The sequence below is a fragment of the Mytilus galloprovincialis genome, chromosome 10 (genome assembly GCF_965363235.1).
Source record: "Mytilus galloprovincialis chromosome 10, xbMytGall1.hap1.1, whole genome shotgun sequence".
Lineage (NCBI taxonomy): Eukaryota > Metazoa > Mollusca > Bivalvia > Mytilida > Mytilidae > Mytilus > Mytilus galloprovincialis.
Genome location: NC_134847.1, coordinates 10,749,075 through 10,821,163, shown reverse-complemented (window position 1 = coordinate 10,821,163; position 72,089 = coordinate 10,749,075). Strand labels below are relative to the sequence as shown.

At 32.6% G+C, this 72,089-nt stretch overlaps 2 long non-coding RNA genes across 2 annotated transcripts; both read left to right on the top strand.

Annotated features, from left to right (window-relative positions):
- The first annotated feature begins 29,349 nt into the window (after positions 1 to 29,349).
- LOC143049821 (uncharacterized) lies at positions 29,350 to 32,115 on the top strand. The gene is made up of 2 exons (XR_012970324.1): positions 29,350 to 29,602; positions 30,554 to 32,115. It is a non-coding gene; the product is annotated as an uncharacterized LOC143049821 (long non-coding RNA).
- Positions 32,116 to 45,002: 12,887 nt separating this feature from the next.
- LOC143049822 (uncharacterized) lies at positions 45,003 to 47,108 on the top strand. The gene is made up of 2 exons (XR_012970325.1): positions 45,003 to 45,123; positions 45,518 to 47,108. It is a non-coding gene; the product is annotated as an uncharacterized LOC143049822 (long non-coding RNA).
- Positions 47,109 to 72,089: the final 24,981 nt, after the last annotated feature.

Genomic DNA, 72,089 nt, shown 5'->3' with positions numbered 1-72,089 from the left:
ACATCAAACTAAATACATGAATTTGGGATAGATAAGTACCGTAACACGTCTTATAGTAATGCGAATTCACACTCAGCAAAACAGTCACAATCGGGAATAAGCCACAAAACCAGGTTTAATCCACCATTTTCTATATAAGAAATGTCCACCATTTTCTATATTAGCAAATGTCTGTACCAAGTCAAGGATATGACAGTTGGTATCCATTCATTTGATGTGTTTGAACTTTTGATTTTGCCGTTTGATTAGGGACTTTCCGTTTTGAATTTTCCTCTAAGATCGGTATTTTTGTTATTTTACTCTTTAAATGTATTGCCATTTATCTGGTTTTCATAACTCGTCTTAGCTAGTTAATGTATCATTCCAATTGTACCCTAGGCCTTTTAACACTAGTAAGGAAGTGAATACAATAACAAACGTGAAAAGATTACGAACCTCAGAGCCAGGACGGACCTAAACCTTTCAAGTATGATTCAACAGAGACAACGAACATCAGTGCCAAGAAGGACCTAACCCTTTCAAGTATGATTCAACAAAGATGCGGTGTATGTGACAATGATTCAACAGAAATGCGGTATATGTGTCAATGATTCAACAGAGATGCGGTGTATGTGACAATGATTCAACAGAAATGCGGTGTATGTGTCAATGATTCAACAGAAATGCGGTGTATGTGTCAATGATACGACAGAGAGGCGGTGTATGTGTCAATGATTCAACAGAGATGCGGTGTATGTGTCAATGATTCATCAGAGATGTGGTGTATGTGTCAATGATTCAACAGAAATGCGGTGTATGTGTCAATGGTTCAACAGAGATTTGGTGCATGTGTCAATGATTCAACAGAGATGCAATGTATGTGTCAATTACTCAACAGAAATGCGGTGTATGTGTCAATGATTCAACAGAGATGCGGTGTATGTGACAATGATTCAACAGAGATGCGGTGTATGTGTCAATTACTCAACAGAGATGTGGTGTATGTGTCAATGATTCAACAGAAATGCGGTGTATGTGTCAATGATTCAACAGAGATGTGGTGTATGTGTCAATGATTCAACAGAAATGTGATGTATGTGTCATTTATTCAACAGAAATGCGGTGTATGTGACATTTATTCAACAGAGATGCGATTTATGTGACAATGATTCAACAGAAGTGCGGTGTATGTGTCAATGAGGCAGCAACACAGTCTAGAGGTCAACGTTTGCTAGTATGTACAAAAAGACAAGCCCTTTTGCATGAATTCGACCGGGTGTGGTTTTTTTAGGGGATGGTGGTGAAAAGGAGGCACAAAAGTCTTTATATGTGTATAAATGCCAAAAAGAAATTTAAAAAATCTCCATTGCATGCCTTAAAACCATAGGTTTTAATAGATAAATGCTTGATCTTAAAAACAACATGGATGTCTAATAAGTCTATCGAATTTCCATGTAGTTATTTTCATAAAATGGCACAATGGTTGTTTCTGGTTTTCTACATACTTTTATCTCACAACTTGCATAAATAGGCATTTGATCGGGTAATGTTTGACAAAGATTCTGCCAGGTACCAGACAAAGGAGAAAACTTGCATATGACGTCATTAAGTTTTGCGTTTGAGGTGTTTACACCTCCGGCAAGATATACAGCATTACCACACGTGTACATACCGAATTCTTTACAAATTAGATTTTGTCTCTGCAAATCCTTAACTGAATTGCTTTCTGTATTGAATTTTATGAAATCACCGTTGCTAGAAGCAATGTAAATGTCCTTTCCAAGTACACACGTTCTGATTTGTAGGGTTTTCACTGGTATTGTAGCAATTATATTGATGCTTGTTAAATCTGGATTGAAAAGACAAACCGCAAGTTTATGTTCTTGAAGAGACTCTTGTTGATCAAATGCGACAAACATGTAAATCACATTTCCAACGGAAACACATGACAAATTTGTAGTGTGAATGTTCGAAGGAAGGGAGGCAACTCTTCTCCATGTATTTTTCTTGACATTGTACTCCTCAATATCCGTGATCCGTTGGCCCTGATGAATGCCGCCAATCACAAAACAACTCCCAGCATGCCCCACAAGAGTGAAATTGCACCGACGGCATGTCAATGGCTTGCACGCTTTGTTCCTATTCATAATTGTATCATATTTAAAAAATGTTTTCCCACAAGTCCAGTATAAGAACGAGGTATCTTCCTCTGAATCGTGCAGACAACAGGCTTTAAATTCAGCACTTATTTCCTTACCTTGTTCCAGATACCTATGACATTTCACGTCCTGTTCCGAATCCAAAACAACCACTTGTACTGCTCGTTTTGATATATTCACTGTAAAAACTGCAGTATATCGATTATAACTAAAATCGTTTGCAAGGATACAGTTATTTTCTGAAATGTAACTTTCGTTACCGAAGACGCATTTATGAGATTCCTCACTTACTATTTTGCAACCAAGGCTTTCGATTATTTTAATGGCGGCATCTTTGAGTAATAGTAATTCATATCGTTCAGCTATTAAAAGTAAACTCCGGCAGTTTGCTGGACACAAAGCGAGAATCAGCTGTTCTTCGATGGCATATTTCAACTGACTTGAATGCTTGGAATTCGTTAAAATCTGCACTATATTTTCAACACCGAACTCATCACTCTTTCCTTTAGCTGCACCAAAAATGCTAGCTTTTTTATACAAGTTATCTTTTTGATTAATATTATATGATTTTCCTGAAGAAATCTCGTTTTTGTTTAATACGTCACGTGTTCTATCCGTGTAGCTATTACTGTGATAATTATTATTGTTTATTCCGACGGTAGATCCGATTTTGTTGTAAATTTTCTCCATATCAATTCCAATTTAACAATGTTTAAGCTCAGTTTCTCACCACGTTTATTCCAATGCTGTTACTGTATTCCAAACATTACATAATAATTCCACGTTTGTATAAAAACTGAAAATAAATAGATTTGGTGTACAGTTTAACAATGTTTCAGGGAACAAAGCAAATACGTCTTGCACAATATAAAGACAACATGGAGCGGTTTACAAGCTGTTCAGATTTAAAAGATAGCGTTTGTTTTTTATTCAGTTATTGACCTACAAACCATGGAAATCCATTGGTGATATCATATCTTAATTTGAAAATCGACCAGTTATAAATGTAATATGTTTATTTTACCTGTACTTCAGTTAAAGCGTAAAATGAAATTACATTTTGCACCACAAATAGGACTATATGACTTTGTACTTTTAACACAAACATTGTATTTATACGATTTTATCACTTATGTAATTTTTTCTCTCTTTATTTTTTTTTTTAAAGATAGATATTCTGTGTATTGTTTAAGATAATAATATATATGTAGGAAACTGTTGCATGCGGCATAATAAATTTTTTGCTCTAAAGTTTTAGGTTATTTCTATCTTTGTAGAAATATGGAATTTTACAGTTTTTAAAAGTGAACAATAGAAAATAGCGTTTAAAAAAATAACAAACCATTTTTTCTTTGAAATTACAGTTCTGGATCATGCACGTTTTCTCTCGGAAACTATATCTTCAGCCGCTTAACCTAACTACTTTGTGGAAGAATATATTAACGGACGATATTCTTTATACGTTTTGATACGTTTCTCGTCCCATTATTATCTATTCTATATATGTTATTATCCCATATTTCTATATTATTTACATTTCTGAACTATTCCTCTCTATTCTTTATATTTTCCAACCAGTATTATCTATAATTCTGTAGACCCCTATGTAGACCCTCACCCTTGTTACTATTTAAATACATTCACAAAAGCAGTAAAATAAGCTGTAATGGGTTAAAGACCCCGTTATACTTCCTATTCCATATATTATAACCAAATTAACACCAAGTAGAGCAATATTTTTTTCAGACCTACATTTGCAAATTCCATTTCGAATTTTTGCTTTGCCAACTTATTGATTTCAAGAGAGGTTTTGATTATTCCTTAATCATGACAATTACGATTTCTACGTTAATATTATCCTCTTTCATGTCTTTGTAAGCCGAGGGTTACGATTTCAAGAGGGGGCTGGAGCGTTACCCTTTGCTTGCAAAGATGAATTTATATATAGTATATCATCAAGTATCAAAAGTGGGTTATCAAGAACTTGCAGATTTGTTAGGTAGTTGTTATGTAAACCTCATTTGTGTTCGAGTCATGTGGATATATATATATACATTGATAACTTTAAAATCCATCCAATCTATTTTTAGAAAACTATTTTTATATTTTTGCAACTGCAAACTTATTGATTTCAAGAGAGGTTTTATTCCTTAATCATGACAATTACGATTTCTAGGTTAATATTATCCTTTTTGTAAGCCGAGGGTTACGATTTCAAGAGGGGGCTGGAGCGTTACCCTTTGCTTGCAAAGAGGAATTTATCTCGAGGAATTTATATATATAGTATATCATCATGTTTCAAAAGTGGGTTATCAAGAACTTGCAGATTTGTTAGGTTGTTGTTATGTAAACTCATTTGTGTTCGAGTCATGTTGATATATATACATTGATAACTTTAAAATCTAGCCAATCTATTTTTAGAAAACTATTCTTATATTTTTGCAACTAAACTTTCAGTTTTATCCGTATATAATACTGAATACCTCTACGGAAGAATTAGTGTAGATCATAAACATTAATATATTAATATTCAAAATTTCACAGAATGCACACTCACTTCAATATCCTAAACAATTTATATACTAGTCAGACATAAAAACATTAACTGTGTGACCCCCCCCCCCCCATAAAAAATATTTTTTGATGGCAAAAGTGGTATGATACTTTTGCCAATGACCCCCCCCCCTAAAATGCACCGACCCCCTCAGCTGATAAATAATAACTGTTCCCTTAATATAAAAAAGACAATGCTGACTGGGTGCGAAGTGTAATAAAAATAAAGGAACTTAAAAAATCAGAAAAAAATAAAGGTTCATTGTTCTTTTTTTTTTAAATATATAAGCCAATGAAAATTTGGTAGGAAATCGAAATTCTCTTTTTCTCTTTTGATTTTTCATACTTTAAATATTGGCAGCTTTTTTGGTTTCAAAAGCAATGAAAGATTAACAAATAATTTATTAGAATTCCAAATGTGGCTTTTAAACTATATATGAAATAAAATTATGAAAAGAAATTATTAAGTCCTAACATAACTAACAAGAATGTGTCCCCAGTACACGGATGCCCGTGACAATGGAAGAGGGGACCTCTAATTTGGGATTAAAATTATAAAGATCATATCATAGAGAACATGTGTACCAAGTTTCAAGTTGATTGGACTTCAACTGCATTAAAAACTACCTCGACCAAACACTTTAACCTGGGACGAACGGACGAACGAACGAACAGACGAATGAACGAGCGAACCGACGGACGGACGGACGGACGCACATCCCAGAAAACATAATGCCCATAAATTGGGCATAATAAAAAGTTAAAGAATTCAGAATTCAAGAACCCCTATTTAGACCCTCATGTTTGTTAAAGATGACAATTCTATGCAACATCTCCACTCGGAAGGACACATCACATTTCGTGATCAGCTACAGATACTAATATTCAATTTGATAATCAAATTAAACGGTACTACTTGTACTGCACATGTTGATGCGTATTTCAATATATAAATAAGTTTCTTTCAGTGAATCCAAATTATCCGAATAAAAAAAATACTAATGTAACACAATTGTGTTTCATATCATTAATTATTATTATTATTACCGGAGTATTAATTAGGAAATTCATTAAAAAGGAATTAAATAATTCAATAACAATCATGTACACTTTGGACACTTTTAAATAACGATCTGTTCAAATATTATAGACATACCATGTATACCCTGCAGCCAATAAATGACCATGTCTACTGTGAAATAACATGTATCCTTCAAGGTTTGACAATTAACCATAGACTAGAATTATTTAACATCCAGACGAATACGTAACCGGCCATTAGCTATGGGCCAATGTTTATGGACAACTGGACTATATAAGATCCAGCTTTGGACTTGAAGGGGGACGGATTGGTACAAGGGATTGGTACCGGAGATTCCGCCACGGTCTCCCACCTCGTGGGTAGGCTGGAACATATGCGCTTAATATCCAAACGTATTTCATCAGGATTGAAACTATACGATCACGTGCCCGTGTGAGATACTGAACATTCGAAACAATTCTACTTTAAAGACAGTTGTGAACATTCGAACATTTGAACTTTAGAATCTTTCTTGACTTTGTAATTACGTAATAAAATATATTTATCCATTAATGACTTCGTCACATAAGTCAAAATTTGATGCCGTTTGACCACGATCGACTTGGATTGTCTAAAATAACGCGAAGGAATATAAAAGGTAAGAACTCAGTTACTTTCATTTTTCTTAATGGACAATCAAGATATTTCTATGTCAGTACAAAAAGTAGAAATGGCTTTTCAAGGGATGGCACACATATTCAGTAAAGTTTTTGATTTTATAGGAATTGAGGCCGTATTTTTAAAAAGGCTGAAAATCTGATGTTTTTTCACGAGATGTGGTTAAAATAAAACTTTTTATTGAGTGTTTTAAGGTATTATAGGTCAATTTAAAAATTATGAATATTATACACATTTTTTTTATCAGAATGAAAGGTTATTTTTTTTTGTGTTATTTTTTGTGAGGTACGTGTTGTTTAAGAGATAGGATAGATTACACATATGATTCTTAAAAAAAACCCAAGAAAAACGTTTTTTTTTGTGAAGTTATAGAGAAGCTAGTTTTTCGTTTAATTAAATTTGTAAAAAGACAAAATGTCTGATACATTAGCATTTTTTGTTCCGTATTTAATGGTGGTTTTTGGTCATATTATGGGTTGTTTTTTTGAAGATACACTCAATTATTCTAGGAAACATATGTTTTACGTAAAATTAGTAGAGCACCGGTGTAAATGAAGGTTGAATTAGAACCTTTGGTAGATGAAGTTAAGGGTACATTGAGGATACATTGTTTGCGTATTCTAGCCATTGATTATTATGGGTTTACGTAGGTTGGTAGTGTGTACGCACATTTGTTTAGAGAAAACAAATAGTCTATAATTTTAGATTCCAACCCCTTCTTCGGTTGATTAACATAAGTGATGTTAGTAATTAAATGGTGCAAGTTTTTTTTTATGGTGTTAGATTACGCCATATTTACATATTGTAAATAGGAAAAGAGACGTATCTTCAGAAAATAGCACATAAATATGTTTTTCCCTAAGGGATTTACATACTAGTATTGTTATGGTAGATTGATATTTAATAAAAAAGAGAGACATACGAACGTAATGAGAAAATTTAAGTGAAATAGATAATTGGTATTAAAGGAAAACTAGCTTTAAAGTAAAATTTATTTTTTTTCTTAAGCAATCATGAGGACTATTATTATAGATTAAGATAAGAATAAGGAAATAATTAATTAAGGAGTTGAAAAAAGAATCTTAACGATGTGTCAGTTTGTTCATAAATAGGCATATATTTTTTTTTTAATTGTTTTAGTTTTTAAGATGTTAGTTAAGTTTTAAAATCAGATTTCAATTTATACCCTAACGCTGAGCCGTATTGAAATGTATAAATAGGATAGGCAGTAGGTTTGAAATTTTAAAACAAATGAAAAAAAAAAATTATTAGATATATAAAAAGGAAGGGATCATTATGATAAGGACACTTTATACTATTTTGGAAAAATGTAAAAGATTAAGGAGAACGACATTTTTTTTTTTGCAACAAGGTGTTGTTGGTGTTGTTGTTGTCAAATATGAAAAATAGTCAGTAACATGACGTAGTTGAAATTTTATCAAAGGAATCTTAAATGGTTTTGCTTTTTAAAGAGTGATCAGAATAAATCTTTGGTCTTTAATATTTAGAGCTAAGAGTTAAGATTAAATAATGAGGCACTAAGGTTAAAGAAATAAAAGTATTACAATTGCTAACACGGTAAAATATAATTTTTTATTAAAAAAAATTTTTTTTTCATGTGTGTAGGTGTTACATTAAATGATTGATTAACTTATTTGATTGTAAATTTATATATAAATGTATATCTTAAAAGTAATGAATAAATAAACATATCTTGTTTTTATTAGGTAGATTTTCTCAAAATTGTAGAAGTTGTATACAAGATTTATTTATTTTTGTTTATTTTGTTTTTGTTTTAACCAGATAACTTGATAGTTTTTTTGTTTTTTTTATTTATACAAAGAAAGTGTTTTATCAAATTTAGCTAGCCTTGAATAATCAAGAGAACTAAAGGAGATTTACCAGACGATTGATAATAATAAAAAAAAAGAAACAAAGGGGAAGTTGACAATTTTTAGTTTTCCAAATTGAAATAAGTTTTAATTTATCAGTGGGGTTAAGGTGCGATCTTCATTGGAATAGCCATATTTTTTACTGTTAATTTATTAAGAATATATCTTGGTTAGCCAAAAAGAAGGGTGCGAGTTCTAGTTCTAATGCCACGAACCGTTGGCACAACATGGTGTCAACGCAATTGGTTGGGACAGATGTTACTGCTTCCAGAGAGACTGATGTCTTCCTCTGCGCCATTGATCAAGGATGAAACTTAACCCAATGACGATGTTATTAACAGCCTCTTTAGAAGGACGAACTAACCAGCTAGATGCGCCAACTACTTCGTAATGAAGATGATGATGACTGACACTTGTACAAAGATTTGCGCCCTTTCCAGTAGTTGATGAACATTATACTATGATGGTGACGGAAATAAAACATGAACTATTTATACTGAAATATTGAACTTATGATTCGAATGAACTACGTGTAAATATATCCAGATATTGGACTAGATGAATGTGATGAACTTATTATATTGGACTTGTAGAACTTTATAAACTTAGATATGTGGTGATGGTTACCGGAAACCTTACAATAGCTATTAAAATAACCTACAGGAAGAAAAATACCGTATTTTATTGAACTTTCGTTCCATAAGTATAGGAGGCATAATATGTAACACAATTGTGTTTCATATCATTAATTATTATTATTATTACCGGAGTATTAATTAGGAAATTCATTAAAAAGGAATTAAATAATTCAATAACAATCATGTACACTTTGGACACTTTTAAATAACGATCTGTTCAAATATTATAGACATACCATGTATACCCTGCAGCCAATAAATGACCATGTCTACTGTGAAATAACATGTATCCTTCAAGGTTTGACAATTAACCATAGACTAGAATTATTTAACATCCAGACGAATACGTAACCGGCCATTAGCTATGGGCCAATGTTTATGGACAACTGGACTATATAAGATCCAGCTTTGGACTTGAAGGGGGACGGATTGGTACAAGGGATTGGTACCGGAGATTCCGCCACGGTCTCCCACCTCGTGGGTAGGCTGGAACATATGCGCTTAATATCCAAACGTATTTCATCAGGATTGAAACTATACGATCACGTGCCCGTGTGAGATACTGAACATTCGAAACAATTCTACTTTAAAGACAGTTGTGAACATTCGAACATTTGAACTTTAGAATCTTTCTTGACTTTGTAATTACGTAATAAAATATATTTATCCATTAATGAATTCGTCACACTAACAGTAAAATTAAAAGCAACAGTAGAAAAGTTGATATACTAGTAACAAAGGGTCCAAATGTATAATGTAAGTATTTGAAAAAGCATGTTTGACTAAAAATATACAGCAATAGGGTGTTTTATTGACATTTATATTAAGAAATTAATTCAATTTAGTCACTAAAAAGACCGATGACAGCTTATTTTATTTTGAATACTTAATTTTACGATAAAATGTCAAAAGGGTTTGTCATCTATTTTACAAACTTTAAGGTAAGATAAAATATTTTATAAATTTAGTACATTTTAAAACAGTTTGGTGTATTGAATACTTTTGTCTAAAATCAAGACATCTGTTAAGTTTGATAAAGAACGCGTGGACAGGATGTTGCACCACTAAAGGAAGCATGTTTGTTTATTGTCTCGAGTGAGATTACACAACAATCACCACTTATAGCCTTAAATAACTGCAGATAAGATCGTCTGTCAACGAACGCAAACTACACTCCTTAATCCAAAGGTCGACAACTTGCATAGTTATTGAGGGAGACGATAAAAATAACAGTATTTACTATAGTTATTTCGGAAAATTATTTTACTTCAGAAAGGTCGTGAATCAAATGAGATACATGTATGTGATAGGCTAACAAAACCACAAACTTATGACATAAAAAATCATAGAATAAGATGTCCTACAATTGATGTGTCAAGTTGTAAAAAAAACCTTTTTTCTTCTATTTGATAGGTTTGAACGTTGTTTTCAATTTAGACTTGTATATAATATATATATGTATTCTGATATAGAGTATGTTTTAAACATATGTTGAACAGTTTCCATGAATATTTGGCTAAGTGATTGATGACCGATAAAGCTTGAAACCCCAGACTGAATCTAAATGTTTACTGTAAAAAAAATCCATTTATACACAAGTAAAATACGATACAAAACAGAAAATAAATATTTTCAAAACTTTATTCAAGATATATATTTTGGTTATAAACAAGCTTTTGTCCAAATAACCTAAAATTCAATGGAGGTTTGACAAAGTTAGTGATGCTTAAAAAAATAACGACTTCCTTTTATAACTAGTAAGTTGGTTGTCTGTCACATTTGGTTCTAGTAAATTGTTTTGTTCTATTTAAGCCTTTAGTTTTCTCTACTGAATAGTTTCATGCTTTCATGTATGGGCCTTGTATAACCGACTACATGGATTAGGATCAGTAGCAGTGTCAGATACGAAACTGATTTTTCATAAATGATTACAGTTTGCAGATATAGTTACAATGCAAACATTATTGCCTGCTAAGTGTTGTACTTACCTGTGAAGATGATTTCTGTTAAAAATAAATAACAATCCCTGCCCTTCAAATTTAATATATCACTGTAAACAAACAAAAGAAAGAGATCAACAAGTATCCATGGATACCTGCATGTTTGATATATTATATGATTGAAAACAATATTCAAACGAATTAGTCATCACATCACTTTAGGCATTTTGGTGGCAGCGAATGCAATATTCATTTAATATACATATTTTATACTTTACAAGCTGTTGAATTCGTCTGTATATTATATTATGCATATTTAATCAATGCGGCTCATTTTTTCTCCTTTTTTTACATTTTGTGTAACGTTAACGCCTGTTACAATATTAATGACAAACTAAAATGTTTTACTTGAATGTTTTTGATTTTAATTCTGTTTTTTTTTTCTCTCACAAATATCATAAATTATGATTATAGCTGCGGTAGAAACAAAAATCGGAGTGATATCTGCATATGAAGAAAGATTTTTCAAGCAGTTTGTTGGTAGTACTTTATTTTGTATCTGCATTCGCATGCATGCAATTGTGGACCATTGCGAAATACCACTTCCTTATAAAATAATCTGATCTATTTCAAGTATCAATCACAGTAGATTTAGTTTTTCAAAACATATACATAAATTTTCTTTGCCATTGATTGCTTCAAATATTTATTTAAACTACTTTTGCAATACACATCTCTATGCAAATAGAATATAATATTTTAAGCAATCTTCAATATATACAAGGTTTTCTCTGCTTTCAAATCTTTCTGTTTGAACCCGTCGACCTGGAACTTATCAATTATTGGTAATATTAATTATTTGGAAAACAAAAGGTCCTGGCTATCCAGGAATTGAGTATTTTTTAATCAACAGCATTGTCCTATATTAGTTATCTTAGAAAGTCTTGCTGATTGCTGAATAAAACTACAATAGGGAACAATTTGATAATGATTGAATTTATTAGTGTCAGCCCTTTGATTATGACCCGTGTATATAGCAAAATCCTAAATACACCGTTTGGTGGTGCGCCTGTCAAATGCGGAACGTACAGATAAGGTAATAGCTAACAGGTGAATATACAATTGGTATCGGTATCGGATTCGACCCGGAACTTGTTAATTATTGGCAATATTAATTATGTGGAAAACAAAAGGGTCAAGAGTGGTGTAATTTTTAATCTACACCATTGTCCTATATTAGTGATATATAGAGTTGAATTCTTTGATTTGTCGTTTTTACCCGATGACGGCTGACAAATTGGACCTCGTAATTTTAGTATTATAGATATATACAAATGCATTTGTCAAATTCGTAAATAGCTATAGTGTCTTGTGTTGTTTCAATAGCCGGTGACGTGAACACAAATATGACGTATGTATACATCCTTGACCAACTTTTTATTTAATATTTATATCATTTAAATTACGTAGATAAACATGACCTTCAGTCTAAATGTAAAGTTTCTGTAGTGCATGTATATTTTAAGATATAAAAAACTATTTATAGAATCAAGTCTTGTGAAATATTAAAAAAAACTATAGTTTTAGTTATTTTGGTAACTGGATCTTCAATAACCATATTTTGAAATACACATTCTGATTTCATTTTGCTTCAACGCCTGAATTCTGAAAATAGATCATACGCACAGCGTTTCATTAAACTATAAAAGTTATATTTCAACTACTAAACAAATACAAAAAGTTGACACCAGGTTAACCAGAAAAGATGCATAGGTATTATAAATTGCTCCAGTATACGAAAAACTGAAGTTGATACTCACGACTGCACCAAGTTAACCAGAGAAATTGCATAGGTGCTTAAACTTCCCCTTTCTATTTCGAGGTAACTATAATTGAACACATTGCAGAAAGTTTTGATTAGAACAATTTTGTCATTCAATACCAGATGCGGATCCAAACCTTAAAAGAAGGAGCCCGGGACCCCCAAAAGAGGCATCATGTAGAATAGATAATTCAAAAGGTCTATGTGCTAACCATACATAGGTATTACAAATTGCTCCAGTATATGAAAAACTGAATACAGAATACACGAATCCCGAAGTTTTTGGCTGGATTCCAATCTAATTAAAATATTGATCTCTGATTACGTTATACTACATATTGATCTCTGATTACATATATAGTATAACGTAATCAGAGATCAATATTTTAATTAGATTGGCTGGATTCCTACTCAGACTGTCCTTGTTTTAATTTCAACATGATACACTCAAGACATTACGTTGTCTTTCTGTTTGTTAAATATCGTTTGCTAGCAATGCTTTTCAACTTCGTTCCTTATTTGGTTGGAGCGTCAATAATATGCTGGGTCGTTATCATAGACAAAACAGTCGTCGTGTTAATGCATGTAACTAATATGAGGCAGGCATTACCTGTGAATGGGGACGAAGTTTGTTTAAATTATTTTTTTTGTATTTTAAATATTTGTTAAAATAAAGATACGGAAATACCTATATTTTACTAGACTAATCAAAGTCTCACGACAACAAGACCGGAAGTAGGAAGTAGAGTTATGTGTTCTGCGCAGATCCGGAAATTAAAAAACACGACAAAAAAAAAATTGAACGATTTTGAGTTCATTAGTATAATGAAAAATTCGGGAAATTTTCCCGATTTTTTTTTTTTTTTTTATTGAATTTTCTACTGTAGTAGGGGACTTCGTCCCCATATTCTGAGTTTATATTTTTCGTGTTTTCCTCGAATGTGAACTACCAATTTAGACTTGTACTTATATTACATTAACAACAAAAGAGTTGCCACATGTGGAGCGTTATACGTAGCTACACACTATTCTGGAGCACATGTGATCTGCCCTGGTTTTTGATAGGAACGTGTTGCTCGGTCTTTAGTATAATAAATGCCAGTTAAGAGTAAACATAATTTTATTATGAATAATACAAACTACATTTTGTATGTACACATTCACAAATAGGATTCAATTCTTTTTTCTACCTCTATGTATCAATTATATATATAATATAATCACTATTTCGACTTTTATAAACTGGAAAATACGAAATATAAAAAGTAAAAGTTTAATGATTTAGTGATTTTAAATGTTAAAGTTGCGACCTTGACATGAAGTTCAATTATACTTTTAATTTTAGGGATATCCTAATGAGCTTTCTTATGTATATATAAGATGCATGGTATTCTACATATGTAGATGATATTGGTAGGAGAACTGCTGTGGTGACACAGTTGTCGTATTGTCGAGTTCACCAGAGATACAACATGATGACTACAATTCTAAAATTATGAAAGGTTTTTTTTATTCTATTTTTAGATATACATTGACAAAAAAACACCAAAAAGTAAACATTACACAATATAAAAAGTCGGTTATTTAAACTTGAAAGCTAAAAATTTATATATTATAAATAGCTCAATTTATTGCGAAATCTTAAATATAAACCTTTGTTGCAAAATCTTAAAAATACATTTTGTTAGCTTAAATTTTCCGATCTGGTACACCAAACCCAGTGTTGTGGATGGGGTTAAAAAAAAAATGTCCAGTGGCAAATAGTTTATACATGTTCGGGACGATAGGGACAAGAAGAAGTTGACATAAAAAGACAGGATTCCGCTTAAAAGTGCACTTTTATAACATAACATGTCTTCCATGAACAAGTGTTTGCAACTGCCATTCAGAACAAGCGAATGATTTTATGTCCCTTTTATGGGCATTATGTTTTCTGGTCTGTGAGTCCGTTCGTCCGTCCGTGCGTTCGTTCGTGCGGTCTGTTCAGATTCAGGTTAAAGATTTTGGTCAAGGAAGTTTTTGATGAAGTTGAAGTTCAATCAACTTAAAACTTAGTACGCATGTTCCCTATGATATTATCTTTCTAATTGTAATGCCAAATCAGAGTTTTTATCCCAATTTCACTGTCCACTAAACATAGAAAATGATAGTGCGATGGGGCATTCGTGTACTATGGACAAATTCTTGTTTTATATGCTTCACAAACAAGAATATATGGTAATGTGGCAAGGAACTTTCTTTAATACGGTCTTGGAAAACCAACAGCATTAAGATACGCGGAAATAATCAATATAAAGAAAGAGGTGTTTTTATTGCTGTTCTAGGGTAGTCTGTTTTCAAAATCTTTGGCATAGAGCAAGCATACATGAATAGGAAGTCTGATGCAGATATGCACCATGCGCAAGCCAGTCGCAATAAGAGACGAAACGCAGAACCAAACCATGCTGGTGCTTTATATGATCTTATAACTATAGAGCAATAACATGTCCCAAAAACAGTTCTACGCTTTATCTATATACCCGATATAAATACACATAATCCATTATATTTTTTTGATAGTACATATACTTTGTTTATTTTGATGTTATGCATGCCATGGAGTTTAAGGTCACATCACGGATGCGGTTAAGTGTTCTAAAAATCACATGACATTTAAGTGCAGTGTTTACATCATTACTCAGGTATATATTTTCATTTATAAATGAATAAAATATATGTACCTATTATGTGGCCGCTGACATCATTTTGAATATTCTCGTATCTTACGTAATTTTTGACCCCTAAATATTTCACATTATTTGCGAGGTAAAGTTTGTTGATGTTAAATCAGTATTTTATTAAACTCTAAAAACCGCGACATACATCACGATCTTTATCCTTATAATTAAAAATAAGCCAGAGTTCCTAATGTTGCTCTCCAATACTGCTCCAATCCACTCATTGCTGTACTGCTGTATCAATATTCAATCTAAAACCAAATAGCTAAAATGTATCTGTGAGGCTTTAACTTGCTGCATTATTTTTTACTCATTTGTTTTTATACTCAAAACGGCTAGTTTGCTTAGGTACTCACCACTTATTACTTTTGAAAAGGGTATTGTTTTTCTTTTTTTGGGACACACAGTTTTATTCAATTTACTGTATCAGATTTAAGCAATTATACATTAGAAAAAATCTGATAATAAATATGCAAATAAAATTTAACTAAAAAAATACAGACATGTATATAAAGAAATTTAATTCAAGATTAAACTCGTTCACCCAGCTTAATAAAAATATGAAAAAAAGCTATTCTGAAAATATGTATACACATTTTCTACAAATTTGCACCTTAATTTTTATTATGAAAATGAAGTAAACTCTTTCAAAAGGGATGAGATATGTCTCGTATTTTAAATGTTATGTGCTTTGCTTGCGTAGATAATCATATTAATTTCTTTTCAAATTATACCGAACACTTCTTGTATAAGTATATTATTAATAGCTTACATTGAAAGAAAATGACTATTACCAAAATATTATTAAAGTCCCCAAGTGGTAAATCCACATACATTAAAAAAGTAAATATACTTGTACTCGGAGTATTGACCTTTTAAAAGAAGTAATGATTTGATTAATGGTCTTATCGTAGCAACATTATTATGTTTACAGCTAATGTGTGAAAGAAAATAAATTTCTATGTATTTTGTCTGTTATCAATTTTCATATTCACAAGGTACCGAAGAAAAGATAAAAGATATTTTATTTCCAATTATGGGCCCCAAAGTGCATAAACGTTAAAACATCAATAATTTACACAATACACTACAAACAATAAGATAAAAAAAATCAAACTATTTACGTTTATTTTTTTAATATAATGCATTTTAATGCAAGTGTGGTTGATATAGATATCAAACAAGCAGCCCAAAATGACTTGGTTCGTGTTACTCAGTTTTTCGTTTTCTATGTTGTATGTTGTTTGTTTTTCTTTTTACGTTTTTTCGTTGCCATGGTATTGTCAGTAAGTTTTCACTTATGATTTGGAATATTACTTGTAATTTTTCACCTCTCTTTTAAAGAAACAGCAAATTGTAATGTTACATATAAAGAAGATGTGGTGTGATTGTCAAGGAGGCAACTATCCACCCCAGTTCATAAGTAGTGGATGCAAGCTATTATAGGAAACCGTACGACCTTCGACAATGGGAAAAGCCCATACCGTATACATGAAAAATATGAAACATTCATATATCTAAATATGCAGGTACTACTCAGTTGAGAAAACAAAAACGGCTTTACATATAACAAAACAATTTACGAAAAACAAACGACAGACGTGAACCAACGAAAACACTGAATTCAGTACAAGCTCCTGTAAAGAATATGACGGGGTCAAACATGTTTGTAAGAGTTCAACCCCCTTTACCTGGGACATTTGGTTCAATGTTCGTTTTAAATAAATTTGAAATGACACAATTAGTAAAAATTGAATAAAATAAGTGGTATGATTGCTAATTAGACCAGCCTCCAGAGACCAAATGACACGAAAGTAAGCAACTAAAATTTCCTATAGGTTACATTTAAAATATAATCTTCCGACTCGGTTATGGTTCGTTTACCGTTGCGACCAGTCATGTAATTTGAACCCTTTTCTATTCCTTATCTATGTGTTATAATATCCCATCTATAAACGGCATGCATATATGTCTTAACAATAAAGATTTTAATGACAAATATAATCAACTGGTTCGGTCAATGTTCATCAACCGGATTTTTTTCCCTCAACAAACTAATTTAAGATAACCATATTATCTGTTTGCTTTATCATCTTAAATCTGAAATAAACAAGTAAAACCTATAACTGGAAGAGTTTTTTGGAAATTGAGACTTCAAAAAACTCATCATAGATACCAGGACTAAATTGAAAGTATATACACCAGACGCGCGTTTCCTCTACAAAAGACTCATCAGTGACGCTCGAATCCAAAAAAGTTAAAAATGCCAAATAAAGTACGAATTTGAAGAGCATTGAGGACCAAAATTTCTAAAAGTTTTGCCAAATACAGCGAAGGTAATCTATGCCTAGGGTAGAAAAGCCTTAGTATTTCAAAAAATTCAAAAATTTGTAAACAGTAAATTTATAAATATAACCATATCAATGACAATTCATGACGCTCGAATCCAAAAAAGTTAAAAAAAAAAAAAAAAAAAAAAAAAAAAGGTTAAACAAAGTACGAAGTTGAAGAGCATTGAGGACCAAATTTCAACGAATTATCTTGAAACAACTGTATTACAAAAATTACCAATTAGAACATGTACCAATTGAATTGTTCGGTAAACATGGTACATGTACTACTGCTTACTAATTTGAACTAATTGTCAAGTGGAAAAAATCGTCCATACTCTAAATATTGTTGGAAACATGAGGAGTATCTCTTAAGTCAAGTATTTGATATATATTTCTATCCATTTTAATTTTAATGTAAAAGACGCAAATGAAAGTGTAAAATTGTGTCATACTTATATTTTCATGTATACAATACACTGTAAGTGCTTTTCGTCTGCTTTTTATTAAAATTTTGATTGTTACTTTCCTAAATAAGATATGGGCGCAATTTATTGTGTAAATCATCAATCTGGTAATTTATCAATCGGTAAACGATACCAGAAAACTGCAAGGTCAATAAAGCATTTTTACAGCGAGTTCTAGGTCATCGGTTATTTGTCTTTATGGCATGGTTGTTTTACGGGACCAAACAGAATTCAATTTTGATTTACAAAGTCTTGTATCAATAACATCAATATTCAATCAGTTTTGTTACAGTATATATAGGTGTTATCTAATTCCAATAGGACCACACCCATTCTTACTTCCTTTCTGACAAAAAAAAATCAAAATTATCATGGCTAATATATTGGTGGAATATCGAACAAACACTCGTGGAATATCGACGGAACAACTTGGTATATCGACTATCGTATGATATCTACTTACAATCGTTGTATTTCAATCAAAAATCGTGGGATATCGACCACACACTCTTGAACTATAAACTAAGCAGTGACCAATAATCAAGGAATATCGATAAAAGTAGTCATGGGACAGGGATAAATAATTGTGCATGATATATTATATTGTTTTTCGTTGATTGTTTTTGCATATAAATAAGGCCATTGCTTGCATAAGAAGATATGGTATAATTGACTTAAAAAAATACTTTACTACGTTGACCAATGACGTTAGCGATAGCAATTTTAGATCACCATGCAGAATCTAGTAATAAGCAATCCCCCAAAACACAAAGTTAGATATAAATGGCACCGACGTGACAAATGTAAAAACAATTTAAACGAGAAAACAGATATCGTCAGGTGACACAATCGTTAGATATCGTCGAAACAATCATTTGATAGTATGTGGAAGAATCTTGGTATAGGGATTGACCAATCGTTGTATAGGGATGGAACAATCGTTGTATAGGGATGGAACAATCGTGGTATTGGGTGGAATAATATCGGGATCGGAGTAATACATGTACTATGTTCTATATTGGTGGAACAATCGAGGTAGTGATATGGACCAATTGTGTGATAGGGGTGGAATAATAGTGATATAGGGATGGACCAATCGTGGGATAAGGTAGGCATAATTGTGAGATATCATGTATAGAACAACCGTGATATAGAAATGGAACAATTGTGGTATAGGGGTGGAACAATTGTGAAATAGGGGATTTGAACAATTGTGATATAGGGTTGGAACAATCCTGCAATTGATATAGGGTTGAACAATCGTGATACAGGGGTGAAACAATCATGCCATTGATATAGGGTTGAACAATCGTGATACAGGGGTGAAACAATCATGTCATTGATTTAGGGTTGAACAATCGTGATACAGGGATGAAACAATCGTGATATATGGGTAGAACGTTCACTTGGATACTATATAACAAATGTCAATTTAGTATTACGACAAAGGAGAAACTCGTTTCTAAACGATCCTTGTAGTACGCGCTTTCAATCGTGTCCTTTATTTTGAAACTTTCAATTGTGAGTTTAGACTGGTTGTATCAGGATTAATGATTGAATTTACTTCTTATATGTTGACGATACACAATCATGCATACAGCTAAGATGCCGTCATTTAAATGTGTTGATCTATATCATTTATTATTGGAGCCAGATTTGTGAAAATTTAAAACTGCGGTAACTTTGGTACATGTAGTCCTGTCATTTTCGTGATAATTACCATTTAATATTATTTTTAATAATTTTGGTATTTTAATACGTTAACTCTGTCTGATGAAAAAAGTACAAGGCGATCGTTTCTAACCCAGTAAACACATCCATGTATATCAACTTTCCTTAATTCAAATACCTCTTAAAAAACTTTAATAATTAAAGTCAATAAAACTCCATATATGCGATGTTAATATATTAATCATAAATAATAAGCCTTGTTGTAAAAGCTTCCCCGGGTTCTTACTTCAAAACTGATATGTTATAAAAACAAATAAAATAGAACCGTGATTATTAGATAACCCGATTACAGAGCAATACATAATAGTTTCAAAAATATTTGAAGAAATAATTTAATTAAATATCTGATCCACCCTGGCATGCTCACACGATGACTTGAACACTTTTTAATAAAAAAGTTTCTTGTTTATATAAATACTTTTTTTTTAACTGAATATTATCTTTTTAAACGGAAAATTTTATAAATGAACTACATCCGTATTATACTCAACACGTATAAATCTTCTCATATATGCAATTTTATAATGAGGTAAGCAAGTCATGTGCGGTTACACATGAGGTCTAATTGTGGTTAAAATGTCATATCTTCTTTAAAAAATTGTGACTGTGATAAATGTTTGTTTGCTGTAGGTATTGCTGTTGGTAATGGAAAATTACCCTATGAGTAGGTCTAAATGTTGCCGAAAGGGTAACATTCGAGTTCCTCTCCTTTTTTGATTGAATCATTGGATAAAAAAATCAGAAAGTTTTTGTAACCTACCGGTTTTGAATATAAAGGGAAGATGAGGCAATGCTTTCAAATAAACCTATTCAATACATAAATAATTAACGTTAAAGCACATAATATTCCTGCTGAGGACAATCTTGATGCAACATGCTTGTATACAATTTCTACGTTTTAAGACATTTTCTGTAACGGAACCCCCCCCCTTTTTCCCCTACCCTCCCCCCCCCCCCAAAAAAAAACCAACAACAACAAAACAACAAAACAAAACATAAAGACAAAAGGAAAACCAGCCTCGAAATTTTAAAGTTAAGGTACCAAAAAATAGTCTGATAATTAAAGTTAGACATCGCCACTGTTTTTTTTTTCTTACAAGAACAATAATTATAAACTAGTATCTCAATTGTTTGTAAAACAATTGAAAGGTCTTTCCTGTAAAAATGATGATTTCGTAATGTACTTTGTATGACTCTTCGTTTGATATACGACAAGCATACCTTCTGAAACTTTTCGTTTTTTACACTTAATGACCTCATCCGCCTACATTTTTGAGACCGGAAGTGTGATATATGTAACACAGGGTAGATGAGCTTTTATTTGATATGCGACAACGCCATGTTCTAGAAAGTTTGATTTTTGCACTTAATAACCCCATCCAACTAATTTTTGGAGGTCGGGAATTTGATATTTCAAATGTACACATCACGACCTTTCATTTGATATACAACAACCCTATCGTAAAAGAAAATTTATTTTTTGCACTCAATGACCCCATCCAACCAATTTTTGGGGAACGTCAATTTGAAATTTGAAATGTACGCTTTATGTTCTTTCATTTGATATGCGACAACCTTACCATCTGAGAAATTTGAATTTTTGCACTAAATGACCCCACCCTTCCGCCTGGGATGAAAAAGAGGTTTAAAATTTTCATTTTTAAGTAGAGTGTATTGAGACCTTCAATTTGATATATCAGATGACCCCATTTGACAAAGTGCCAAAAATGATGCAATATCAACGATATAAATAGAAGTTATGAAATTTACAAAGTCAATGCAAAACATGAAAATTTCAAAATGATTTTTTGGTGGTTTTTTTTAATGGAATGTTTTTGGTATTTGGTCAAACATATAACTATGTTAACCTCTTCAATTTCTTACAGATTTTAAGTGGTAAGCTCTAGTTGATTCAGAAATACATGCCTCCGCTCGCAAAACTTCAAACTGCATTATCTCTAACACGACAATAGATATCTCAAATCTGTTAAATGATAAATGATCTACAGTTGAAGGACAACATTATAGAAAAAGAATTGGGACAATTTTAAAGTTCACCAAGGTCATAATTAATCATCAAATATATGATGCAATACCAAACTTAAGAACCGGAAGTCGTAGAGACATGGGACTATCACCATTCAACTCAGGACCACTTGACCTTTCAAATATCACAAGGTCAAGGTCATAGTATAATGTGAAGGTCAAGGTGATATTTCATCATGACCTGACATTGACCTCAAATTGAAGGTCTTGAACTACTGATCATCTTTGCAGTTTATAGTAGGTTGATATCTGTTACCTTTCAAAAGATATACACTTGTTACTATAGTTTTAAGAATTATGTTGTTGTAACTTTTGAACAGACAGTCGGACATTTTTTAGCTTAATGTATAAAATGTAGAGCTCGTCGAGGGGAACATTTTATACACAGTATGAGTGCAGCAAACTCTTATAGTTTTCTTAATATGCAAGCTTGAAATTACAGCGTAATTTCTTTTTGCACTCTGTGACCTTTGACCTTGGTGCAGATTAAAGGTCACATGAATTAAAGAATATTAGTGAAGGTCCCAAGTCTTTACGACTTCCGGTTCTCGAAATATAATTTTTCAAAAAAATATATAATTTTTCAAGGGAAATAACTTCTTATCAGGGTAAATAATCTACAATTTTTTTATGTTTATTAACATTGCCATCTGTTCCTGTACATGATGCCATTTTCAATTCTATTCTATCTTTTATACTTTTTAAGAAAAATGCAAATAATAAAAATGCTTCAAGGGGATATAACTCTCAAAGGGGATGATGAAATCCTACACAGCCTCATCTGGTATTACGTCATAATGAGATATATCGATGGTCAATATTTGGTCTTGATGACTTCAATAGAAACGGGGGGAGGGCATGTCAAAAAAATGTTGGAAGAAAAAAAAACATTAGAAAAACAATAAGGTCTTTCCCATGTAGGGGAAAGACCTTAATAAATGGCTATTAAAAAAATAAGGAGATGTGGGAAGATTGACAAGCGTACGGCCTTCAACAGTGAGAAAAAAAAACATACCGTATAGTCGGTTAAGAAAAGGTCTCGTCATGAACAAAAAATTAAACAATTCAACTGAGAAATCACACTAAGTACATGTTATTTATATAAAATAATTTACGGAAAGCAAATATGACAAACATGAATTAACGACAACCACTGAACTTAAGGCCCCTGACTTGTGAAAGACACATACGAAATGAAGCGGGGTTAAACAATCCTCACCTATACTGACAAAATGTTGAAGAACAAGCTATACAAATCTTTTGAAATATGTCATATAGATTGTTATACATGTAAGATAGGTCAGACATAAAGGTGCAATGTTAATGACGTCTAGAAAATCAAAAATGTTGTAATTAAAAAAAAGAAAGTTGCCTTTGTTTCTGTAGAATGAATATAATATACTTATTTTTTAGTCTAGTTCAGGGTTCACGGCGCGGACGCAGATGGGGGGGTTCCAAGGGTTGGAACCCCCCTTTTTTTTGGACTATCAATGCATTTGAATGGGGACATGTAATTGGACCCCCCCACCCCCCCCCCTTTGTCCTGGGTTAGGAACCCCCCTTTTTAAAATGGCTGGATCCGCCCCTGGGTTCACGCATATATAAATTTTTCAAATTAAAAGTTAAGCTATCATAAACCATATATAAATTGTACACGATATCTTATGTGTTTATTCCTACTTTTGAACTTATAAAAATGATATACAATTGACACAGCTCAGACAAGATTTTTAATTTCTATCATATATCTTTATTTGAATCTTTTTGATGGAAAATTTTGTAAATATATTACATATATAATGTATTGATAACGCATCCGTATGCATCTCCTTTAGACAAAAAAAAAAAATATGAAATAAGTAAGTCATGTGCGGTTACATGTGAGGTACAATGTGGTTAAAATGTAGTATAATAGTTAAAATACTAAAGATTGTAAAATATATCTTTAGAAAATTTGAACGTTTTGTTGAATGGAAAATTACTAAAAAATGATTAAGTGGAATTTTTTACCGAAATGAGGGACGGCCAATTCTTCTGTCATTTTTTATCGCTTGTATTGAAAATCGGAAAGCTGTTGAAAGCTACAGGAGTTGAATTCTAAAAAAATGTCTAAATCAAACTGAAATAACAATTGAAAACACGTCCAACGGGATACAATGCAGGCGCGGATCCAGAGGGGGGGGGGGGGTTCCGGGGGTTGGAACCCCCCTTTTTTTGGACGAACAATGCATTTGAATGGGGACATGTAATTGGACCCCCCCCCCCCCCTTTGTCCAGGGTTAGGACCCCCCTTTTTAAAATGGCTGGATCCGCCCCTGCAATGCAAAAATTCGTACTACACATTGCTGTATAAATTATGATAGATACTACACTACATGTGTACACATCGCAAATGCATTTTTTCGAAAACAGTGAGAAAATAAAATACAAATATTTTGACAATTTTTAATGCGTAATAATTTAGGACTAGGCTGTAAGATGTTTCACTATGGATATAAAATGTAGATTGAATATCTAGACCAAATTCTGACGAATGGACGAAAATCAAAATTAGATGGAATGAAAGGAAAACATAAAGAAGGGCAAACATTAAAAAAACAACAACATGATAATCTAAAAAGACCAAGGTCTCCGCAAAGTGTTGTAGCAAACGGTTAATATATATATATATATATACTGAATAGAGTGAGAAAATTCATTAGTATATAACAGTGCAATTAAAAAAGTTTAAATCACAAATGTCAAAAGCTTAAAGCTATATACATGTAACACAGTTTTTGTCGAGTTAGAATTAGTTTATAATTCATTTGCTTTTTATACTAATCTATATACATGTATCTGAATCATTACGTTTTATAAAGCCAAGTATGTTTTTTTTTTAAATGCAAAATTAAAATGCACAACATTAACAGTGTTGCTACGCTCAGTATATATATCATTCCAAAGTTTAAAATATAATTATACCAATACGTACAAGTAAACGTGTCACCATCATGACTTATTGCTTTATTTGTAAAACGACATGGGGTTTAAGTTCTAAACTATTACATATGAAAATTATTCTGTTTTTTAAACATTATAAAGATAGATCATTAGAAACGGGCTTTTTAATTTTTAAAATTTTTTTAAAAACTTTGATATAATATTTTGGGAATTGCCTTTGGGGACATACAATTTGCAATGATTAATATTACAACGGAGAAAATCTTGATATACATGTGAAATCATAAAATTTAGGAAATGACAAAATCTTCAACAAAATCAATTTATGGAAACGGCACTATTGTGTGTACTTTTTTCCAATAAATACACTGTCCACAGCACACATCTTGCACGAAAGTTTTATGACCGCAAGACCCGAGCAAGCTTCTTGCTTAATTGATCTCTACTACCCTTTTCTCCAACCCCACTCCCTGTGTTTTCCCTTATCATGTGTTATCTGTTATGTATTCTTCAAGTACTTGAAATTAAAATCCTGTTTCAAAGTTCAGATAAGCTACATCTTATTTTGATTTTTTTTTATGGACACAGTCTAGATGACAAGAAAGGGGAGGGTATGTGCATGTAAAACTGGTTTAACTGAACCACATGTTGAACTTTCACATACTTCTAGAACAGTCCATACTGATAAAAAAAAAATGTTCGTTGTTTTTGTCTTTACTCGGACGTCTGCAGTGTTCTTGATAACGTGGTTTTTGAGTCTGATACGTTTTATACTTTTTACGGTGGGGTTGCTGGTAGAGTGTTTCAGATAGTTGAATAACGTGTCAAAACTGAGGTTGAGAGTTCAAATTCCGCACGTTACAGGTGTGCTCGACTTCAATCTGAACTAATTAGGTTTGTCTGTTATTCTACTGAAGGTTGCTTGTTGTCCACGGACAATACGTCTCTCTCCATAAACTTACAGTCACTCTAAAGTTCTTACATCATTCAATCAATAAACATTAGGGGAAAACAATCTAATTATTATTTCTCATCCTCGTTTGTTCGACTTGACCTCAGTTATACCGAATAGGTTTGCCATAACAAAAAACGACCACAAAAATAACATCATAATGTTGTTGGTGACCTATCCAGTAAAAACCAGTTTATTCTGCGCATATCTGCATCTTGATGTACACAATGTAATAAAGTTAGTGAAATGAAACATCCGTTATGCATGTCTTGTTAATAACCTTCTATTTCGTTATAGTCATTTACGACATGCTTTGAACTTTTAACCACAAGGTAATCAACTATAGTAGTTCTTACTCTTCCGTGTGTACCAAAACTTTCCACTATGACCTCACAGCCTGCATTTACCTGTTTCGGTCTGATCCAGTTAATACTTGACATCCATTCTTCATAATATGTTAGTTATTATAATGTAACTCCCTTGTCAACCCCAAAAGGGATTGTGCATCAAATGAAAATAAATGAGAAAATGTAAAGCGTTTTAGATCAAAGAATTTTAATGTCAATGAAAATCCAAAAGTACGCGTGGTATTAAGAAATATAAAATTTAACTATTTTACGTAAAATTTAAGATTACTTGATCGTGATTTCGGGCGTAGCTTTCATCAGATACTAAAGCAAAGGTTAAAACTTGCCCTGCGTTGCTTTCAATAGATACGAAAAAGAAAGTTCCTAAAATAAATTGGCAATGTATATATATGTATTGGATGTTTAGCTTACGTGCAAAAGCCACCAAGGGACGGTGCTGCATGGCAAGGTGGGAGGTAGACTCACATAGTATACATACATGTAAAATTTGGTTATGATATTATGAGCAGATGCACAAACCCGGTTTGTCATCCTCGTGCCTGGTGCAGAAGGGTTGAAACATGTTGTAAGATGACATGACTGCAAGAGGCACCAAAGGACGATGCTGAATAACATGCCAAAGTTTTCAAAGTACCAAATTAAAAACATACTTAAATATAATATATGGGAATAATTATGATTGCCAATGGTTAAATAAATACAAGAAGGTTCATTATTACTATATGTACAGGGTTTCCCCTGGGTCAATTATTTTTTTCGCCACCTCTTTCGCCAAAACAATATATTTTTCGCCACTTTATTATTTTTTTCGCCAAGTAACATAAATATATTTTTCGTTTAAAATTTACCTTTTTTTCTACCCCCCCCCCCCCCCCCTTTTTCCCTTAAATAAGATGATTTCGCCTTTTTGAACTAAGAAGTGGTTTTTACAACAAAACAAAAGCTTTTATCATGAAATTGATCCCTCATTTCACGTGTAGTCATTACATTGAAGGGTTACTCTCATTCGAGGGGTTGTTCCCAACCTTTTGGATATATTTCTTCATAACGACAGATTTCTTTTCTTGACCATCGTAAATGAAAAAGTTGAGACGTAGAACTATGCTTGAAACCGTGACGTGTGTCACTCAAACGACTTTAAAGTAGTCTCCCTAATCAATTACCTATAAAAGTCAAAAGGATAATTAAAGTTTTAAATCGGAGATTTTTCTTGCTTTTAAACATTTTTCGTCACAACAACAGCTTTCTTTTCTAAACTATCTTTAAAAGGAGAGGAGACGTCAAAAGTTTGCTTCAAACACGTGTGTCGCAAAGTGGTAAATAAATTCTGTATGTGACATTTAGCGGAAGCCATTTAACCATATCATTTTGTCAAACAATTCAATCAACGCCTTTATTAATTAGTCCTTTGTTGACGATAGCTATAAAATGCAATCAGCTGATTATTGATTTTCTGTCCAAATCTTAATGAGGTCAAGATGAATTCTGAGTATTGTCTGATCCGGTAAAGTCCAAGAAACTCGAAAAAAGTAAATAAACAAGATGGGGGAAAATAATTCGTTATATGTATTTCTTTCGCCAAATTCTTTCGCAAATGACGAATTTTTATCGCCACAATTAGCGGAAACCCTGCCCTATTATCATAGGTGAGTCTAGGTAAGAATATTGCCATCCTCGTGCCTGATGCAGATACTCAAGATCTATCTTTTGTCTTCATCATTCAGGTCACATCAACAGATATTAATATATCAACATTTTCTTCATTAAGTAGTCAGATTAGTTTTTGGCTAGGAATCAAGTGCTTAAAGTTAGGAGACAGTGAGTTGATCATGGAGTGCATACAGTTTCTTCTAGTTGAAGATGATGTACATGGACATAAAAAGTGTGAAGCCGTGACACTCATTTGACTCACTAAAAATACAAAATGATTTGTTTCGGATTATATGATATCATTACACATAATTGAAACGAGTTTCTTGTAATTTGAAAATTATCCTTATTTATTCCTTGGATCTTTCTTGCGTTAGATCCTAGCATACGTTTAAAAACAGCCCCTCTCCTCGTCTTTTTTTTTCTTCTAGTGAGGAACGGTTCAAACTCAGAATCAGATATAAGCAATTATATTTTATCGTACAACCTTCAACAGTGAGCAAAACCAATACTGAAAACAAGATATTAAAGGCTCCAAGATACACAAAATATAAAACAATTCAAACGAAAAAACTAACGGCCTGACTGGTACAGAAAACATTAAACGATTTTTCTTTTTGATAACAGCAACAAACGAGTTCTGAATTGGAGGCTCCTCAAGTGACACCCCGTGGGCCGGCACATACAGAATGTTGCTGAAATAAACATGTTTATGGTCAATAAACGACGAACATAAAAAATATACACAGAAAGCCAAAGAATTGGCGACAGAACCCTATAAATATGTTAGATGCTCAAGAAGGGCTAACAGAATCTAAAATGAAAAAAAAAGAAAGATTTTCGCGTTTTTTGTTTTTTTTTGTTTTTTTTTTAATTTATTGTTGGCCAAAAAGAATTAGTATAACGAAATGAAATGCGCCAAATTAAATTCGGTATTTTTTTTTTCTTTCTCGTTGACGGAGCAATCAGTGGCGGATCTATAAAACAAAGGGGGCATCCGGGGGTTGGAACCCCTTTGTTTTGACGATCAGTGCTTTTGAATTTGAACATATGATTGGAACCCCTTTTAAAATATGACTGGATACGCCCGTGACACCCCTGCATGAAGAAGTCTGCATTTTGTGATGTTTGTTTTTATATACCAGGCAAACCTTTGAAAGCTCTGTTGGCTGGACATGTAAATATGACCGAGAAAATGCTATCAGATTGCGTTATCATAGATGTAAGAAGATGTGGTATGAATGCCAATGAGACAACTCTCCATCAAAGTTACAATTTGTAAAAGTAAACAATTATACATTGTAGGTCAGAGTACATGCTTCAACACGAAGCCCATGCTGATTATTTATATTTTGTTTATTCTACTTTGTCCTGACAATAACCATAACACAAGACCTGACGCCAATACAATGGTTTATTTGAGTGAACTAAACTACGCTGTTTGACTGTCAACAAACTTGTGGGAGATCCATATACTATTTTATTTTTAGACCGATGACTATCATTAGACCACGTCAATGAGTTTGTACCTGTTCCGAACATTTGATTTATTTTTAGCAACGGAAAATTACCTGTATAAAAAAGCAACTCCCACTTTAAACTGGAATCATATAAAACATACAATCGAAGCAACAGTGTTGTGACATTTTAAACAGTAAAGGCTTAGAATATATATACAAACTGTGTGTTTCACGAAGAATTGTTTTCGTCATAAAGGTAAGCCAAGTCAAATGTAATGTTTATTGATCGTTTCGTTTGCTTTTCAATGCTTTTTAAATACTCTGTTTTGATTAAATTTTAGTTTTTGTTACAAACACATATGTTTGAACTCGGATCGTATATACATGTACAAAAATGTATTATTCACTGGTTTTTGTTATGATAAAGAGTGTTAATTTCATATTATAAAAAGTTACTTCAAATTCAATGTATTGTAAACAAACTAAAAAGGATCTCTTTTTATTTGTTTTATTTGAAATTGTATGCTAAACACATAATACATTTAGTGTGTTTCACATGTATAGTGTGTTTCTTGTTCAACGCGTTAACATGTTTAATATGGAGGCCCCTCATGGGGGGGGGTCCTAGTAATCACATAATCACCATTTTTTTGCCAATATAATCACATAATCATTAAATATTTGCTTATCTTTAGTAATCAAATAATCATAAACTAAAAATACAGTCCTAGGTAATCAAATAATCATGAAATATTTGGCTTAATAATCAAATAATCATTAAAAAAACGGCCAAGTAATCACATAATCAAAAACCCCATGAGGGCCCTCAATATGGTTTGAAGTATTGACGAACAAATATTTTTAGAGTTCGACAAATGTTTGAAGGAGGAGTATTCGTCTTTGAGATTAAATTTGAAAATCAAGCTACTGCATTTTTTTCTTCTTAAATAATGAAATTTCATTTATTAAAACATATAATAGACGACATGTTTAAAATTTAAGTATTTTGTTTATACGACGAAGCCTCATGTTTCACAGCTGGTCATAACGGAAGAAAACACTAGTGTCTTATTTACTTATTAAGTTATATCTATAACTGGTTGGGATAGCAAACACTTAACATTAAAACTCGTATGTGACAATTTCCTGCAGATTTACAAGTACTTTGTAAATATTATATTTTGAAAATCTTCCTTGTCCCTTGCAGAAAGAAGAAATATGTCAGAAATTATGCATGGTGAAATGAGCTGCGACAGGTGTGAAATGGTCCACTGCTTCCCGGAGCCTATCAGAAAGCAGGTTGTCGAAATTTTGAAAACTGGACAAGTCTGTAAGAAATCACTCCGCAATGAAGACATTTTGTTATATTTAGAAGTTAGTTGTATGTCTCGTGCTCTGAAGACAGCTTGTGAAGAAAAGCTATTAGAAAGCATAGAAGTAATGAGTTCATTAGATGCTTTACAAATCGCTGAAAAGTACGAACTTTCACTCCTAAAGAGAGAAGCTATAGAGTTGATAACCGAACATTTTCAAAACCTATGGGATAATGATGCTTTCTTATACCTTCAAGAACAGAGCTTAGAAAGCCTTTGTCAAATTGAAAACGTAGTTCAACATGAAAATATTTTTCGAGCGTTGGAAAAATGGCTAGATTGGAATCCTGAAGGTCGTATGGCGATATACTGTAAACTTTTGAATGTTGTACAGAAACAGCGATCTCCTCGAAAGGATTCCGTTACTGAAAAGACATACCAACTATATCACGCGATGATTATGTCGTCTGCTAAACCAAAATCGTCCATTGTAGCCGCTGTCTTTAACTGCGATGGCGATCTGGTATGTCACAGGAATTTGTTTAAAAGTAATGACATAAAAGACAAGTTTTCTGTTGCTTGTGCACAAAAAGATGAAACCGAAGCACCGTACGTTTACATTTCATCTGGCAAACATGTGGTTCGGTACGATCCCGTTCTGTTGAAGTACGAAAACTGTCATGATCTTAATGATCAGCGGTCAGAATGTTCATTGGTGGTTCTTGGAGATTTCATTTACGCTCTCGGTGGCCACCATAATGGAAACAATGTATTGGGAATAGAAGAACTAGACACAAAACACAATCGAAATAAACTCTCTATCAAAAAGTCCTGGAAAACCATTGCACAGCTTCCGGATAATGTAAAGCTTTCGTTCGCTCCGTGCGTGGCTTATAATGATAAAATATATATTGTCGCCGAATTACAAAATGATGAAAATCAAGAGTCTACGTGTGTTTTAACTTTTGACCCAAATGACAAATCCGTGGAATTTGTGAATGATTTCCCAAAGAAATGCTCAGACTGCCGAGCCGTTCTCAATGAATCTAAATTATTCATTGGGTCAAGCGAGGGATATTTTCTACAATTTGACATCGAGACAAATATGTTTGCCTTCTGTTCAGATCTACCAACAAAAGGAAATTATTTTGGAATGTATACTGCAAGGAACAAAATTTATGTCGTTGGCGCGTCAGCATCCGATAATGACATTGAGAGATTTGAAAAAGCCGAATATGATATTCAAACAAACAGTTGGAAACGAGGACAGGAACTTCCATGTAATCTTCCTATATACGGAAGCTGTGACATAAAGGTGCCTTCCTATACTCGTTTGATCCCGTTTAATGATTCAAGGTGACTAGACAGGCATTATTTAAATGTTATGACACATATTGTTGATTTAATGCGTTTTATATATTTGTTTATTTATTTTATTAAATCTCTAAAATGTAAATATTGTATTCGATTGTTCCTAATTTTACCTGAAGGATTGCAAATCTAATTTATCAAAATATCAAATTAAAAAATATGCATATACCCTCAAGTCAACAAAGTTATGCGTCTGTTATTAGTTTTATTAGTTCATCGTTATATGTAATACGGTCATCAACACAGAGCTTTGGCTCATACCAAACATCAAGCTATAAAAGGCCCCAAAAAGGATTAGTGTAAAACCATTAAAACAGGCAAGGAATTATAGGGTTAGGAACACCTTATAGTTTTTCACATTTAATTTACAGGAAAACAACAGAAAAAGAGCGAACCCATGATATATTAAAATAACAGAAAAAGATCGTTTTAATGATATTCCAAAATAACAACAACAAAAAAGAACGTATCAATATATTCCAAAATAACAGAAAAGGAACGTATCAATGATATTCCATGCTATCAAAATTAGATGATACTCTCAAGGTTAAAGAGTCCACAAACAAAAGCATACAAGGACGAAAATGGTTGTTTTTTGTTCATTATCTTTTTTTATTGTGATAAAACCGTTTGTTTTCTGACGACCGGAACGAAATATCCCATTCAATGAACTTGTGGAAGTGTTGATTTATGTTGTTTCAAATGGTTCACTTGGTAAACTTGTATATACAATCAAAATACAGAGCTGGCCATTGTAAAAGGTCATTTAAAACATATAAAAAGAAGAAATATAACATGATAAAAAAGATATAAACATGTTTATTTGCCAATCTAATTTCCATTTTCACATGAGTGCATTTTTAAGTTGGTATAGAAATTACAAATTATTTTACTATTTCCTTGTTAATTGTGAACTGTATAATTGCTATCACAAAATGTCTGCATTAATAATTCGGACAACTTTCTACGTACATACGGAAGCGTATTAGCGCCACACATTTTTTTTTTATTATTTTTCTTCCTATGTTTGCGTTATAACGCAAACCTTTGCGATGTAACGCAAACCTTTGCGTTATAACGCAAACATTTGTTTTATCTTATTTCTTATTTAATATTCAAAGGAAACAGTAGTTATTAATGGAGGAGACTGTATATAATAAAATTTATCACCTTAGTAGTAATTGCAAAGTAAACTGCTTGAATAATTAGATCATATCAATGACTAATAATGAGCAGAATAATATAAGAAGATGTTGTATGAGTGCCAATAAGAAAACTGTCCATCTAAGTCACTATTCGTAAAAGTAAACCATCATAGGCCGAATTACGGTCTTCAACACGGAGCATTGGCTCACACTAATCAACAAACTATAAAGGTCCCCAAAAACGATATCCAAGTTACTACTAGTATATATATTACAAAGAAAATTGAGTAAATTGAGGTTATACCTAAGAAAAAAATAAACCCTGCTAATATAGCTATAACCGAATATAAATATACTTCCAAAGTAAGCTCTCGTTTGAGAACTGTGTAAAGTAGGTTACATTCAAACAAGCTACCCTTTGGCAATACATGTATAGAATGAAGATGTTTTATTAATAAAATTATGTTCTCTCTATTCAAATTGCTACCCAAGCATCTTAAAAATACTTCATTATATTGAAATGAAAATTCAATGACTTTCTATCAAAGAATCTTGATCATATTCTGAGATTTAAAAAAAAATGTTTCCTTATTAATAATTCATTTTAAAGCAGAAAGATCATTTTGTCTATTTGATTTGGAGGTTTCACAATTGTATGACATTATTTTTGATCTTTCAATTTTAATATGACTATATACTAAACTATATCTATTTTCTTGTTAAATTATATACTTTTCTGATGCACAAATCAGTCTTAATTTATGTATAATTGCACTTCAATTATTCCATTATTCCTATGCATATTTATTATAATGATTTGGCCTTGTATGTATGTTTCTTTTTTTATCTACTAGTAAATCACATCCGAAATGAATGACAGACGGACATATATACAAAACTTAATGAATAATTGAAATAAAGATGTTTGCGTTATAACGCAAAAGGTTTGCGTTAAACGCAAATGTTTGCGTTGTAACGCAAAGGTTTGCGTTATATCGCAAATGTTTGCGTTATAACGCAAAGGTTTGCGTTATAACGCAAATGTTTGCGTTGTAACGCAAAGGTTTGCGTTGCGTTACAACGCAAAGGTTATAACGCAAATGTTTGCGTTGTAACGCAAAGGTTTGCGTTACAACGCAAAGGTTTGCGTTATATCGCAAAGGTTTGCGTTATAACGCAAAGGTTTGCGTTATAACGCAAACATAGGAAGAAAAAAAAAAAATGTGTGGCGCTAATACGCTTCCGTACGTACATGTATTGCGAATGAAAAATTATATGACATATAAGATAAAAAAAAATATGACATATTTCAAATATCGAAAACATTAGGTGAATTTTGTATTTGATTTTCATGTAATTAAAGTTGAATATATTTTTTAAATTATCACGATGTGCAAAGCAGGATATTTAAGGACTAAACAGAGACATCAACCACCCAGAAAGATTCTAGAAATTTACATGCGACCCGTAACAATATAGACCATCCTCAAAACAGCATCTAGAAGTTAACATACAGTCCGTAACAAATCAGGCGTCTATACAATATTACAAACTCTTGTGGCAGTATGTTTTTTTATTTGAAATCTAATATAAAGATTAAGTGATATTATATACATTTTATTGTGTAATGATGATTTATTTAAGTGGTGTATCTTCTTCCTTGTTACAACTGCGTATTTTTTTAGGTATGATTTCCTTTTGACCCCCCCCCCCCACACTTTTTAAGCTCATCTTGACCGAAGGGCTAAGTGAGCTTTTCTCATCACTTTGCGTCCGTCCGTCGTCGTCGTCGTCCGTCGTTAACTTTTACAAAAATCTTCTCCTCTGGAACTACTGGGCCAAATTAAACCAAACTTGGCCACAATCATCATTTGGGTATTTAGTTTATAAAATGTGTGGTGTGACCCGGCCATGGCTAAAAATAGAACACAGGGGTAAAATGTAGATTTTGGCTTATAACTCTGAAACCAAAGCATTTAGAGCAAGTCTGACATGGGGTAAAATTGTTTATCAAGTGAAAATCTATCTGCCCTGAAATTTTCAAATGAATTGGACAACCGGTTGTCTGGTTGCTTCCAATGAATTGGTTATTTTAAGGAAATTTTGAAGTTTTTGGTTATTACCTTGAATATTATTATAGATAGAGATAAACTGTATATAGCAATAATGGTCAGCAAAGTAAGATCTACAAATAAGTCAACATGACCAAAATGGTCAGTTGACCCCTGATGGAGTTATTGCCCTTTATAGTTATTTTTTACCAATTTTTCGTAAATTTTTGTAATCTTTTACAAAAATCTTCTCCTCTGAAACTACTGGACCAAACTTAACCAATCTTAGCCACAATTATCATTAGGGTATCTAGTTTAAAAAATGTGTCCGGTAACCCGGCCAACCAACCAAATGGCCACCATGGCTATAAATAGAACATCGGGATAAAATGTAGATTTTGGCTTATAACTTTGAAACCAAAGCATTTAGAGCAAATCTGACAAGGTGTTAAATAGTTTATCAAGTCAGTATCTATCTGCCCTGAAATTTTCAGATGAATTTGACAACTTGTTGTTGTGTTGCTGCCCCCCCCCCCACCAAATTGGTAATTTTTAAGGAAATTTTGCCGTTTTTGGTTATTATCTTGAATACTATTATAGATAGAGATAAACTGTAAACTGCAATAATGTTCAGCAAAGTAAGATCTACAAATAATATAAAAAGAAGATGTGGTATGATTGCCAATGAGACAACTATCCACAAAAGACCAAAATGACACAGACATTAACAATAAGTCAATATGACTCAAGGGGTCAGTTGACCCCTTAAGGAGTTATTGCCCTTTAAAGTCAATTTTTAACAATTTTCATTAGTTTTTACAAAATATTTTCCTCTGGAACTAAAGAGCCAATTTCATAATAGATAGACAAAATTGTGAGTAGCAAGAATGTTCAGTAAAGCAAGATCTCCAAACACATCACCATCACCAAAACACAATTTTGTCATGAATCCATCTGACGTTCGTTTTCCTTGCTTGATATGCATATAGAACAAGGTGTGCGACACAGGCTCTTAAGAGCCTCTAGTTTGTTTATCCCCTTTTCGTGTACGTATGTCTAATTTGTTTTAAATCTGTTGTGGTCGATGTGTGGTTCTTTTTGTATTTTTTAATCAGATAGATAATAATTTTAAAATACAAAATATTATTAATTCACATACAATTGTGTACACACATTTCATTCTAAAGATTCGATCTCCCACCAACGACCCTCTTTATTAACAGCAACATCTATAGTTGACTGATCTACAGCAATAAGGATTACATGAGATAATATTTTGTGGTAATAAACTCTTCAAAGATCACGACCAGCCCGTCAGAGTCAAAGGTCAATCATGAATTATGGTTCAATTTATCTTTTATACTTAAAATTTGTTGAAACGGACAACAAAAGACATCCTGTGACACGAGGGTCTGTATATGGTTTACAAACGAGAGAAAGGTCCAGAATAAAGGGAGAAAAATAAAAAAAATTAGAGAAAAATCCACCAGCCAAAAAGAAGTACAGTGAATAATTATAACGTATAATTATATGAAGAAAAGAGAAGAATGGGACAATCAGAAAAAAGAATACAGAAACAAAGGACCCCCATTCATACCCTCTTATATTTCTACATTTTTGTACGATGTAAAATCATACCAGAATACCGGGTAAGAGAACTCCGATTGAAAGTATCAATACTTTACCAATATTTAAAGTTTTTGATTTAAATTGAAATAATATTATTATAGTTTCCAGCACTGTAAAATAAAACACCGTTAAATAGCTCTTCTAAGCCACAAGGGTTACTGCATGGGAAATAGAAATATGTTCATTCTTGGTATTCTTCTGACCGACAGTAACACACCTGCTAAAGGGGGTTGTTCGTTTGGCTGTGTGCCATGCACAAATCCTATAAGAATAGGTGCAAACCAATGCTCCGTGTTGAAGGCCATACCTTGACCTATAATGGTTTACTTTTATAAATTGTTATTTGGATGGAGAGTTGTCTCATTGGCACTCATACCACATCTTCATACAATTATATATGATACGTGTAGGTAGGAAATGGGGAGGGGGTTAGGCACCCTTCCCCCCCAAAAAAAAACCAAACCACACACACAATTTTCTTGTCTTTTAAAAAGCTATTTCCTGTCTCTCTTTCTTATTCATATTTTCATTGTTGGTCTTCTTTTTGGCCAAACAACGAGAGAGGAGATGGGAGTGGGGGACTATGCCATTATCAGTATCATGGTGAATGTAGCTATATTTACATTTACCGCTAGTAAACAGTCATTCAAAATAGATAAACATTATGTGACATGATTTTTTGTTGGGTAGTAGACTGCAAAATATTACTAAAACAGAGACCGGGCTACGTTGATTTGCCATTGGGAAGACATAATTGAATTTATGCAAATGAGACATGTATCACATGATGCATTTGTAACAGATGGAGATATAGCTAATGTACATGTATGAGGGTGTGAATGGGGATTACAGAAAAGACCATAAAGAGCAGAACAATAAGAAAAATAGAGAAAAAATAGACCACCAAAAAAAGAACAGAGAATGAGGTTGCTAACTAACATTATTTCCATATCCAGCCCTTTATTCTCCTCAGTTTGGCTTTCCCCTCGATGAAATGGAACCACAACAGACAGACTCATGGACAACTCCTGCTTTGTCACATATTTCTTCTGATTTTGCACTTCCTACTTTCCTTTTCGATTATCAAAATAACAAAAGGAGCAGATATCAATCTACGAAAATCTAGAGCGTGAAATTAAGTGTTGTCTTTGGTTGGTGTCTGACTAACTTATTTTTGTTTTCTAAAAAAATCAGGCCATTGGTTTTTGTGTCTTTTATAATAGCTTAACCTACGGCATGGGATTTTGCTCATTGTTGAAGGCCGTATAATGACCTACATATAGATATTTGTCTCACTGTCAATGATGTTTCATCTTAACAATATCTACCAATATCATAAACTTTTCTTTGTCATAGGGATTGTCTCTCTTTGAAAGACACGAATGAGGATAAATATATTTTGCATTTCGAATCAATGTACATGTACAGACGACAACACGAATGACAAAAAAACAAACATGCATCTACAGAAGTTAACAGATAGTGTTACAATTTAACGGATGTCTATTAAATACGTTGAATATAAAATCGCTCAGTTGCTAGACAGACTACATGTGTACTACATTCAACTGAAACTATCGATGCTCTGTAATGAACACATATTTCACCAATTTACAAAAATGGCCAAACGGATTAATAAACCAAAGAATTGTTCAAGTACATAATAATACAGTTTTAGGTCAATGTCAGAAAAATATCAACTTTTTGTATGAGGCTGAGAAACTGGGGAAGTGCGAGGTTCTACCGAATACAAAAAAGTTTATATAGCTATTTGAATTGTAAAACTAATTTCAAACTTATTTTCACCCCGTAATGAACCCTGGATTGTGGGTAAATAAACTGATCATAGATACCAGGATTACAATTTTATATTTACGCCAGACGCGCGTTTCGTCTACAATAGACTAATCAGTGACGCTCGAATAAAACAAGAATGTGTCCATAGTACACGGATGCCCCACTCGCACTATCATTTTACATGTTCACTGGACCGTGAAATTGGGGTCAATACGTACTTTAATTTGGCATTAAAATTAGAAAGATCATCTCATAGTTAAAATGTGTACTAAGTTTCAAGTTGATTGGACTTCATCAAAAACTACCTTAACCAAAAACTTTAACCTGAGCTTCACACTATCTTCTTCTTTGTTCAGTAGACCATGAAATTGGGGTCAATACTTTAATTTGACATTAAAATTAGAAAGATCATATCATAGGGAACATGTGTACTAAGTTTCAAATTGATTCAACTTCATCAAAAACTACCTCGACCAAAAACTTTAACCTGAAGCGGGACGAACGAACGGACGAACGGACGAATGGAGGCACATACCAGAAAACATAATGCCCCTCTACTATCGTAGGTGGGGCATAAAAATGTTCAAAAGGCCAAATAAAGGACGAAGTTGAAGAGCATTGAGGACCGAAAATTCCTAAAAGTTTTGTCAAATACCACAATATCACAATTTCTATAAACAAGTACATGCATGAGGCCTCGTTGTGAATCACAGAGTTCCGAAAAATGTGCAAATACATAAAGCGTTGAGACTGATCATGACGAGAGCTAAAATATTAATATAAGAAATAATTGGCCAAAAAAAAATAAAGAATAGAAACAAATGACATTGGAACTAAGGAATACAGAAATAAAGACTCCATTCGGCAATCCTGGGTAAATTCCTCTACCCTCCCTCGAGGGTACGGAATCGGTCGAGTTGAGACGAATGTAAAGACTCCAAAATACAGACCCCGGCATGTGTGTTTCTTAAATAGCTGTTTTATTAAAGAATGTGATATGTTGTTGAGTATGTGTCAACTAAAACATGTTTAATTTCATTGACTTCTTTTTAAAGGATGTACTTAGGTGAGGTTTTGTTGTAAGTGTCAAATGTTCGGACTCCTTGGTGTTTTTCCAACGATACAAGGTAAAATAGTTTGCCCTTTAACATATATTTATCTTTTAACATATTTTTTTTTTAAGACTAACTAGCTCATTAAAAATCATTTGACAAAATTTAAGCAGATTGTTGATTTTCTTTCTTTCGATTTGAGACCCAAATAATACCAAATGAATCCAAATATAAGGTAAAAGTCCGAGTCAGTCTTGTCCCGCCATATTTTATAAGTCAAATATCTCGAAAAGGAGCCCCATGACCTATCAATAATTTTAGCTTATTTTGATTCTTAACTCACATACTTCCAGCTTAAAGTATCAATTTTGAATTCTTGATTTATTAAAATTTTACCTAAGATCACCTAAGTACAAAGTCATCCTTAAATTGTTATTTCATTAAATGAAATACATGCATATGTATACAATGTAGGTATATATTTAAGTTTTAGTTACTTCGAGTACTCTACGTGTCTATTTAATGTTGGAATGTGTAAGTACCCTGCCACGTTAAATCTGTAGTTTTGTTAGATGTATTTCTGCTTTCTATCGATAAAATGGGTAACTGACTTTAAGACCTTTTCAACTGATTACCACGTAACCGAAAGATACACAAATGTAGCTAGTATAATTAGAAATGTATTTAAAGCCCGGAAAATATATATTACGAAAAAAATATCGTGATGTGGGATTTCCGAATCTTGATGTATTGTCGAAAAATGATAATTCGTTCTTATGATATACTGATATACATTTGTACCACTGTTGTTATCCCGCTAACATGTTTAACCCCGCCACATTATTTATGTATCTGTGCCTGTCCCAAGTCAGGAGCCTGTAATTCAGTGGTTGTCGTTTGTTAATGTGTTTCATATTTGTTTTTCTTTCATTTTTCTTTATATAAATAAGGCCGTTAGTTTTCTCGTTTGAATTGTTTTACATTGTCATATCGGGGCCTTTTATAGCTGACTATGCGGAATGGGCTTAGTTCATTGTTGAAGGCCGTACGATGACCTATAGTTGTTAATGTCTGTGTCATTTTGGTCTCTGGTATTTTTGACAATCATACCACATCCTCTTTTTTATAATATTAAACTTTCTAGTCTTTTTCTTGTTTGTCGTTTCGGGACTTTTTGCAGCTGACTATGCGGTATAGGTTTTAATCATTGTTGAAGGCTGTACTGTAATCTACAGTTGGAAATGTCTGGTCGGTTGGTCTCTTGTTGAGATTTGTTTTAATTGCAATCATACCACATCTCCCTTTTTATACATATAAATTATGATAGCAAATGATTTTTTAATTTCATCATAATCACTTTCACGTACACATGGGAAGACATGTCAGTACAAGGAAGAGTAAACAGTTACGACTGATAGTACCTGCTGAGGTCGTTGGGTTGCTGTCTCAGTGTGTTGTTTTGACATCGCGTTTCCCTATATCTTGAACTTTAATTGATTACGTAAGATAAATTGTGTCTATCTAACCACAAAACGAAATAGATGGAGATGTTGGAGGTACATTTGCTTTTCAGAAATAACCTATTATTGGGTTCGCTTGTTCGAATATTAAGTGCGTATGTAATGGTGTACATTGTACCTACATGTGTTTTAGTTTTTGTTTTTCTACAAATATATATAGAGATGTACATTACGTTTAAAATAACCTACGAAAACCATTCAACTGAATAGTAATACTTGTACAAAAAATGTATATGCTTTAAGTTAAATATGGAATTTAAACAATGGAAGTGCAGTGTCGCATTTCCTGTTCGTTAACAAATCTTGCAACTCTCTGTGAAAGATTCGTATGTAAAAAAAACACTGTTTCGGGTTGCACAATAATAAACAATTCTTCTTCTATAATGTCCCTGTGACATTCTAATTTTGTATATCGATTTGATAGCTTAACGTCCAGTGGCCACTATTTCTTGCACTTTATCACGCTTAGCCGACCAGAAACCCTATTCTGGCCAAGGTTTTACTACCGAATGGACGGAGTCCGGGGATCACACTTTTCTTATACCTCAGTTAACTATAAAAGGCCCAGAAATGATAATTTGTGAATATTAAATGAGATTTACCCGATATGTTGATGACATAGATTGGAGAAGAATTAGGAAATTTACAGTTTTAACTAAAATAGAGCGATATCACCTTTGTGTAGGATATTTACCTACAGATTAATGTATATAATTCATTTATTAATAGCTTTATCATAATCTTTATCATACGACAATACATTTAGCCTCGGAAATCCCGCATCACGAGTTTGTTTACAGGGATATTTGTTCATAATCTATGTTTTCCACACTTTACCCGGAAGTGATCTCGATGAATGTTCATTCATTATGAATATATAATTATAAAAAATATTCGAGTTTAACATAAATTGCATTGCACACAATAATAAATTTTCGTTAACAAAATTTGCATATTTAAAAGTTCGTTAGTTAAAACAATTAATTTCTAGGCGAAAACAGATTTGAGGGAAGTGAACATTGAATCGCACAGCGAAGAGGGACTGCTTTTTGGGGGGGGGGGGGGGGGGCAGAGGTGTCCTACATTTCTGCATGCTTTATTTTGTAAGGCCATTATACTCTATTCTGTATATTTTTTGTCCATTTTTCTCTATTAGCTTTCTTTAATAAATTATTAAACTTTTGGCGCATTATTCTCTTTTCAGAGTACTGTGCATGCGCATTGTGTCAACACTGAAAATAGAAATTGTGTATTTAAATATCTATGGGATTTTTAGGTGATAGAGCATTTTAATTTCTCGGATGTATAAATAGTTTTAATAAACTGAAACGTCTTTGGCAGATGAATAATCCCCATTTAAAGTAAAATGTTTATTATTATGATAATAGACACTGTTGTTGTTGTCGATCCTGCGAAAATTGTTTCGAGAAAGCGAAATGTATCGATCCTAGATAACATCGTCGGGGTCGGCGTCGGCGGCGTTTGTATTTAGGTTCAGTCTAAGGTTACAGTTTTTATTAGACTTCAATAATTTTGTAAAGCCTTTATACGATTTTGGTAAACTGGGACAGACGATAATTGCTTATGACTAGAATTCCTTTTTTTTCTGGTGAAAAATGAAAATTAAAAAAAAAACTATTTTGATTTAAACAAATTGTTGTTCCTTTATACGTGATACATACATATATATAGTAGCAAAAATATTATAATACATGAATAATCGGTGCTCGCAAATAAGGAGATGTCGCGTCTTCGTGATGTGAGATGCAGGGGTAAAAGTGGTGATGTGTGATTAAAGGGGGTATAGGACCTCAGGGAAAAGGGGAAAAGTAGGAAGTTGGAAACAATGACATTAAGAAAGAAGGAAGTCATCGTTTAAATTATCCTAAATAAAAAATGAGTTATACATTTATATATTTTGGAGTTAAGTATGACGTTAATTTTCACTGAACTAATATGCATTTTATTTAGGGGCTAGCTGAGGCCTACCTTTGATTTAGTCAGGTTTATAAATAATTCAAACAAAACAAAGTACTTCAGATAATTTTTTGATAAAAAATTGATAGAAAAATAAATAATCTATAACTATGGCTACTTAAAAGACTCAATAAAGAAAATTAAATAGGAAACAGATAATAAAAAAACAACAAAGGATAGGACAGTTTCCGTAATTTTCCACGGGCACTGCACGTGTATTATTCTACCAAGGTTAAGTTTGATTAGATATCATGGCTATATTACTACCGACTGAAGCTGAATTCTAATTTAAATAATGTAATGTTTCTATGCCCCTTAACTAAAAGTTGACGGGGAAAGGGGATTGTAATACCCCTGTCTGACCTCGTCCATTTTCCGTCCCATTAAGGCTATATAGTTATTCCATGTCTGTCCATCCGTCCGTCCCATTATGGGTATATATGTTGAAGGCCGTACTTTAACCTATAATGGTTTACTTTTTTAAATTGTTATTTGGATGGAGAGTTGTCTCATTGGCACTCACACCACATCTGCCTTTATCTATATAGTTATTCCAGCTAGTACAACTCCTCATACAGTTAAAATGCTAGTCGAAAGTTTCACTTTAGTGGCTGTTTGTACATATATTGAAAGTTTGCAAGTAGTCAGGACTAAAATTTATATTGATATTTGCTCTTTTTGAGATAGTTAAACTTTTTCATTGTAATGACAACAATTAAAGTGCTGTTCTTTTACTGTTCGTGTGTTATTTTTTTTCTTTTATTTGCGCAGATTTAGTCTTTCATTTGATTTAATTGTGCCGATTGTTTGCAGGCAAATTACAGGTGAATGCTATTTTATTTATTTATCACGGCACAAATGAAAGATTAAAACTTTTTAAAATAGGCGCAAAAATGTCATACGCCTCTTGTGAATTGCATTTCAAAATATTTATTTAACAAATCCTTTCTTGATGCTTGATGTACAGAAGAGTGCATGCATGGACATTTTTATGGTTGAATCTTTTTGTCATATAAAAAACTGTTATCACATTTTTAATTTTCATTTTCTATCCTAATCAATGAAATGACAGTTTAGAAATAGAAATACACCTAGAAATAACAGATTGAGACCTGTCATAATTGATACGAAATATGAAATGTTAGTTTAAAATCAAATAATTATGTTTCCATTTTTTTTTATGGTATCTAAACTATTTTTTTTATCATTTTTTTTCATACAAAAAAGTAATACTAAATTTGTTCGTTTGATTGTATACGGCCTTGCTAAATTTGAAAGGACTTAACCGATGAAAATAGGTTTCTGGAATTTTTTCCTTTTCTTTACATTTACCAGTAAAATTAACAAAATGATTAAGTCATGTAGATTAAAAATTTCCAATTGGTTGCGTCATTTTTTTTTTTCAAATTGTTGTGCAATTAAAGTTAACACGTGGAAGATACGATGTTATAACGATCAACGTTGTTTTAGATAATTAGTGACCAGTGACTCCTCGCTCGTATCGATATATCATAATTGATTTAGTATAAATGACGTCTTATAAGTGTTTGTGCATTGTGACCATAGTAGCTTTTAAACAAAAATCAAATTCGCATTGAGCTTCTGGAAACCAAGAGTTTTTAATAATCCTCATTGATATTTTAATACAGGTAAACCAGGTAGGGGAATCCCTATTTACCGTTGTTTACATTTATTTTTAAATATGACCATGATGACAAGGAATATAAACGAAACTAATATCTATTTTTAAATTTGAAATATTTCCACAATTGAATTTTCAAAACAGATATAAAAGCGTCTCTACACAGGTGTTGAATCATACCAAAACAAAGAATTAAACGGAACAAAGTATTGAAAGTGTCACAGATTTATTAGAGATTTTAATTTACTTTTAGGACAAAAAACATATTATCAATAATAAGGTAGGTCATCCATACATTTTAATATTTATTTCATTTGTAGATATGTTTTTTATTTTATTTAATTGGTTATTTTAAAAGAGAAAAAAAACTGGACGTGTTCAAAGATTAGTTTTTAATACAATTTTGGTGTGACGAATATAATACTCAGATGTTGTCGTTCTCTTTTTCTTTTTTCTGTATATACACATTTAAAAAATTTATAATATAAATATGAAAATCAGTAGTGAAGTGCTTATATATATAACACATCCGATAGACTTTACTAGTTTTAAATCATATCTCACGCTCAGTTAATCTGTATGATCGGAAATATAAACACTTAACACGGCCTTTGTCGTTTCTCCTTCAAACATAATGTACTAACTGTCTTATACACATTTTCTTTGTTTTATAGGATAACTTTGATGTAAACTCTGAAGATGCATGAGGCCACGAGCTATGTAGACAAATGCGAAATGGTAGTCAAAAGTTACCCGGACCATGTGCGTAAGCACGTTGTGGAGATTCTAAAGACCGGAGTTGTACCAGAAGGTATTCTTGCCACTGACAATATCGTGTATTACCTGGAGGTTGGTTGTATGTCTCCGCCACTGAAATATGCGTGTGAAGACGTCTTACTAAAACATATCAACGCCAACAATTGTGTAGACGCGTTAGAAATTGCAAGTCGATTTGGATTACTTAGTCTGATGAAAACTGCAACAGAAATGGTATCTGAAAACTTTCACAATCTCTGGAATACTGAATCATTCACCCGTCTCAGTGAAGATGATCTAGATACACTTTGTAATATTGATAAGATAACTAGACACAAGGACATATTTCGTGCGTTACAGAAATGGCATGGTTGCAACCACGAACCCCGAATGTCAACGTACTGCAGACTTCTTGAAGTTGTTCAAAAAAGAAGGACTGAAAATCCAAAACAAGAAATCAAAAGAAAGTGCGCCACATATCACGCGATGCTTATGTCGTCTGCTTCCAAGTCAAAAACTGGTGTAGTTACCGCTGTGTTCAACTGCGATGGAGAAGTCGTCTGTCATCGCAGTCTTTTTAAAAGTAATGACATAAAGGGAGATTTTTCTCTAACATGTGTTCAGAAGGACGAAACAGACGCGCCATATGTTTATATCGCGTCTGGTAAACATGTGTTCAGGTACGACCCAATTGTCAACAAGCATGAAAGCTGTGAAAATCTAGTTCATAATCGATCTCAAGGTTCATTAGTTTCAATGGGAGACTGTGTTTATGCAATAGGCGGACATCACAATTACAAAAATGTGCTAGAAATTGAAGAACTCGATACTAAATCGCACAAAGGAAAACTATTCAAGAAAAATGGATGGAAAGTTATAGTAAAAATACCAGAACATATAACACTTCGATCTGCTCCATGTTTAGCTTACAAAGATGAAATTTACATAATAGGAGAGTCGATGTCATCTCCGGAAAATAAACTGTGCTTAGCCGTTCTTGTTTTCAGTCCAAATGACAAATCCATCCGAGTCGTTGCCGAGTTTCCAAAGAAATGCTCAGATTGCAAGGCAATCCTACATGACAAAAATATTTATATTGCTTCCAGTGAAGGATATTTTCTTAAGTTAGATATAGTATCAAACATTTTCTCTTCATGTTCCGACTTGATTGCGAAGGAAACGAACATTACAATGTATTCTGATGGAAATATGATTTATACCGTCGGCAGCTCCTCGTCCGGTCAATTTGAAAGAAATTGCTATGATACTGAAACTAATAGCTGGAAACGAATTCTAAATTACAATTTCAATTTACCAGTACATGGCCTTTGTGACATTAAAGTGCCCTCTTATACAAATGTAGTCCCATTTTATGATACAGTATTTAAAGAAATTAAGCGCTAATATCAATGTTGATCTTCAATATATATATATATATATATCTATATATATTGTTATGCATTTATACATTGTTGTTTATATTATGAATTAAAAAATATGAAAAATTAATTCTGTTATGCGTTTCTTAAAGTAAACATTGAAGTACAAGTTTTTAAACCTAACAATCAGAAAACGCCGGGAGGAATATAAAAGTGGGCCTTTATTATGGGACTAGTGATGTTGATATTAAATTGATATATACAATGTCTGACGCAATTTATTATTAAATATTAGACAGTAATAAAAATTAAAAGTCATGCTTTAGGGAACAGGATTCATTTTTTCTTGACCATTTCGAAGCTGATGTGTATAATTGGTAGTCTTGAGCTGTTTTCTGCTCTTTGGTCGGGTTGTTGTCTCTTAAAATTGACAAATTCCCTATTTCTATTCTCAATTTTATAATTATCTTATCTTATCTTATATATTAGAAACTTTAAAATTTCCATATAACACTGGCATGACTGGAATAAACAACATATATATATATATATACTGTTGTACTGGAAGAATACTAAACTTTAAAATAACGGAAGGATACATTACATACAAAAATCCACGAATACAAACTTGTTTAAATTGCAAACATAAAGTGTTGACTGAAGATAGGAGGAGATCTTTGGAATTTGCTGTTAAGTTAATTCGTCCCTACTCGGTGAGATTCAAACAATTGTCTGTCAAAGAGGGAAGAAAGATACCATAGAAACATTTAAACTCAAATGTCGAACATAAACTGACCATGCCACGGCTAAAAATCAAAACTGACCAACAGACAAAGAACAGTACACACATCACAACATCTAAAGCTAAAAACTGAGTAACACGAACCCTACCAAAAACTGCAATGGGGGTGATCTCAGGTGCTCCCGAACGGTTAAAAGATCCTTGTTCACATGTGACATACATCGTATTGCTGATGTTAGTATACTACCAGTGATAAGTCTAATTTGGTATGTCTCATCAGGAGATGGGATTGAAGTTACGATAATTGGAACATATGCATTGTAATCTGTGAAACGGAATGATGACGTCCGTGACATTTTTGAAGGGATGTTTCAACTTAATCACTTTGAACTTTAAGTGTAATACCTTCCTAGTGAGCAGCAAACCCCTATCAAGGAAATCATGATAAGAATTACAAGCCCTGGAATATAGTATTAACTGTGAGATACATTAAATCGTACAGGTAAAGGACCTAAATGCACTTGTGGCCGTAGGTTTTTTAAAGATAGCAAAACAAGTAAACGGTCTTCATACATATTGAAATTCATTTCTAAAGCCTCGGTCACACCTTACCGGATAGCTCGAACGGATGCCTAACGGATAATTTTTTTTCAATCCGTTAATGTCCGTTAGACGTCCGTCCATATCCGTTGCATTTCCGTTAAGCGTACGTTTTATCCGTCGACGTCCGTTCTATCCGGTGGAAAATTTTGAGATGTTCAAAACTTTGAACGGACGCCCAACGGATAAAATGTCCGTTGAACGTCCGTTAGGCGTCCGTTTTGTACGATACTCGTCCGTTTCGTTTCCGTTTTGTATCTGTTACTTGTCCGTTATACATCTGTTGGAGGTCTGGAAGATAAATTCACCAACGGACTTCTACCGGACGTTTAACGGATAAAACGGATGTTGAACGGATGAGAAACGGACTTCTACCGGACGTATAACGGATAAAACGGATGATGAACGGATCAGAAACGGATAAATGCCAATCGAAAATTTCGCGTCAGAAATGCCAATTATTGGTATGTCAGATTTCTTAAGGTTCATGAATTCTTATTATTCATAATCGATCTTAGAGTATAGGCACGTCAACACAATCGAGCAGTTCTTATTCAGGCCAGACACTGCCCTTTGGCGGAATTTTGAAGAACAAACCAAAACCAGTTACACAGAAACATTTGAATATTTATGAGATTTACATGTATTATTATTGTCACCTTTGATTTTTCCGTATATCTTGTTCATCCGTTTGATCCGGTACGCTTCCGTTATGTGTCCGTTTTATGCGGTACTCGTCCGTTGGATGTACGTTCGACACCCGTTCTGTCCGGTACGTGTCCGTTTCTCGTACGTTACATATCCGGTGTGTGTCCGTTATGCATCCGTTACACGTCCGTTTTATTCGGTCAGTACATCGACGGACTCCCAACGGATAACAATTTTGTCAACGGACAACTTTATTTTCATCCGTTAGGCGTCCGTTCGTGCTATCCGGTAAGGTGTGACCAAGGCTTGAATAGTATAATGAAAGTACTTCAATTAACAGTGTGTGTAGAATTTTGGGCACTGCTAGGAAGTGGTAAAAAATCTGAAAAGGCTATACCATTATCCTTTACGGGACCGTAAATACTACCGTGCCACCTATACACAGGCGCTACGGTTGTCGAAGACTGTATTTGACCTGTAGATGTTCTCTTCCTAACAGTTCTTTTCTTTGAAATTGCTGTCTCAAACAACACCTTTATTATCAAAAGTATATTTTCTACAGATAACAAAGTACAAATAAAATATGAACATGGCTAGACAAGATATGGACTTTAAAGCATTGTAACAACAACCCAGAGACATACAACAACCATATGACATTATATCAATACGCATATGCTATTTCTCAACATGTTTGCGATTCCAAACATCAAGACCAATTCAAATACGTTAATTTATTTTATGATAAACATGTTTTTAGGGTATTATATACAAAACAGGTTTTAGATCAGGACCATAGTTTTCAAATATTATATCTAGTGAAGTTACAATAAATCCTCGTACTTGCTTTATTTGTCAGACACTAAACATTCAACGAGTTAATTCAATTTACGAAAGGAAATAGACAATACATAACGACATTAAGTTTATAGTATAGATAAACTGAAGTTTAGGAAGAATGTTATTATATAAATTGATGGACGACATGAATAATTAAGAAAATAATTCAAATGATAATTGATACAAAAAAATTACAAAAAAAAACCACCGAAAATTCTAAACAGAAAGACTCTAAGCAAATGGCTATATCAATAGCTCAAACACATGCAACGAAAGGATATCAAATTTCACATTCCTGACTTGGTACATATATGAAGTTAATATTATTAATTTGTATATTTTAACAAATTTGATTCGTTTAGGGATAGTCACATGTCAAACTATATTTTCGAAGGTAGAGTGAAAACGGCGGATAGCAAAATGCATATTGACAGGCAAAAAAGCATATTGCACGGTTATTTTTAGAATATCTAAAAACCGATATACTTTGTGACGTCATGTAATGAATTTCAGGATATTGTTAAACGTTTTGAAACAAATGATGTCTGTGATCGATTATTTGACGAAAAAAATCTTCAAATACACAAGATGTCCTAAAAAAAAAAGTAAATGAAATAACAACTAAAATGTTGTTATTGTCAAGGAGACAATGTATATTATCTATAAAATTCCAACAAACCTAAATGACGATTTGATACAAATATGGTCGGAAATTAATAATATAACAAATATAGCCTTTGTATGAGGTCAATACAGGATATATCGACCCAAAGAAGTATATCGACCTCGGACTTCGTCCTCAGTCAATATACTTCTTTCAGGTCAATATATCCTTGTATCGACCTCATACAAAGGCTATATTTGTATAATTCAAATCAAAGTGTTCAAATTTTTACTTAAGCATCTTTCATCTGTTTTGAACATGTATACATTGTAAGATGCTTTTCTCATAGATTAAGAAAAATAACAGCTTTTCTTCACTTCTTCTAAATGCCATATGTTATACGTTTCAAATAACATGCCTTTGCTTTTGAGATACCGGTACTAGAAATATATATATAAAATATTCAGAAGACTTTAAAGAATAATTGCATATTAGAAATAAATATTAATTGAATATAAATGCTAGGATATACAATGTAAATTAATTATCAACCTCGAATTACGAGGATGCAAATATAATAATTGGATACAAAACGTACAGAAATAAACATACGCAACTGTGTTTTATCTAATAAATATTGAAACAGATTGCATAGATTAAGATTGATAATATGTAAGGTCAATATAACATTTTCTATGTAAATAATCAAAATCCAATTGAGATGATAAAGAAAAGAGAAACAAAAGAAAGAAATAAGTTAAAAATAAACACAAAATTGTCTTTATTCCCTTTTGACTACATCATTTGTTATATTACCTGATTACGCGTGATCACTGAAAACTATCAGCATCCGTGTATCATCAGTACACCGGATATAGGTATTAAGCAAGCGGAGCATCATCAATTTTGACCTGACACGGTAAGAAAATCTACATATAGTGTACATTTCTCAACATCTGAAATTCCTGCTCCCAAATAATTTTCGCATCGATTCCTTCCTATTTATTAGACAACTTTTATATTCTAAGGCCACACCAATTGGATTCCTTGTTCGACGGACCCGCCCGCACCTATTTTTTTCAAAACAGAACTTTTTTATTTTTTTTATATTCCCGCTTCCCGCATCCGGAAATGTAATCATGTCCATTTCCCGCACCGTTTTTTTTTTTTGTAAATATTATAAAAAGATATCAACATTTGTTTTTAAAATCACAGTCTAACCTGTATATAACGATTTTAAACATAAAAGCACCCCCACCACACTATGTAAATATCTGTGAGAATATTTGTTTCAGCATGAAACCTTTGAATCCAAAGCGGGAGTGCTCCGATATAAATTATACCAGCGGAAATACCTGTAAAGAACAAAAAGTTGGTTTCTTCCCCCCTTACTTATATTCCCTATCAAAAAATGTTCGTTGTTAGTATAAAGTGCAAAGAACTTCTGAAGGATTTGCCTTCAACTGCAGTTATATTGTATGCTGGCGAAACAAAACTATCCATAGCCACTGCATGTTTATGCACCTGTCCTGATTGATTGAGGGGCCTGTCGTTCAGCAGTTGTTGTTCATAGGTATTTTCCCGTTTGGATATACATGATATATAAATTAGATCGTTGGTTTTCCTGTTAGAATTGTGTACGCTAATAATCTTGGGGTCCTTTTATATAGCCTGCTGTTTGGTCTGTATCAAAGCCCTGTGTAAAAGGCCGTACTTTGACCTGTGTTTGTTAATATCAGGTTGAGAACAACCCTCCCTCAGACAAGGGGTCATTTTACTGATGTAGAAAAGAAAATAGAAATACCAAGGATTTGTATAGTTCTTCTATACAAAACCTTTGAAAACTTAGAATTTTGTACTCAAAAAAAGAGGAGAGTTGCATCACACTTTAAACAACTTTTTCTTAAAGAGGGTTCCACTTATTTTGAATAATATTAAACTGTTAAAGTAAATGTGTTAACATGGTTCAAGTCCAGGAATATTACAAAATTCTTGGACATGTTTTGACCATTTAATACCAGATAGATATATAGTTCTTTGAGAAAATATGAGCCCAAACAAATATATTATAACTTATATTGATCCCTCATAAAACATGTAAAAGGGATATTTATAACATTAAGGGTTTGTCCCCAAACTAATTATGACTTGGATAGAGAATTGTCTCATTGTCAGTCACACATACATAGACCAGATTTAATTATTTCTTGGTGAACAGGGAAAAAATACTTCAGAAATTAAAGAAATGTCAAAGTACAAGTGAGAAATCAAGCTTTAATATTGTCAAAACTACTATTTTATGTTTACAAAAAAAAAATTATAATCGCTCGCCTTTACTTTTCAAGCTTCGCCTCAAAAATTTGCAAATTAAATAGGTTTTTATTAAAATTTTCAAATCGCTCGCTCGCCCCAAATTTTGGAGTCCAAAAATCCGTAGAACAAGAAATTAAATTGGTGTGGCCTAATATGAGTAATAAACTTTTACTTGCGCAAATAGTTGTGAAGGTTAGCATGAATTTTCAATTTCGATGCAGTTGTCGAGCCATTTACATGTTATATCTGAATGAAAGCTAATACAGTGCAAAAGTGATAGTTACCAATCATAAACCTACCTTAGATAACTCATTCCATTAATAAGCATTTTGGGTAAAAAACAAGTGTCAAAAAAAAAGTTTTTGTGTACGGTGTACAGCCGCGGGTGTGTACGGTGAATAGAAAATAATTTGATATAAACTGTACAGTGTGTAGGCAATTCACTTTAATTCGCATCATGTGCAATCCCGTTTTTCGCCTATTTCTTGAAATATTTTAGCTTTCAGTGTGTAAACAAAATATCTATTGGGGAAATTTATTGGGGAATCATGTATTAAGAATAAAATTCCAAGGTAACAGTGACGTTCCTGGGCATGTTAATCGCGTTTGTTTTTGCGACTTAAAAAAAAATCATATTATGCACATGTTTTTGTTAAGTGGATCGATGTATTGGTGATTTCTTATTTACTGTGATGCTTTTCATGTCTAAATTTAATGGATAGTCCATACTTTTCCTGTCAATACTGTGAATGTAAGCTTGACACCTTCACATCAAGCATAGAACATGGGATAATTGAACATTCAAACCTTGTGATAATTGTGAAATATCTGAATTTAGAATCATATTCAAAACAGTGTAGCTGTAGCCATTGATTGACAACCTTAAATTATCCCATTGACTGGGGCAGATTAGGTGAACGTGTGTCTGTAACGACAACTGCTCACTACTTACTTATTATAGAATTTTAACTGTGGGGTCACCAAAGGTTCTTAACGCCTTTAATATTAAAAAAAGTTCGAAAAATTAATCAGGAATAACTTTATGTTTTGATTTATATTATTGATATCAAAACATCGTGTTATTCCTGATTAGTTTTTCTAATTTCTTTATTTAGGTGTTGATAACCTTTTGTGACCCCACAGTTTAAGTGCTTTTAACAAGTACATAGTGAGCAGCGGTTGTTACAGCGAACGTTCACATAATCTGCCCCAGTCAATGGGATAATTTAAGGTTGTCAATCAATGGCCACAGCTACACTGTTTTGAATATGATTCTAATTTAACTGGCGAGACAAAAACACCCGAGAATATCACCGCTGATAGTGACACAGAAACTTATGACGAACTTGTAGCATTACTCCCAAGTGTAATTCAAGCTCTTAAAGATTCGAATAAGCTCGAAGAATTTAAGTGTTTTCATAGATTGGTGAACGAGAAACGGTTTCCAATTGAAAATATAGCTTTTTTATTGTTCTTGGATGTAGTAAGATGGTTTAGCTTGCCAAAGAGTACGACATTTATGAGATATGGTGAAGAAACCAAATTATTTTGGAGGACGGGACTCCAGTTATTCAAAGGTCGGTTCTTAAGATTTATGGGTGGGACTAAGAATAAGGGACAGGTTGTGTCAAAAGAAGCATCACAAGGAAACTTTACATCTAACAGCTCAAATGTTAACTTTATTGTTCCGGACAGAAGAAGTTTGGAAGTTGACGAAAAGTTTATTGTTGAGGATAAACCAGGAGTTATTACCAAAATGATTAAAAAAATCGCCATCATGGATTCAAATCAGGCAGGAAATTATACAAAGTATGTGTTGATGGTAAAAAAAATCAACCCATCTTCGAAGGGTTAGGTCAATCTATGGGGTGCAGAAGACAAACCAACATTCGAAGAAAAGCAAAACAGATTGGAAAAAGAAGTTGAATCGTGTGAAAGATTTAAAGAAAAAACGGAAAACTCATCAATGCTAATCGTTTGACCGCCACACATTTAGATGGTACTGAGAAACAAGAATTGATCGAAAATTGTATAGAAATAGAATTCATATGTTACATATAATCGCTCTTTCATGACCGAAAGACACGTATTATGTTTACTTTATACTCCTCTTATCATAAAAAAATGTTGTTTCATCGTTAATTAGTGATCATATAACTGGTTTTGAATTTACTTGATCCGCATTGAAGGCGGTTGTACATTTTTTAAAACACTTTTGGAAAAGCTATGTACCGTACATTCACTGAACTATGCACCGTACATATGGATTTATTTGGTCAGCTATACACCGTATACAACGCGTCTTTCCCGACTAAAATATCCAAAAATAACATATGTCTGAAAGATTTCAATGCCAATTATTGAAACAGCTATACTTATTACGCACACACAGTGGCCTTCTATCAGAAAAATAGTTGTAATGAATATAGAATCATATGGAATGAGACGATCGAGCGCCAACTTCTTTGTCAAGTATTTGCACATGTTTTTAGTAAGCGTTCTTGTTTTGAGAAAATAATAAGACTTTCCTTATCACGAATTTACGACAAAATCATTTCTTAAAACAACAATTATATAAAGAGTGAGGTACACATTGACATTATGTTAACAAAACAAAGATTTTCTTACCGTGTCAGGTAAAAATTGATGATGCTCCGCTTGCTTAGTACCTATATCCGGTGTACTGATGATACGCGGTCATGTCATTTTTAAAAGGGGATACGAACCTATGATAAAGAGGTGGTTCTATCATATGCCTGCATTAAAAAGCATTACTTAAAAAAAAAGGGGGGGGGGGGCTTTCACAACCCCGGACCCCCTCCATGGATCATCCACTGGCATGCATTAAACTGTATATCAGAATAGTAGGTATGGTGTATAGGTTGGACCGCGTGTTTTCGAGGGATTATGTCGGTTTAAGTGTGACCACGTGTTTTGCAATGAATATGATCAAATATATAAACAAATCGAGTTTTGTTATGGTAAAACGTAACACACGGTGCTAGAACCTAACAAGCTCATTAAAGATTAATATTTTTAGAAAGCATTTCAAAGATATTATCAACCCTACATTATTTTGTTTTAAAAACGTTTAAATCAGTTCTCGTTTTTCGATAGTTATCAAAAGTACCAGGATTATAAATTTATACGCCAGACGCGCGTTTCGTCTACATAAGACTCATCAGTGACGCTCAGATCAAAATAGTTAAAAAGCCAAATAAATACAAAGTTGAAGAGCATTGAGGATCCAAAATTCCAAAAAGTTGTGCCAAATACGGCTAAGGTTATCTACTCCTGGGGTAAGAAAATCCTTAGTTTTTCGAAAAATTCAAAGTTTTGTAAACAGAAAATTTATAAAAATGACCATATAATTGATATTCATGTCAACACCGAAGTGCTGACTACTGGGCTGGTGATACCCTCGGGGACGAAACGTCCACCAGCAGTGGCATCGACCCAGTGGTGTTAATAGTTATCAAAAGTACCAGGATTATAAATTTATACGCCAGACGCGCGTTTCGTCTACATAAGACTCATCAGTGACGCTCAGATCAAAATAGTTAAAAAGCCAAATAAATACAAAGTTGAAGAGCATTGAGGATCCAAAATTCCAAAAAGTTGTGCCAAATACGGCTAAGGTTATCTACTCCTGGGGTAAGAAAATCCTTAGTTTTTCGAAAAATTCAAAGTTTTGTAAACAGAAAATTTATAAAAATGACCATATAATTGATATTCATGTCAACACCGAAGTGCTGACTACTGGGCTGGTGATACCCTCGGGGACGAAACGTCCACCAGCAGTGGCATCGACCCAGTGGTGTTAATAGTTATCAAAAGTACCAGGATTATAAATTTATACGCCAGACGCGCGTTTCGTCTACATAAGACTCATCAGTGACGCTCAGATCAAAATAGTTAAAAAGCCAAATAAATACAAAGTTGAAGAGCATTGAGGATCCAAAATTCCAAAAAGTTGTGCCAAATACGGCTAAGGTTATCTACTCCTGGGGTAAGAAAATCCTTAGTTTTTCGAAAAATTCAAAGTTTTGTAAACAGAAAATTTATAAAAATGACCATATAATTGATATTCATGTCAACACCGAAGTGCTGACTACTGGGCTGGTGATACCCTCGGGGACGAAACGTCCACCAGCAGTGGCATCGACCCAGTGGTGTTAATAGTTATCAAAAGTACCAGGATTATAAATTTATACGCCAGACGCGCGTTTCGTCTACATAAGACTCATCAGTGACGCTCAGATCAAAATAGTTAAAAAGCCAAATAAATACAAAGTTGAAGAGCATTGAGGATCCAAAATTCCAAAAAGTTGTGCCAAATACGGCTAAGGTTATCTACTCCTGGGGTAAGAAAATCCTTAGTTTTTCGAAAAATTCAAAGTTTTGTAAACAGAAAATTTATAAAAATGACCATATAATTGATATTCATGTCAACACCGAAGTGCTGACTACTGGGCTGGTGATACCCTCGGGGACGAAACGTCCACCAGCAGTGGCATCGACCCAGTGGTGTTAATAGTTATCAAAAGTACCAGGATTATAAATTTATACGCCAGACGCGCGTTTCGTCTACATAAGACTCATCAGTGACGCTCAGATCAAAATAGTTAAAAAGCCAAATAAATACAAAGTTGAAGAGCATTGAGGATCCAAAATTCCAAAAAGTTGTGCCAAATACGGCTAAGGTTATCTACTCCTGGGGTAAGAAAATCCTTAGTTTTTCGAAAAATTCAAAGTTTTGTAAACAGAAAATTTATAAAAATGACCATATAATTGATATTTTCGAGTGCGTCCATGTTTAATCGATCAAAAATCCTATGGCTCAAAAGAAAGATATTTACGTTTTCAATGCATTACACCAGTTTGATAATGCTATACACGTACTTTTCCCAAATTTTATTGCCATTTGAATGTATTGTTTTGCCAAGTCAACATGACCACCAGCATACTTTTATTTGGATAGACCAAGCATAGTGTGTACAATTGATACATTTGTAACTATATATGTTAACAGAGAATACATTATAAATGTTTCATTTAACTTTTGTCTTGATGGTTACATGTTTTATTGTTCTAGAGATGGAAAACAAACAAAAAGTGCTATTACTGTGAGGATAAATCTGTTAAAGCGCATGTTATGCTTGGTCATACAGAAATAAAGCATCATCATAGCTTCCTTTCCATCAGAAGTTAACAAATTTAAATCAAAGTACTGAAGTACTAAACATCGGATGACCGCAAGTTCTTGTTGATGGTCCGACAAGCACTTGTCTTAGAAAAAAAATCACACCTCTATACATAGAACATTAAAGTACAGATATATTATTTTCTGGGTCAAGTTCGTGCGTGGATGATAAATTAATGACAGGATCCATACTCACCGTAATGACTATTATATTGTAGTGATACAAATCAGTATACTCTGGTTTATTGTTATATATTATATTTATTTTAATACTTGTATATTACAGTTACATGCATATATAATTTTCTTGCGTTTGTATATCATTCTATTCAATTATATTAATAATAGTGCAGTGCAATTGCATGATGGACACGTTACTCTTCTGTAATAATTCTATTTGTCTAATAAAATGGATTTTAGTAGGCATTCGTATTTTCCCGCAAAAAATGTTTAATAATTCCTGCAAAGTTATCGTTCTTTGAGATTACCAACGTTCTTGAGATTACTAACATTCTTGAGATATTCTTCCGTTTTAATATTGTTAATTTATCTTCTTTAAAAAGTATTTGATGAGTATTCATTGAAGAAATGAATTTATAACAAACGATAAGGAATGTAAGTTTGCACTTGATGATGTCTACGTATTCATCATATTTATAGATCGGTTAAAAACCTAAAACGAATATTACGTAATGGAAATCTAGGCGATACATGTAGTAATACACTAGAATGCCCTCTAGGTCATCCGCTGTAAAAATGACAATTTATCTGTGTGAGGTGTTCGAATATTAAATACACATATAATTTTCGGTTTTATGCCCTCACGGTCATCAGCTGTAAAAATGACAATTTATCTGTGTGAGGTGTTCGAATATTAAATACACATATAATTTTCGGTTTTTTTCTTTTGACTTTGTTTTTGTCTTATTTTCTAATGTTATTCTTATGAAAACATTGAATAACTTACCGGGGTTAAAATAAGATCAGTAGTTAGAACTGTCATGATTTACTAGTATAACAAACCTTTCTATAATTGTTTACCTTAAGGGGGAACTGGGAGTAGAAATATGAGGTTCCCTTTCGATCTGTACTAATACCCTTTATAAAAATACATAGACACGTTCCACCAGCATGCGGCCTGTAGATAGAGATTCACGATCTTTGCCTGTTTAGAATCCTTACAACAACTTTATCAGGGGTCCTTGCTTGCAATTTTTTTTCAGTGGCAGTGAACAAATTTTCGAATTTTACTCTCATAGCAGTACTTAGTGTCTGTTTGTTGTTGGAATATACAAGTATCCTGCCACGTCAATTGGTTTTTGTTAGATGCAGTTCTGTTTGTATCCATCTGATGAGTTAAGTGTTTAACCCTGCCGCATTTTTGCGCCTGTCCAAAGTCAGGAGCCTCTGGCCTTTGTTAGTCTTGTATTATTTTAATTTTACTGTTTCTTGTGTACAATTTGGAAATTAGTATGGCGTTCATAGTCAGCTCAAAAAGGCCCTGAAATGACAAAAGTAAAACAATTTCAACGAGCAAAAATAACGGCCTAATTAATGTACAAAAAATTAACGAAAAACACATCAACAAACGACAACCACTGAATTGCAGGCTCCTGACTTGGGACAGGCACATACTTACAGTCATATAGAGAGAGGTGTACGGACCAAGAAACACAAATGTGTAGAACCAAGTTTTCAAATCATTCAACAAAAAAGATGTACGAACGCTAGGTATTACGATATTGACAAATACATCGCCTACTCATGTTCAAAAAAGAATAAAGTATGGCACGAAAGAATTATTTCTTAAACTTAAAAATAAAATCACCAATATTTTGTGATCTATAAAGAGTTTAAAATAATTATCAGATTCGCCACAATACATCAATGATATATGGGCCTCGTAAATTTCATGACCTAGACCACAGTACTGCCAGTTGTTTACACTTGCAAAATCCCTAAAACTGAAAGCAAATTTTGTTTTTTCATACAGTTCTGATTGATTTTTTCATTTTGTTTTGTCAACTTTAAGGCTATCTTTTCTGGGCTTTATTTACTATTGAATACCAAACGGTGACCTTACCTTGCCGATATTTAGTCTCCACTAGATAATGCTCGACTCATTACTGAATTTTCACTTGAAATGAACAAACGATGACTGTTTGTGGAACCCGAATTGCTCATCGATATAAAGCACTTTAGTTAGCTATCGTTTTAAGTAAGATACATGTTGCTGAGTTTTTTTCTTTCTTTCTGTATAGTGGTATGAAACATGTTTTATGTTATTTTATGTAGGCCATGTTGTTGTCCTTATTCGGAGTATTCTTGTCTAAGTAGGTCTTTCCACCTTTCCGTCCGTGGAAAGACCTTTTGATTTTGATTTTGTTGTGATTATTATTATTATTATTATTTTTTCTTCCGCCTAATTTTGTTCTTGCGTTATATTAATGTTTCATAAGATGTCGCGTAGATATTTGGAATATGATATGGTATAGTTTATACGCTTTACAAATTAACAAACGCCTAACGAAATACTTTATGTTGTAAGAGTTATCTCCCCAAAAACTGTTTTTCTTGTGGCCACTACTCCTTCGCAACCGTCAAAGATTACGACAAATTTATGTTACCAAATTGCTCGTTACATCTTCAGGATTAAGATTTTAATTTTGACCGAAGCTATTCAGAGACTCCATATGAGAGTTATTCCCCTTATGTAAAAACTATTTGATATAAGTGAAATGCGTTTATAACTGGTAAACCATAAGTGATAAGATCTTTTGATTTGACATCCTTGGTTTATAAAAATAAAAATTAGGTCAAGGTCATATTCTTAATTTTGATTTTGGCTTATTTTGGCTTATTTTCAAACACTGTATAACATATCGACAAATTATTTTTACTTAATTGTTAGTTGCGACATGTCGTTACTTATATATTTTGGTTGAAGGGGTACGTAGACAATTAATGGGAATTTTCACCCATCCTTTATTTAGAATTACGCGTAAAGTGATATAACTCATTAACCATACATATAACAGACCTAGGGTCTTTTGATTTAAGGTTCTTTGTTTGTGACTTTAAAATTTAGGTCAAGGTCATAGGCTAATTGGACGTTCTTGATTTTGACCTTTGCTTCAAATTCATATTAATACATCATAAAGCCATAGGAACTAACATTTTAAACTGATTTTTCATATTTTAATTTCAAAATAGATCTTTACTATTGGAAAGACCTTATAGAGTTTATTTGTAATCTGCCAATAATTTTTAGTAATAATTTAAAACGTGCTACAGAGATATGTATCTATTGAAAAACTCATTAAGGATGCTCGGTTTATGTGATTGTTTCATTATGACTATAATGTATTAAGTAATGTTGCAGTGCTGCAGATATTTGTGTGACGTAGATAAAGTTCAAGTATTGCTAAACCGATCATAAATATGTATCTCTCGTTACTTTGTTCAGACATTACAGATCTTTAATATACTCCATATGTTAAACTTGGCATATCTGGTTTGTTTCTTATGCTTTAATTTGATATTAATTTACTTGATGTCATCTCTTAACTACAGTGAGAATCATAGAAAGTATGTTTTTTTCTTTCAAATAACAAATTTGATATCATTTTCAAGAAATACCACAAACAGACAATGCACCTGAATTCATTTGACATAGTAACCACACAGTTGAATAACAAAGAATAATAACAAATAAATTTGACATTGCGAGCAGTGTAGCAGATGGCAGGCTTGCCACCAATTGCTACTATAACGACATCAACTTTAAAGCTTTCAAAATTGAATTCATATGTACATTCTGTCTGTAAATTTTCATAAAGAATAGAACATATTTTTTTTATCATTATAACATTATCCATGGAAACCCCGCTGTTAACTAGGTGTAAGAAATTCCAAAAGAAATGCAACATCAGGACATACCAGTTAAAATTTCTGTGGATATTTTTTCAACTTTTAGAATTAAATAAAAATCGCTTCTTTCCTGTTTCGATTGTTGCGATGACCATTCTGAAAAGCCAAAAGGCAACAGTAGTATATCGCTGTTCAAAAGTCATAAATCATTGAGAGAAAAAAAATCCGTGTTACAAACTTAAACCGAGGAAAACACATCTACTATAAGACGAAAACAACAAAACAAAACAAAAACTGACGTGTAACAAAATAAAAAACAATTCCAAACACACAGTAACCAACTATTATAGTATCTTCCATTTTCCTGACTTGGTACAGGATATTCTAAAAAAATATGCTGGGTTGACCTGGTTTTGTTGAAAGTCAAACCTTGCGCTTTTATGGCAATGTTGAATATACCATTAAAATGACAACATTACATAACACGAATGTTCTGGAACTAATTCATCATTTGTTCTCCATTTGATCATCATTTTTAATTGTTAACGTTTCATTGCGTACATCGCAGGCCGTGTGCACAACTGCAAAGAACATTCAGCGGACACGTTGTCCAAAGGAACAAGTCGTGGCTAACCACAGCGTGAGTTACCTTTAAAGCATTACAAATTATGTATTTACATCAGCGATGAACTGTTTTAATATATTTTCTTATGTTATAAAGAAATTATGAACATTTTACCGTTCAAACTTCGTATCTGCGATAAAACAACTTAATTCAAGACAGAACCCGACGTGTACAAGAATATCCATCTATTTATTATTATAAAGGACTTTAACAGCTTTATATATCTACGAACTGTTTATCCGTATTTTTTATGGATATTAATTATCATTGAACACATTGTAAAATTGTATTTATATTTGTATTTTCAGTTTTTCACCATTTGGATTGGTAGTGAAATAAAAGTCAGCTCCTGATTGTTTTATCTTTACTTAAACCCAGTCATCTTGGTTACACTCACTGGTCCGGCCAGTACAAGGAATACAGTACAAATAAATGCAAAAACATTCAGGACATCGAAATACACAAATAAACAATACTATAGTTTATAGTTATATTGACTCATTTATAAATTGACTAATATATTATCCATTTCATCTGTTTGATTTCATGTGAGTTTTATTTGGTTTTGATGCATTTTTTATGTGTTTTCCCACAAGTATAATGTTAAACTTTCCCTATGTTCATGACAATGAAGGCCATTTCGGAATTTCTTATAACTGCACATTTAAGCATATCACTTTAAAAAGATTGTACTATCAAGTTATCAAAACATTTACGTTTTTTTTTTACATTTCTGAATTTTCCATGAAAAGGGTGACCATCTTTAAACATTCCAAAGTCAGGTTAACAACTGCAATGGGATCCTCATTAAGGCTTAGGTCTACCATTGGCCCATTTAATTCCTACCACAGACAACAAATGTGAGAGAAGAAAAACAAGAAAGAAAAAAAAAAGAATCGTAGAATAACACTGTGTAACCTAAACTCCGTTGCAGTAAAAGTTGTACTGCTATTTTTTTGACGTTTACGTAATGTTAGGCAATAGTAATATCTCGCTGTTCAATAGGTATAAATCCATTTAACTGATTTAAATCCTGGTCATACATTAAAACTGGAGGAAATACACCAACAAAAGGAGGGGAAAAGGAAAAATGGACCAACAACAACAGATACACTATTAGTGATTGTGAACTGCTACAAAACAAACGCTAACAAACATAGAAACGTATGCCGTAAATACTACAGGGACGTTCTTAAGAATGAAATTTATTTATATATTCATCTACATTCAAGTCCACGCGCCCCAAAGTGAGGCACATAGTAAACAAAAATATCATAACCACATCACAGCTTAAGACTTCTTCTAAACATTTGAAGGTCCCAACTATGTATTGGTTACCTAAACTATACACCAAAAAAACCAGTAAAATATCGTTTGATCTCGACCTCTTGTAAGTGTTCTACAGCTACAAAATTCCTTAACTACTATCAAGAGATGATCATAAACTTTTGTAATAAAATATATAAATGTTTTAGATAAATTACGTGCTTTTCAGGATCCTTTTAATTCTTTTGACATTCTTTTCTACACTTTACACTAAACTTCCAAACAATCTTATCAAACAAAAGTGTCCTATTTAATTAAATGGTCATTTGGTAAATCTGAACGTAAATATATTTGCTGCAACTCATTTAAAGCCTTCTTCTCTAATGAGAAAGGTAAATATGCTAGATATTCTTAGTGGAGGTGTGATGAGATGATTGAAGCTGTTAATTTTCTCCTTGATGATATTTATGTACGTTTCGGCAACAAAGTTTATCAACAGGTTGTAGGCATTCATATGGACACTAATTGCACCCCTTTAATAGCAGGCTTGTTTTTGTATTGTTATGAAACACAATGTATGACCAAACTCAGTAAAGACCCGTCTAAATTGCATTTAATTGATAAATTCAGCAACAATTACCGAAATCTTGATGATATTTTTTCGTTAAATAATTAAGAATTTTCTCAATTAGCTGCGAAACTTAACCCAAATGTACTTACTTTAAATTAATCAAATTTAAACGGTTATAAATGTTCTTTCCTAGAAATGAAATATTTCAGTTTTAAACGGGATACTCTACACTAAAATTTACGACAAAAGGGATAATTTTTCCTTCCCTTTTGTTAATTTTCCCTTTTTGGATGGTGATGTTCCTTCGGCACCATCTTACGATGTTAATATTTCACAACGCGTTCGCTTTTTCCGTGTCTGTTTTTGATTTTAACGAACGTAATCTATGTATTCTTGTAAATTACTAAGCCAGGGATTTCATTACCACAAATTACTTAAAACCTTTACTTAATTCATCCATACATATACAGATTTTGTTTTGAAGTTTGGTTGTACCTGTAGAAAACTTATTTCAAACGGGATAGCACATCCTCATTGTTACGGAAATGTTGTTTACCGTGCCTGGAAATTTAGAAACGATCCAGGTAAACTTATTGATCCTTTAGATAAACTTATCCTCAAATGAAATTGAGAATGGAAATGGGGAATGTGCCAAAGAGAAAACAACCGGCCATAGAAAAAAACAACAGCAGAAGGTCACCAACAGGTCTTCAATGTAGCGAGAAATTCCCGCACCCGGAGGCGTCCTTCAGCTGGCCCCTAAACAAATATATACTAGTTCAATGATAATGAACGCCATACTAATTTCCAAATTATACACACGAAACTAAAATTAAAATAATACAAGACTAACAAAGGCCAGAGGCTCCTGACTTGGGACAGGCGCAAAAATGCGGTGGGGTTAAACATGTTTGTGAGATCTTAACCCTCCCCCTATACATCTGGCCAACGTAGAAAAGTAAACATATAACAATACGCTAAAGGTTACCAATTCAACACTGTAATTAGAAAGTAAAATCACAAAAATACTGAACTTCGAGAAAAGTTCAATCGGAAAGTCCAAAATCACATGGCAAAATCATATGACAAATTACATCAAACGAATGGACAACAACTGTCATATTCCTGACTTTGCACAGGAATTTTCAAATGTAGAAAATGGTTGATTGAACCTGGTTTTATAGCAATAAACCTCTCACTTTAACGACAGTCTCATCAAATTCCGTTATATTTACAACGATGCGTGAACAAATCAGACATAATAAATAAAATAGTCGACATATGGGTACAGCAGTCATCACTGTGTTCCAATCTCAAAACATACAATTTTAGAATACTGAATATTGTTTTTTTGGTATTAATATTGATTTTGTTATCAGTAAATTAAAAGCAAACTACATTTTATTGTTATATGACTTATACACATTCATGGATCTACAATCTACCGATACTTGTATCTTGGCATTGCACAAGGTCATGTTTTTTTCTGACTATTTATGACGTCTTTACATTAAATCCATCGGATGTTGGAAGTGTACTGATTAATAATTTAGTCTTAGATGCATAATTTTTTTTATTAGTTCTTAGTTGCTTTGAAATAGTTGTCTGTATCTGCGAATACTCTCTGATATGTACTTAGTGTCTTTATGTTGTTGGGATTTACAAGTACACGTCCACGTTCACTTGTATAAAGCAGTATTTCCGGTAAGGACCGATTTTGGAATCAAATTTCAGGTTCATCTGACGAAAATTTTGACCACTTTTTAAACAATTAAGTGTCTATTTCATTTGATTCAATTAATTAATGTGAAAGACTTTAACTAATTTAGTCATTAAAAATTATCAGATTCAAGCTCAAATATGAAAAATCTACCAAATATGCCGAAAAATGTCACTTTTCAGATGGTTTTGTCAAAAATGAAAGTGTTCGCATCTGTGTTCATCTTCAACCTTTAAATATGTTATGTATTATCATAAAATACAACTTACATTTCAATATTAAGGATGAACACGAATGCGGCCACTTTCGTTTTACACGGAAACCGTCTAAAATTTAATTAAAATGCTAGAATTGTGAAGATTTCAGTAATTTAGCATGACTTAATGGTTCTAGTACCCGATATATGTGCATTATATATTTTTTATAGTTTGTTCTCATGTTGTACTGTAATACCACTTTCGTCCCTCTTTTACATAATTCAATATTAATATCGTTCATTTTATATACTTAAATTAGGCCGTTAGTTTTTTTGTTTGTATTACTTAAAGTTGTGATTTCAGGGCCTTTTAATGCTGACTATGTGGTATAAGATTTGCTCATGGTTGAAGGCCGTACGGTGACCTATATATAATATTTTGTGGTTACAGAGGAAATGAGGAACTTCAAACCCGGTCGGACCTGCCAATCGGATGTTTATGTACTTTTGTTTTCATCCACAAAATCGTTAAATTGTGCCACCAAATATAAAAAAAAACATTAAATCTTCAATTTTTGTTATTGTCCCACCAGTAAAAAGTAATGTAAAGGTATCAGTTGATTATGAGGATCACTGATGAGAAATTAATTATGTGGTGTAGTAAAATTTATACAACAGTGTTCTAACAATTGAACTTGATGTACAGCATTCCATCAAGTTTCCCTGTTAAATTACCACTGAATACCTGTAGCTAGGGAGAATATTCAGTAAAATTAACTAATCAAATACATTGGTTTAAATATCTGAATACATTAAACTATTATTATAGTTGTTACAAATAGTCTTTGCTACTTCACGAAACGTATTTTCGGTTATATTCATAAAACATATCTACATCTTTTCTGTAGAAAGACCTACATTGTATTTGATCTGATTATTAGAGACCTTTTGTATTTCTGCTGAATATTATTAAAAAAAAAATCGCCAAAATTTGAAATTTTGGTTTAGAAATATGTTTTAATTCGCCCTGCTAACCGAACAATTTTCTTTGTAAGAGTTAATCTCCCTATTCACTGTTTATCAAATGTGTGCATCTCCTTCGTAACAAAAAAAAATATCGACACAATTCTTTTTACACATTGTTTGTTACATCCTCAAAAATTATATAGGAGTTATCTACCTTTACGAAATAAATTTGTCGGTATGTTTTTTTTTAACTTATTAACCTTTAACCGTATAACCGTGGAACTTTTTTATTTGAGGTCCCTAGGTCCTAACTTAGAAAATGAGGTCAAGGTCAAATGTCAAGCTCAAATAAAAGAACAAGTGCAAAATGTTTGCCTTATTGTAAAGAAGATATGTTACATTTGGTATGAAACAATCCAATGGCATTTTATAGGAGTTACTGTCCCTGAAATGTTTTATTATAAGGTTAATATTACTTCAACTTAGTTCATTATAAAGCAATAAGACCTTTTACAAAAGGGACGATGACAAATGACCTTGAAAATTGACTACCGAAAGTGAACTTGAGAGAACCGGAAGTAGCCATTTGCGCACTTTTTTAATGAAAGTGTACTCGGAATTCATATGTTTTTTTAAACTTAAATACATTAACCTATCACTCAAGACTAGACATGACTTCCGATCTACCGGAAGTGGCCAATTATCTCCTGGGTTAAAGGCTATAGTATATAGAAACTAAATATTTTTGGAATCAGTGTGAAAGAAGCCATTATATGAGACCAGAAGAAATATTTACTTCACCGGAAGTAGCAGATAATCTTCCTTATTTCACTTAAAAGTATATCCAAACCACTTATGTATCGCATCAGTATAAAGTAACTAGCTTCTTTTCAAATTTTCTTTGATGTGGAAAGACCTTCAACTATTCTCTGAACAATTGGTTTTTAAATTATTTTTTTCTTCCGCCTAATTTTGTTCTTGCGATAAATATTTGTTACGCAATAAGTCGCTTATATATTCCTCTTATTGTATCGTATAGTTCAAGCGCATTTTCATTTCACCCTGCTAAGACGAGCAATTTTCTTTGAAAAAAGTTATCTCCCCGAACACTGTTTTCTTTCTTCGTTTAATTTGTCAATTTTGACCGAAGCGATATGAACACTCCATATGAGAGTAATTTCCACTTATGCATTTAATATCAGTTATATGCATTTCTATCTTGTAAACCATAAGTAATAGAGACCTAGGATCTTTTTGATTTCATGTCCTTAATCCGGAAATAAGAAAATAAAGTCAAGGTCAGAGGACAAGGTCATATTATAAATTTTTGTTTTGGCTTATTTTGATTTTACTCAAAAAGCGTATAAGGTATCAACAACATATTTAAACTAAAATGTAAGTTGCGACACGTCCTAACACATAAGGTTTGATCGAAAGTGTACGCTAACAATGAACGGGATTTGTATCCCCCTTATATTGAAAATTAGGCATAAAGTGACATAACTCATTATTCATATATAATTAGGACCTACGGTCTTTTGATTTGAAGCCCTTGAGTGTATGACCTTGAAATTATACTCACGGTCATATATAATATTGACAATCTAGATTATGACCTTTGCTTTTACCTCATATGTACACATGATACAGCCATGGGAATTTTTGCATTACGTTGCAAGACACCTGACCACGGAAAAGCCAACCGGAAGTGACCTGGTGAACACCGGAAGTAGTGTTTTTTGTACTTATTTAATGTAAAACTATATTGAACAATATTTTTTTGGAATCAGTATCAAGTAAATTATCAAATTAAACCGGAAGTGACATGTTTCAAACCAACAGTAACAATTTATCTCCCATATTTAGAAAAGAATGCGTAGAAACCATATATTTCGGAATCAGTGTACAATAAGCTATCAAATGACGCTGGACATGACATTTCAAACTGAATTTTCATAGTTCTATATCAAAATTGATCTTGATGGGTGGAAATACCTTCAATTGTTTTCTTCATAATTGGTTTTTGATTAAATTTGTTATTGATTTCACCCAGATAAATACCGTGTCGTGACCTTTACCTACCAAATGTTTGTAAACAATGTAGCGTACATGTGTTGAAGTAGCTATATATTGAGAATGACACACACACCTACACATACTAAAACATCTGCAGTACCCACATTAACATTCATAGTAACAATATTGTACAAACATACTTCTGCACATACAGGGTCACATGACAAATTTTACAAACACATTTTTTTCCATAACTTGCACACATACTCCTACCATAGGCATAACACTTATAGATATTTACTTGCATAGTACATTTATAATAATAAAAAAAGTCACATACATTCTCACATAGTCTAGATAGCATCTGGGTTTTTTTACTACATGTAGCTTAAGTAAACTATGATATGACATCATTATCATTCTTCAAAATATTCAACACCTTTGTTAATAAACCGCTGCGCTCTATATTGGTCATACTATATAATGCTACTGTATTCTCTACCTCATAATAAAACATTCTTAATGTGTCTACTGCTTTAGTTTTATTTTATTACAAACATAATGTGTTTTATAGACTGAAAAGAACATGGAGCTAATAGACAGATGATTTAGTGCATAGTATGCATCTTCATGAATTTTGTATCCTATAACCAACGAATGAAGACTTAGTACATGTTTGTCTATAGAGACTATTTTAAGTAAAACCTTCATGAATTCTCAGAATGTTTTATGATATGAACATGTAATGAAAAAGTGATTATAATTATCTTGTTCATTGCAATATGAACACAAATTCTTTTGTGAAATTTTTCACTGACAAAGCAGCACCTCATTTGGCAAAATATAGTGCATTAATTTCCACCTAATCTTTTTCATTTTATTATCTTTAAGATATCAAAAAGTAAATTTAATAGAGTCTTTGAATTTATTTATTAGTCTCCCTTTGCTTAAGACTCTTTCCCATTTCAAAAATCCTACTGGTATTTCTGTTTTTTGACACACTTAATACTAATTTGTATACGTTTTTAGCATTTAATACTAGTTAGTACATCTTTATAATCTCTAAGTTTAGTTTTTGTTCGGTTGATATGGACTTTTGTTTTGATTAATTCTTCAGATTTTAATTTGTCTGCCCATTGCTTTGGTACAGATTTTTTTAGTTTTGAGTATTCAGAAATCCAATCGCTTTTATTTCTTAATTTTGAAGAAATATTTCCTCTTTTATCTATTATATCATTTATATATTGTATGTTACTATCAATCCAGTTATCAAATAACATATCATAACAATTGGATTGTGCTGCAGAGTATACAACTATGTACATTAAATTCAAAAGAAGTAGGGTGACATATGTTTGCCGTAATCCATGTCTTCTTTGTTCTCTTTGAAATGATTTAAATTGGAAATAATACCACTCCTCTTTTTTTAAGATAGATCAAGTTTCAAAGTACATAACTTTAGATACATAAGATAATTCAAATTTTCTGCTGTAAGCTTTCCGTTCCCATGTAGCCACATAACAGCACCATCTGCATATGTACTTACACTCGGCGCTGGTACACTTGTCAAATGTTAAAAACGTGATTTAGATATGTGTATTTAACTAAAGAAACTCATTTCAGATGACATGCTATCAGCTCTTTGTGTGTTTGTTGCTTTTAGGACAAGTTTGTTTGTTTCTTTTTGGTATTACCCAAGTGATATACTTTTCCGTTTTGATTTTGTCATTAAAGTAGGGACCTACGTCTTCAATTTTTAAAATATTTCGGTAATTTTGTTATTTTTCGTTTAGCTTGACAATTACCGACAAGAGAAAACTTAATTAGTATTACTTGATAAACAAATTTAGTTAAAATTAAAAACCAATTGTTCAGAGAACAATTGAAGGTCTTTCCATCAAAACAATGTATTTTGATATGAAAAGTTGTGAAACTAAGTTTAAAATGTCATTTCAATCGTCAAATGATAGCTCCAAGTAAGCTGATTCCAAAAATATATTGTTTCCATACATTTTTTTTAAATAAGGGAGATAATTTGTTACTTCCGGTTTGAAAAATGTTACTTCCGATTATATTTGAATATTTACTTGACACTGATTCCAAAAATATCTGGTTCTATATACTTTTATATTAATAAAGTACAAAAAAAATTGCTATTTCCGGTTTACAAAAGGTCACTTCCGGTTGTTTTTTACAAGGTTAAATGGTTTGATAACTTTTTCTAAAAGTTGTATATCTTTATCATGTATACATATAGAATAAAAGCAAAGGTCAAAATCTAGAACGTCAAATTAAGCTATGACCTTGAGATCAATTTCAAGGTCATAAACCAAGGACCTCAAATCAAAAGACCATAGGTCTTTATTATATTTAGTTAATGAGTTATATCACCAAACGCGTATTTGTATATACAAGAGGGGAGAAAACTCCCTTTTACATTCAATGTACGCTTGCAATCAAAATTTACATCTTACGACATGTCGCAACTAACAATTTAGTAAAAATAATTTGTTGATATCTTATACAGACTTTGGATATAAGTGAAAATAAGCCAAATTCAAATATTAGAATATGACCTTGACCTTTGACCTTGACCTAATTTTCATTTTTTGGGACCAAGGACCTCAAATCAAAAGATCCTAGGTCTCTATCACTTATGATTTATAAGATAGAAATTCATATCACTTATATCAGATGCATAAGGGGAAATAACTCTCATATGGAGCGGTCATATCGCTTCGGTCAAAATAGGACAAATCATGCGAAGGATAGAACGAGCAATTTTGTAAAATAAATTTGTCATAATCTTTTACGGTTGCGAAGGAGATGCGCTAACAAGAAAAACAGTGTTTGGGGAGATAACTCCTACAAAGAAAAGTATTCGTATACGCAGGGTAAATTTCAAAAGCGCATAAACTGTTCGATATCATA